The sequence below is a fragment of the Chionomys nivalis genome, chromosome X (assembly GCF_950005125.1).
Source record: "Chionomys nivalis chromosome X, mChiNiv1.1, whole genome shotgun sequence".
In the NCBI taxonomy this organism is placed as follows: Eukaryota; Metazoa; Chordata; class Mammalia; order Rodentia; family Cricetidae; genus Chionomys; species Chionomys nivalis.
Genome location: NC_080112.1, coordinates 123,589,813 through 123,661,901, shown reverse-complemented (window position 1 = coordinate 123,661,901; position 72,089 = coordinate 123,589,813). Strand labels below are relative to the sequence as shown.

At 36.3% G+C, this 72,089-nt stretch overlaps 1 protein-coding gene across 2 annotated transcripts; it reads left to right on the top strand.

The window, feature by feature from the left end:
- Positions 1 to 17,089: 17,089 nt before the first annotated feature.
- On the top strand, positions 17,090 to 70,416 carry Mbnl3 (muscleblind like splicing regulator 3). Of its 2 annotated transcripts, none has more exons than XM_057759119.1 (8): positions 17,090 to 17,266; positions 47,692 to 47,856; positions 59,091 to 59,282; positions 60,502 to 60,738; positions 62,836 to 62,986; positions 66,110 to 66,204; positions 67,128 to 67,201; positions 68,970 to 70,416. In XM_057759119.1, exons 1-7 carry the CDS (start codon positions 17,090 to 17,092, stop codon positions 67,182 to 67,184), a joined length of 1,074 nt encoding a protein of 357 aa, XP_057615102.1. In that variant the 3' UTR covers positions 67,185 to 67,201; positions 68,970 to 70,416. The 2 variants fall into 2 exon arrangements, with proteins under 2 accessions (XP_057615102.1, XP_057615103.1); XM_057759120.1 differs by lacking the exon at positions 67,128 to 67,201 and adding an exon at positions 63,732 to 63,767.
- Positions 70,417 to 72,089: the final 1,673 nt, after the last annotated feature.

The following is a 72,089-nucleotide window of genomic DNA, read 5'->3' as shown; positions in this document are numbered from 1 at the left end:
AATACTGGGGAGGATGTGGAGAAAAAGGAACGTTAATTCACTGTCGATAGGGTGAAAATTAGTATAGCCATTATGGAAAACAGTTTAGAGAGTTCTCAAAAAATAAAACTACCATAAGACCCAGTTATTTCCTTCCTGGGCATATACCCAGAAAACTCCATACCCTACCATAAAGATATTTGCACTCTATGTTTATTTCTGCTTTATTCACGATAGCAAAGCATTAGAATCAACCTACCTGTCTATCAACAGATGAAAGGACAATGAAATGTAAATGAATGAATGGCATTCAGCTCTAAAGAAAAGTGTGATCAGAAAATTTTCAGAGAAATGGATATACTTAGAATGTAAAATATTAAGTGAGGTTACACAACCACAGAAGAAAATCTTCTTTTTCTCCCTTATATGTAGAACATAGCCAAAAATATATGTATGTATATATATTTACATAGCAGTAAATGTGGGTACATATAACACAGAGAAAAGAGAACAAGAAAGGCTAAATATTAAGGGGTGAGGAAGGATTGACAGTAGGCAATACACACCAGTTATATAATAGGATATAAAGATAATTGTTTCTTTAGTTCTGAACCAGTCATTCATTTTTCAGTTGTGGTGATGAATAAATGCAAAAATACATCCAATAACGAATGAAAGTGTAAAATGCAATGTGAAGCCACACAGCTTCAGAATGACTCTTTAACTGTATGGAAGTAAATTCACTGAGATGTACAGGCTGTGAGTGGTTCATTTTAGTCTGTGATATTGTTTATTTGTAAGTTTTTTATGATAAAATTTATAAGCCTTTTAAAGAGTGCTTCATTTTTACGTTTCATGAGCCACTGATGTAAATGCATTCTAATGTTAGCACGCATCGAGCTATGGGACAACTTGTGAGATAGGTACTACCATGGATACTACATTATGAGATAGGTACTATCGTGGATACTACATTATGAGATAGGTACTATCGTGGATACTACATTATGAGATAGGTACTACCATGGATACTACATTATGAGATAGTTACTACCATGGATACTACATTATGAGATAGGTACTATTGTGGATACTACATTATGAGATAGGTACTACCGTAGATACTACATTATGAGATAGGTACTACCATGGATACTATATTATGAGATAGGTACTACCATGGATACTACATTATGAGATAGGTACTACCGTGGATACTACATTATGAGATAGGTACTACCGTAGATACTACATTATGAGATAGGTACTACCATGGATACTACATTATGAGATAGGTACTACCGTACATACTACATTATGAGATAGGTACTACCATGGATACTACATTATGAGATAGGTACTACCATGGATACTACATTATGAGATAGGTACTACCATGGATACTACATCATGAGATAGGTACTACCATAGATACTACATTATGGAGGAGGAAACTGAAGCATGGGTTGCTTTGTGACTTGTTTAAGGTCTTTGAATTAGTAAGAAAGAGTTGGTATTATGAACAAAGCTTTCTGTTTCCTAAAGCTTATTTATAACTATAACGCTATGCTGAGAACTCTTTTATGTGTTTCAAAAAATCAGGTCCGTTTAAATTTTCTCTTTTGTTCTCATTAACAAGTACCCAGCTACCTAAAGTTTTCATTTTTAGACTTTACTATTTTGAAATTAATCTTTCCTTTTGAGGATCCATAAAAGATACTCTAAAAGACTGGGGAAGATTCTGCTTTTTAAAATTCACCTTATGCCCCTTTATTTTGAATATATAAAACTCCTGCCAATTGATTTAACTGACATTGCTAATATCTGGGTAAGTTTTTTTTTTTCCTTGTGTCTCAAAGGATGCTGTTACATCAGCTCTGAACTATGTCCCCAGAGTAGAGGTTTACATTTTTTTCCATCTAAGTCTTTTGCATTCTCAGCCTGAGGATTTAATTCTAATGTTCAGTTTGGCAAAAGTCAAATCTAAAGACACCAAAATTACTATGATTTAACCATGTTTTCATTTCCTCTAACTTTCTAACAATCCACCTCTATGCCAGTTTGAATGTTGGATTTATTCAGCACCTACCTTATACCAGAGATTTACAAATCTATCTTGCGTTTTCTTTCTGCTAAGATTCTTATCAAAGATGGCCATATTATTTTAAAGCTTGTTGTGTGTCATACACAATAGTGGATTTTCTTCTCTTTTTGAAACTTTGTTTCTTCTCTTAGAAAAGAGCTAGAAGGTGGATTGAAAAGTCTACTAGGTTTCTGGCAAGAGACTAGGTCCTGCTCTGAAAAAGCTCATTGAAATAGAGCTACAATCATGATATGTGTACTTGGTGGAGAGGTCCATTTGGACAGTGTTTTGAACATCTTTTGGTTCCTTTGTTAGCTAGGGTTGTGGAACTTGACTCTAGAGGAATGAACACATTTTCTCTCTTTCTAAGGAAGTATATTTTATAATTCTACCTGGCCTTAAAATATAAATTTGTGTATAGAACTTAGAATTTGTGAAATGAATACAGGAAACTTAAGTTTTTTATAAGTAGTCTCTTACTAAACACAATTAGCATTTTGAATTCTTATTTTAATATATAATCACCAGCTAATACATATTGCATTTTATTATTTAGGAAACATTTGACATAGTATTACCTAATAATCTAATTGTGCCAGATATTATGGTGTTATAGTAATTATAAATTCTAGATACATTTCTAACCTTAGCAAAATTAGAATCAAATTAATGTTATTCTTGGCTTCAGTTACTGAATCTGGGCAGCTTGAATGAAATGGTGGCACTGGAAGCCACACCTTAATATATGCAGGAGTATTTGAGAAAGGAGTTGTAGCAGTTAGGAAGCGTTCCAGCAATGAAGGCTTTAAAAACATTCCTTGAGAGAGGCAATGTTGATGTACAAGGAATTCCCATGGATGTTTATTGCAGAGACAAAATTGCAGTTTAAGAGATAATGGGACATGTCAAAATATAGGGTAGTTCTTAATAATAGTATGGTTGGGCCTAATCATCAGTAAGTTTTTAGGTTTAAACATGTTCTTTTGTAAAAAGGGAAGTTTATAGCATCTGAGTTCTTAAAATTATTGCTTTTACTCACTAAGAAGTTTTTGCTTAAAATGTATTTGAAATGTTGAGAAATGGAGTAAATGAGAGACTGTGGCTTTTTCATGTTTGAACACTCAGTGTCTGACCAAATGCTTAGAAAATAAAATTATGAAAATTAATTATGGATAATTATTCTTCAGATGAATTCAGTGATTGGATTCTAACCATCTAGTCCTAGTGACTTAATGACTTTCATTTGCCTATTTGCAGCCTACAACCTAGAACTGGTATTTGAGTATTGATCCAACACTAGAATTATTCAAATCCTCCTCCCTTACCAAACGAGTCTTATTTGATTTTTAACAAACATGATAACAGCATACACTCACATACACACAAGAATATCAACTAAAGGTGAATAATTTTCATATCAAATTTGTGTTTTATTGAGAAAGATTTTTAAATAATAGTTATGTAATTATTAAAACTCTTCATGTTAGATTGCATACGATCAAATGTAAGCATAGTAAAGAAGAGACTGTGCACTTGAATATAAGTTGATTTTTACTAGGCCATCTAACACTACAAATCTTCGGATTTACTCAAATAAATGTCTTGCTGTTGTTTTAAAAAAGCAAAAAAACTGATAATGGAAAGTCACGTTGCAGGCATTGCTAATGTGAAAACTGCTTTGTTCCTTCCGGTTTGACTATTTTTAGTGGTACGAACATTTGATAGGACTTTAGGGGGTTAATCTCAGGTTTCGTCAGCATAAATTGAAGTTTGAATTTGACAAGAACCTTTGTGATTTTCTGGAAAAAAATAATAATAATTCAGACAAGGTCTTGCTATATAGACTTAGCTGTCTTAGAAGTCTCTTATGTAGACCAGGATCACCCCGAACTCACAGAATCTCCCTGCCTTTGACTCTCAAGTGCTAGACTAAAACCACATGCTATCATGTCCAGCCCTTTATGATCCTTTGTAAGATTATACTGTTCTATTAAACAGAATATAGGCCTTTTTTGTTCCTTTCATGTATATATTCAGCTGTATGGCTGTCAGATTTAATCACTTAGCTCATTCTAACCTTAATTTCCTCATCTCCCCTATTGATGGAGGTGGGTCTTGTATTAATCTGTCGCTTTCATTGGTTAATTAATAAAGAAACCGCCTAGGCCCATTTGATAGGCCAACCCTTAGGTGGGTGGAATAGACAGAACAGAATGCTGGGAGAAAGAAGCCGAGTCAGTGAGTCGCCATGATTCTCCCACTCCAGACAGACGCAGGTTAAGATCTTTCCTGGTAAACCAGCTCACGGTGCTACACAGAATATTAGAAATGGGTTAGATCAATATGTAAGAGCTAGCCAATAAGAGGCTGGAACTAATGGGTCAGGCAGTGTTTAAAAGAATACAGTTTCCGTGTAATTATTTTGGGGCATAAGCTAGCCATGCGGGCGGCTGGGTGCCGGGGACGCAGCCCTGCCACTCTTATTACAACACCCTATAATGCTGTATACACATTTATAAAATCACAAATTCAACACGGTACCTTTAGTATGGAGTTTTATATGCTTTTCTATGCATTCTCCTCACCTCCACATCAGTGTAAATACTCTCTTTAATTTAGTATTTAAGCCCTTCCTCCTTTTGTTCTGGCCACTTATGATGATTTTATGAAAGGGTTTTTGTGATTTCCTTTAAATTAATTTCTATTTTGACATTTTCATACGTGCATAAAATACTTTTTAATTACTCTTTTTCATCCCTGTCAAACTAGCTTCTCCATATAAATGTGTTTTCCCACATTTCCATATATATATATATGTGTGTGTGTATATATATACATACATACATATATATATATATATATATATATATGATACTTTGTAATCTTATATGCCTGTTTTTACTTGTTGAACTCGGTGTGCAGACTCTGACTGGTTCAATTTCAACATTTCCTTTGGGCTTTATTTTCTCTGTATGTATTTAAATTTTTTATTTATTTAATGTGTTTTGTCTACATGCATGTCTGTGCACCACACGCATGCAGTGCCTGTGGAGGCCAGAGAGGGCACTGAATTCCCTGGAAATGGACTTCAGATGATTGTGAGCTACCCTGTAGGTGCTGGGCCCTCTGGAAATCAGCCAGTGCTTTAAACCCTGATCCATCTTTCCGGTACCCTGAGTTTTATTTTCAAATCCCTACTTTTCTTTGAAGGTTCTTACTTATATTTTTTCCTCAACTGTCAGAATCTTTCTTTTATTTTTCCCTCTCTGAGTGATGTACATAGTCCAGGTTTGAATATAGAAATCTCAGGGGTTAGCAACAGAAAGAGTTGAGTTTTTGAAGATACTGGCAACCTTGTTGTAATATTATAACTTTATAGGTTTTTTTTTTTTTTGTAATTCCTAAAGCTTGGTTCAAAGTGTTCACTTTGGTTTGGATAGCTATTTTGGGGTCAATAAATTTTGTTACCGAGAAAGGGATTTACTAGGCCCAAAGGCTATTACGCTTCCTCTCTCCAGCTGGATGCCAGATTTCTAGACCACATGTTCTCTTGATTGTGATTTTTGAGCCCAATGTGTGACACATTTTCTAACATATTTGCTAGATATGCATGAGGAGATAGGCCCTTCAAAAACTAGAAGCAATTCAGACTCCTCTGGGTTTCACTGAATAATCTGCTTTCATATTGTGACTGCATGAGCTGGGAAGAAAACTGAAAACTTGGAGGACATTTTTGGTATTCACAACTCTCTCCTCATGATTTCAGAGAAATTTAAAAGCTGGAAAATTCAATGCAACTGTTTAGTGTCAACTCTAGAATTTAAGTTTCTGAGAAATTGCTTTGAAATTAAACTTTTAACATTGTTTCTCAGCAGTACACACTTTAGAAAGTATTAGAGATACTCGATCAAGGTAGTGGCTATAAATTAATAGCATCTTGTCTGGCACAAGATAGGAGTTCCATAAATGTGAACTATTTTTATTTTATTGTGTGTATGTATAATGTATGTGTTTGTGTGGGTATGTGCATATGTACATACATGCATATACGTGCATGTAGGGGATAGTGGTTGAGATACCAAACATTTAATCACTCCCTACCATATTTTTGTGACAAGGCCTCTCACTGAATCTGGAATTCACTGGTTGTCTGTGCTGTCTCTAGCTCTAGAGATCCCCCTGTTTCTGACCTTTTCTCCTCAGTACTCAGTACTGTGCTGCCTCTTCAGTTTTATGTGGTTAGGAATCAGAATTATGGTTCCAATGTGTCAAGGAAAGGACTTTACCCATTGAGACATCTTCTGAACCTCAGTGTTAACTATCATTAGCAACTACAAGTGAAGACTGTTTAACTAAGATACCAGTTTTTGTATGGCATGGTAGGGTGTATTCAGCTAGACAAAAGTACCCTCATGTTTCATTGACTATTTTGTGAACCCTGAAATCACACTTGGAGTTTTAAATCAATACAATTCCCAGTATCCATGTTATTAGAAATTAATTCAGAGAACATTTTATATGGAACCCATTTACCCTGGCCAGAATGTAGCAGAAAAAAGTGAACGTTTATAAGTTAAGAGTACAGTAGAAGCATGCTGGATCTTAAAATTTTAGGTTGGTATTGTATGAGCTGGAAGAAGGGTGTCAGTGAAATTGCATTGACACTAGTGGAGACACAGATCTATAGTTTCTGTAAGTACTTATAACCTAAAAGGAAGGGGTTACCTTTCCTGTGTGGATTCAGAGCTGCTGAGGATATGCTTTTGGTTGTCAGCAGTATGTGAACATTCCTCTACAACCAGGAATTAACTGCAACACAGATCTGACTTGTTACTGAAAGAAACCAAATAAACCAGGACAACTGGGTTCCACCACCCATTCAGAACACAGACTGCCAATGTAGCATATGTAATGAAATTAGATCGTTGGCCCTTCATTTGTACATTAAAAGCTTCAGTTACCTTTAGCCCAGGAGATGAACCTTCCTGAGTCTCTGTTCAAGACTAAAGTAATCAATAGGTTATTCCTCAATAGCTTTGATAACTACTGGACACCGATTTAAAGTTCTTTGGAGTGTTTTAAATATTTGACATGTACTTAATTTACCACATCCCTTGTTTAAACCAGAAGTCTGAATTTAATTAACATGCCTTAAAATATAGGCACAAAAATTATTTCCCAACTTATTGAGGCCAATGGGAGCTGAAACCATTAAAGTTCATAGATTTTTTTTCTTGTTTACCTTTTTTTTTTTAAAACTTTTTTCTCCTTCCTCTTTTCCTTCTAGTGCTAGAGATATGCTCAGGTCCTCAGACATGCCAGGCAAGGTACTCTATCACTCAGCCACATTTCCAGACTTAGAAAACTGGGTTTTCTTGAAAGATGACTTACATTACAGAGTTCAGATATTGCTTTCCAATCTCAGTGTTAAACGTATTTTGGGAACAGGGGAGGTGGTTCAACAGTTAAGAGCATACACCTGTTGAGGGTGGTGAGTTTAGTTCCTACATTCGTCCAGTAAGCTCTAGCCAGAGGGATCCATCTCCCTTTTCTGGCCTCTGACTCCCTCTTCTGGCCTCTGACTCCCTCTTCTGGTTTCTCAGGGCACTGCAATCACATGTACACCCCCAACCCCATAATAAAAATAAAACCTTGATCCCATATCCAACCTTCTGTTATCCCAACCATCCCATTCCCCCAAGTTCTCCCTATCCTCCCCTTCTCATTTTTCTCTCCCCATCTCTCCTTTCCCCCATCCCACCCCACCCCCCAGTTCCCAAATTTTTGCCCAGCAATCTTGACTACTTCCAATATCCAAGGGGATAACTATCTGTTTTTCTTTGGGTTCACCTTCTTATTTAGCTTCTCTAGGATCGCGAATTATAGGTTCACTGACCTATATTTATGGCTAAAAACCAATTATGAGTGAGTACATCCCATTTTCATCTTTTTGGGTCTGGGTTGGGGAGGGGAGTGGGGTGTGGGGAGTGGGGGGGAGGGAAGAAAAAGAAATAAAAGAAAAGAAAAGAAAGAAAAAAAACCTTGAAGCCTGTTTTATTTATAGCTTTCCTCTGCTGTGGGGGTCTTTAAATCTTTCCTTTGAAACTTGTTGCGATTGACCTTAGGAGATAGAAGAGAGCTTGTCCCATCTAGGCTGAGTGATTTTATTATGACTGCATTGTAATCACGCAGCTTTCTTTAGCATTTGCAAATATATCGACTACTTCTCTGACATTTAATTAAACAGTGTTTAAAGGCCAGAATACTTAAAGTTCTAAATTTTCGCATAAAGAATTTTTCTATAAAGAATTGGTTTTGACAATCTAATATAAATCATTCTGGAATATGAAGAAAATATCAAATTTCTAGTTTTGGAACCTTGAAAGGAGGACACTCTTTAGTCTGTTTGAAGACAGAGAAATAGAGTTTAATATTCTGCAGTATTTTACTCTTCGTTTTTTCCTAAAGCAGCCATTGTCCCCATCGCCATGAGTTCTAAGCAACTGGTTTATAGGCACATCTTTTCATCGTATGTGTGATTCAAACCTCTAGAAATAGTAACTTCAGACACCAAGGGTTAGTGCTCTAATATGTACACTTCCACAGAATTCATTTTTATAACAATCTCCCTTTATGATTATTAAAACTTCAGCATTGGTCTTTGAAATGAGGGTACATTTGGGACTCTCCCAATATTTTCAGCCACAGTATTTTTTTGTTGTTGTCTGACTTTTTGAAAACTACTCCTAATAATGAATGAATGCTAACTGTTAAGACTGAGAGTCTACATTTATTTGCTCTAATACTATGATAAATTCAGGTAGGAAAGCCCTCACTGGATGCTTCCTAAGTATACTGATGGATTTCTTTATGCTGCAAAATCACTATATGCTACCACAATTTACCTTGTTAACACATAATCATTCTTAAAAGACTCACATTTTTGACCAGAGTGGATGTGGTTCATGGAGAATACCTAACAGCATGTTTGAGGACCTGAGTTAAATCCTCAGTACTACAAAACAAGAGACTTAGTAAAGTACTTGGGATGTTTACAAATAATTAAAGATAAATAAACATTATTTGATAGCTTTTTATTATTTTTTTGAATGGGGGTGCTGGGAGAGAATTCCAGTGGAAATTTTGACTAAAATTTTTAAAAGTTTCTCATTATAGACAATGAGATTTTTTTTTATTGAAAAAAAAAATTTCCGCCTCCTCCCCGCCTCCCATTTCCCTCCCCCTCCTCCCGCCCCTCTCCCCCTCCCCCCCACTCCTCTTCTCCTCCCTCTCCAGTCCCAGGAGCAGTCAGGGTTCCCTGCCCTGTGGAAAGTCCAAGGTCCTCCCCCCTCCATCCAGATCGATTTTTAAAAATTGAGAACTGGTGAGATACCTCAGTGAGAGAAACCACTAGCCATGCAAGCCTTATGCTCTCATACTGATAGGCTACCAAAACTTTTTCTCTGACCTCCACATGTGGGCCATGGCATATTTACAGGCATGTGTACATACACTAAAAAATAAAATAGACATAACTTCACAAAAGATGAGCCCATTTGACACAATGAGGATCGATTGTCCAGTAATGATCAGAAGAAATCATTGCATCTATTTTTTCTTTTATGACCATAGATATGAACTGAAGTAGGTCATTTCATGGGTTTGTGAAACAGAATAACTTGACTTAACTGCTATTTTAAAAAAGGTATGTGATTTTTGTTAGCCTGGGGCTATTGTGGGAAAATGCAACAAAGGTTGAAATAAATCTTTGAAAATGCTCTGCATATGGGTGGAATGTTCTATTATAGTCTTCCTCCTTTCTCTGTACGGAAGACTTGAGTGTTCTGTATACTTGTTGAATTGTGGTCTCCATCTGCAGTGCTGTGCGCTTCCCATATGCCCTAAAGGGTGCAGTATTGGGCCACTAACCAAAACAAAGGAGGGAACCAGGACCTGAAGCAAATTTGAATTCTTTTTTTTTTTATCATCATCATCATCATTTTTATTATTATCATTATTATTGTCATTATTGTGGAAACCAAGCATATAATATATATGTAGAGTTTGTATCCCTTTTCTTTTTTCTTTTTTTAATTAATTAATTTATTTATTAAAGATTTCTGCCTCCTCCCTGCCACTGCCTCCCATTTCCCTCCCCCTCCCCCGATCAAGTCTTCCTCCCTCTTCAGCCCAAAGAGCAATCAGGGTTCCCTGCCCTGTGGGAAGTCCAAGGACCGCCCACCTCCATCCATGTCTAGTAAGGTGAGCATCCAAACTGCCTAGGCTCCCACAAAGCCAGTACTTCTTGAAGACTTTTAAATCTTGTCAGTCTGCCAATTAAAGCAGTGTATGGCAGGTGTGTTGAATATTTGTAAAGCAAAATAAATGTCCACAAGAAATTCAGAGGTAATGCAGATATCAAGGAAAGCTTAAAATGGAAAGAAATAAAACATTGTATTCACTGTTCATGCTGGAGTCCTATAAAAATAATTTTAAGGAGTGCCTCCTCAGCCACTGTAGCTTTGTGATCTTCAGAACTAACTTGGCATTGTCCATGTTTCTGTGTTGTATACTGGCTTATAGAGGCAGTGGAGAAAGGGCATAGGCATGTGGAATGTAGGGAAATTGCACTCCTGGAATAAGTTCCTATTTCTGTCAGATCAAGAGAAAGTCGTTCTTCCTACTGTTAGTTTGTTTGGGGTGTGTGTGTGTGTGTGTGTGTGTGTGTGTGTGATAATTTTTATGAACAATAAAAGGAATCCTTAAAAAACATGGTTTACTTTTTCAAAAGATGCACTTATTGGTGAGTTTATTGTCTATGCAATTTTAAGTGCTTATACTTTTCTTGTATTTTACCGAGTGGTCTTATAGATGAGCATTATTTTGAAATTTAGAATTGTGAGAAAATACTCAACTTTATTGTTCTTAGTGAATTCAAAACCTAGAGAGGTGGACAGAGCTCTGACACTTAAAAGGTGCTCAGTAATGTAACTCCTTTCTGGCAAGGTCCAGCTGAAATGCTAGTAATATTAGATTACCATGCCACCGTAATATGGTTCCAACTCTGAACCCTTAGAAGCACAACAGTATTTGAAATTCTGATGACAAGATAAAAGGCAATGAAACTAGGAAACCCTGTTCTATCGGGTTTGTACTCTAATAACAAAGCAAAGCTAAGTCGTGAGATCAGCTAGAATAACACACACAAAAAAAGTCATCTGTGCCATTAGAAAGACGCAGTATGTTGATATGGTTTAAAAGATTGGTTATGGAGTCCAACTGCCTGCACCGCTCTATCACCTACTTAGCTAGAAGAAGTTAGGCAAGTTAATTACTTAACCTATCCCACCTCAATTTCCCCATCTGTAAAATGAGAACAGTAGAATACTCTGCAGGAAGAATCTAGGCAGCAATAAATCTTAGTGTGAATAATTCTTCAGTATTTCTCTTCATGACTCCCTTCTGTGCAAGTGTTTGAGAGTGGGTTTATGGGTATTATTAAGTCATAATGCTTGGTGTACCATTCATGGTGAGTTAGAAAGAAGTTTGTGTTGAATTCACAATACCCAGTGTCCACTTCCAACCCTTTACCAACTCTAATATATAATCTTTCCAGACCTCTGAATCTTAGATTAGTTCTTTATGTAAATGAACATAGGAAATTCCACAAAAACAGAGATCTTATCAGTATCCTCAATAGTGCCTGGCACATAGCAGATACTGAATATATGTTGGTTCAGCACAACTTGGGGATATTATGAACGTGATGATGCTTACCAGGCAAGAATGGAATGTTGTGAAGTATACCACAAAATGACTAGCTTTCCTCTTTTGAGATTCCCGAGGGAGATAAATGCTCTCTGTCGAGATATGTGCACAAGACTTGGAGTCAGAAGATATTGCCTGGGGTCATGGCTCAACCCCTCATAGCTTAGTAATGTTAAACAAGTGGTTTAGCTTTATGAGTTTCATTTCTTTCATCAGAATATTTCACTTATCACTCATGGTTTAGTGTATTTTGAGATAGCATGAGAAAGTCTTAGGGTTCCATTCTCAGCACTTAAAAAAACAACCCAAGAACAACCAAAAACTGCAGTCTTTTGGAGCGATCCAAAGATCAGTGCAATCCGAGCATGTAGAAACTGCAATACAGGAAAAAACAAATGCACTAATTTCATGCTCTGCATTAGAGAACTATAAATAAAAAGTCCAAATTTTATTCCTGTTGTTCAGATATAGAGAAATGAGGCTAAAATTTTACTGTCCCCCAAACAAGGTAATCTTTTTTTGGGGGGGAGGGGCTTTAAAACATACAATCCATTTTATTTAGGTAGTTACTTATATCTTAGCATTTTAACTATAAACAGTGTAAAACAAAGCAATGTTAAAAGATGGACAGTGAACATTATCAGTATTTAAAATGTGATCCTAGAATGCTTTGTCACAATTATGTATTTTTTATTGATTTTAAGGAGCTCTACATTTTTCTCTGCTCCCCTCCCTGCCTCTCCCCTCCCCTTCAACTCTCTCCCAAGGTCCCCATGCTCCCAATTTTCTCAGGAGATCTTGTCTTTTTCTATTTCCCATGAAGATGAGATCCATGTATGTCTCTCTTAAGGTCCTCATTGTTGTCTAGGCTCTCTGGGATTGTGATTTGTAGGCTGGTTTTCTTTGCCTTATGTTTAAAAACGACTTATAAGTGAGTACATGTGATAATTGTCTTTCTGGGTCTGGGTTACCTCACTCAAAATGATGTTTTCTAGCTTCATCCATTTGATTGAAAATTTCAAGTTGTTTTTATTTTTTTCTGCTGTGTAGTACTCCATTGTGTAAATGTACCACATTTTCCTTATCCATTCTTAGGTTGAGGGGCGTTTAGGTTGTTTCCAGGTCCTGGCTATGACAAACAATGCTGCTATGAACATAGTTGAGCACATGTCCTTTTGGTATTGTTGAGCATCCTTTGGATTTATATCCAAAAGTGGTATTACTGGGTCTTGAGGAGGGCTGTTTTCTAATTTTCTGAGAAATCGCCACACTGACATCCAAAGGGTCTGTACCAGCTTGCATTCCCACCAGCAATGCAGGAGTGTTCCCTTTTCCCCCACAACCTCTCCAGCATAAGTTGTCATCAGTGTTTTTGGTCTTGGTCATTCTAACAGGTGTAAGATGAAATCTCAGAGTTGTTTTGATTTTCATTTCTCTGATGACTAAGGATGTCAAGCATTTCCTTAAGTGTCTTTCAGCCATTTTAGATTCCTCTGTTGAGAGTTTTCTGTTTAGGTCTGTACTCCATGTTTTATTGGATTATTTGTTCTTTTGATGACCAATTTTCTTGAGTTCTTTGTTTATTTTGGAGATCAGACCTCTGTCTGATGTGGGATTGGTGAAGATCTTTTCCCATTCTGTAGGTTGTCATTTTGTCTCAAGGTGATCTTAATAATATAAGTTTTTATGCATTGTCTTTCAAGTACAGTTGCATGAGAGAACTCCACATTCTCACCAGCTCCTTTTGTTGATGTACCTCATTTCTTCTGAGCCAGCTCCCCAAATATTTTCACCCTGAAGGAAGACATGTGCTGGCTAGAACCATATCGAGGAATTGGCCAGGGTCCCATTCAAGGTCATAGGCAAAATAAAAAATTCCTTTTTCTCCCACTCCCACTCGTCATGTTTCATAGAATGCATGGCCAGAGGCCAGTTCCTTTTTGCATTTTTCATTTGTATAAGTTCAAAATTAAAATTTATAATTTATATCTGTGTCTTTCTCCAGATCTTCACTGTTTACGTTCAGAGCAAATCCTCAACCCTTATAAATATTCTTGGTGTGCTTGTTTCCTTTCATATATGTTCAGGCAGCCTATGTAAGTTAGTTGTAGGATTAAGTGTGAATGTAAACTTACACACTCCGGAGCACACTCTTTCATTTACTTTCCACAATATACTAAGCCACTTTAAATACGTGAACTGGCTTTACTCATGGAAATCAACTTAGTTAGCTAACAGTGCTGAGAGTTAATGTTTAAGGTGAATACAAGAAAGATTGGAATTACTTTCCATTACTCAATCTCATTACTCAACAGAGTTGCTTTTTTCTTTATAAATTTACTGGTGTTGCTTCTGTGTCTCTTTAGACTTAAAAAAAGTTAATAGCTTTATTAGGCCATAATTCATATACTTTATTCACTTAAAGGGGACAATTTTTTTCAGGGTTGGTAGCACACTCTTATCCCAGCATTTTGGAGGCAGTGGCAGCATATCTCTGTGATTTCAAGAGCAGCCTGGTTTTATAGTGAGTTCCAGGACAACCAGAGATACATAGAGAAACCCTGTCTCAAAAAGTAGTAATAATAAAATAAATAGGTTGTATTATGTTTAAAATTGTGTAAACATAACCACTATCTAATTCACAACATTTCATCACTCCAAAAGGAGGTTCCTATGCTCATTGCTCAGTAATCTGTTTTCTATTTCTGTGGATTTTACTATAAATAATTCACATAATGAATCCATGATTACTGGCTTATTTTCTTACTATAATAATTTCACGATTCATCCATGTTACAGCATGTCTCACCATTCCATTCCTTTAAAGGCAAGATGTTTCATTATGTAGATATACTACATTTTGTTCATCCTTTCATCTTTTCATAGGTTGATGCTATAGTTTGGATTCGTGAATAATGTTTCTGTAAACACTGCTAGAATCTGAGGCCTTTTTCAATTATTTCATATGTATACTGAGGCATTGAAGTGCTAGGTTGTATAGCACTGTCTAACATATTGAGAAACTATCAGAAATTTGTCATAACCACTGCCGCATTTTTTTTCATTTGCCCAACAACTTTAACCATTTAGTACATGGTTGTGTGCAATGCAATGTGAAGGGGCCTTCAGCACAGTGACAGTAACCCTGGAGCTTTTGTTGAAAGCCCACATTATGTCCCTAAGCCCAATGTGGAGTAACTAACTGTAATTCCATATTCACACGTAGCCATTAAGTTTTTCAGAAGGGCACTAGAAAATCCACTGTAGAAAGTGGTGAAATTAAGAACAGTTTGCTTCTGAAGGAGAACTGTAATACTTCCCAAGACATCAATGACCCCAAGTCTTTAATCACACACCAACTAATTCAGTAAGCTGAAAGAACGTGAATAAGTCACATACAACACATTTTAGCAAACTTTCTCTGAAGGATTAGTCAAAGGGATAAAAACAAGTTTTGCCATTAACTGGATAAGTTTACTGGCATTTCCTGGGCATTTAATTTCTCAATGATAACTAAAAAATCAAATAACATTGCATTTCTTCTGAACTATGGAAAAGACAAACAAACAGTGGTTGAACATGTATAAAAATTAAGTGAAGTATTTTCAAGAGCGTTAAGTCTACTTTGGATGGCATTAACAAATAGTTCTTTTATTGACTGCTTAGAGCTGACTTTTGCTTTACTCTTCCTTCAGGATGTGTGCATAGTCTGTCGCCAGCAAATTAACTTGCTTGTTTCTTGCCAGTTGACTTGCTTGCCACTGTTGCTGTTTGACACTGAGATAACTGCAAATCTTCAAGCTGCATAATACCTAGCATATTGCTCAGCGGTGCTTTCTATCTCACCTACTTGTGTATGTTGAAATCTTTCTTTCTTGGAGACTAACAAATAGCCCGGAAAATACACCCAGGAAAAACAGTCCTATATTCCCCAAGGAATTTTCTAAAATTGAAAGGACATTTTCTGCTTCCACCCCTCCCTTCACTTGAGATGAAGCGAGTCTCCAGCTAGTTGAGTCATCATTGTTTCATATATGTTCCCATGCATACGTGTCACCTTTCAGAGAAATTCGCATTTCCTCAGCAATTCCTGGGCTCGGAATTTTGAGAGCAAATTATACAGGCTGCTATTGGTGGATGATAAGTTCAGTTTAAAGACAGATTCCTAGAGCCTCTAAAAACCAGACACACATACAAGTAAATTGAATATGTAAGGAGCTGTCATGGCATTTTCTGCATAGTGGACTCCACAATGAATTTCTACCCTGAACGTATCAAAAAGTAAGCTATCATTTTTAAGAGATTGGAATGTTGCCCAGTTTTGCACTACAACAGTATCTATGCAGTTGCTTGCTTTTACCCTAAAAAGTTTACCCTGGGAAGTGCCCTTTTTACTGATATAAGTAAACTGGGTACTGATTGTACTCGGTGGTAGTGTCAGTGTGCCAATGCTTCCTGTCCTACAGAGGATGCAGCTACTTTTCTTTCCAAGTCTAGAGTTTGAAAGGAAGCATTAGAGTGTTTTAGCTAATTTCATTTATTTTTTTCTTGCAGGTTCTGAAAAGTGCCTTTTCTGAAAACTCTGCTGCTTGGATTCTACTCTAGAGCTCTCTTTCCAAGCCCTCTCCCGTACACCCTCCCCCACTCCTGCCCCTACAAAACTTGCTGTGCTTGTAGTTCACTGTCAGCAACTTGCCCGTTGATTTTTTTTCTCTCATTCTCGGTTTTCTTAGTCATTTTCCCTCCCCTTGATTTTGCAAAACTATTTTTTAGGTTGTAACATCTTCCCAATCTTATTCTTTAGAGCAAAGAATTGGGGAGACAGACTTTTCTCCCTTGATCTGAGACCATTCCACACATTGAAGGGCAGCCAGCAACATATGCTTTTTGTAAGAATAATTGAAAACATCAACTAGACAGCATAGAATTCTTTTGAAAGTCTGCCAGTTATTTGAAGCAAATTCAGTAAAGGAACAAAATATAGTACTCAATATCTTAACCTTAATAGTTGCCTTCTTAGGACTTGGTCTCTAATTTGATTTTTGGTTTTTCTGATGCAAAGTTGACTTAAGTAGCTTTTTGTGTTTGGCCAGATTAGGTTTGCCTTCACTGAGAAGCTAAGTGCTAAACAAACACATTCCATCAAAGCAACCTGCTCTCATTCCGCATTTGCTTCAGATTCATTTAGCCTCCTCGAACCATCCACTGAGAGGTTATTGTCTGAAGGAGGGTGCGCTTGATTGCCATTTTGCTTTCAATATGACAGCTGTTAGTGTAGCTCTCGTTCGAGATACCAAGTGGCTGACTTTAGAAGTTTGTAGAGAATTTCAGAGAGGAACTTGCTCTCGAGCTGATACAGAGTGCAGGTTTGCCCATCCGCCAAGAGTTTGCCATGTCGAAAATGGCCGTGTGGTGGCCTGTTTTGATTCTCTGAAGGTGAGTGCCATGTGTATGCACATAAGTACTTCAATGTGTCCATTTCTAGACATTTAGAAGGAAAATGTGCTAGAAAAGTAAGATTAATAAGAGGATAAAATTACATATTACTTGATTTAAGACAAGATGTAGCCTTTCTATATGTTGAACTAAACCAGTTGGAGACTCATTCTGCCGTAGTTTATTTATCAAGATAGATATACTCATAAAACAAACACTCACGAATTTTTGTAGGACTGAGGTATTATATCCTTGCTGAAGTTTAGGCTGATTCTCCATATATGTCTCTGTCTGGTTCGTGAATTACCATGTAGATCAGGCTAGCCTTGAATTTGTAGCAACCCTCCTGCCTCTGCCTCCTGAGTTCTGGGATTGCAGGCATGCACCACCACACCTGACTAATTTACTATCCCATGAGATTTTCATTTCTACATAGAATTTAGACTTTAAAAATTTTATTAGAATTATTCATTTTATTTTATCTGTGAATATTTTGCTTACACGTGTGTAATTGGTACTTATGGAGTCCAGAAGAGGGCACCAGATCCCCAAGAACTGGAGTTTCTGATAGTTGTGAACAACCACGTAGGTTCTTGGAATCAAACTTGGGTCCTCTGCAAGAGCAACAAGTGCTTTTAAACACTGAGCCATCTCTGCAGCTCATGAAATTAGGATTTTTAATACAGTGGATCAAAATTCTCATGCATCAAAGAAACTCTTTGATGAATTTTAGTATATATATAGCTTATTATGCATATCAGTAATTTATAAATGCTTGAGATCAGTCAGCTCACAGAGGACAAATAAAGTCAGACTAAGCATATAACTTAAAACCTCATTGTTCAGGAATTTTCGGCATATTGTTATAAAACTAACTTCACTAAATTTTCTTCTTGAACACACGATTAAACAGCTTCTGATCTGTAAGAATCAGGGCAGTCTTAGCTGCCAAAGTTGTAAAGCTTGAGGAAAGCAGAATTATGAGAGCAGGCGGGGTGTTTTATACAGTAGGACATAAATGATTGTGTAACATGGGAATGTATTCATTTTCATGTTTTCATAGTTACCTTAAAATAAGGATAAGATCCTGCCTCAAAGTGATGTGTCAGATTTTAACTCCCCTTGGAAAGTCTTTACCCCCTCTGAGGAGTGGATTAGGGCTGGGTTGGGGAGAAGGTGGGAGGACCAGGAGGAGGGAAGGGAGTGGGAACTGGGATAGGTATGTAAAATGAGAAAAGATGGTTTTAAAAAATAAAGTCAATAAAAAACACTAAGAATAAAATGGAAGTATCCTTTAGTATTAGGGTTTTTAAGCTCCCTTCCACATAGAGTTTTACAAATAAATTTAATTTTCATCAAAAAGTAAGGATAAGAATATCCAAATTAAAGCAGAGATGCAAAATGTATGAATGGATTATTGGTTTAATTAATAGATTTGCCATCATGTATTTGAAATGATTTTTAAAATTACAGCTAGATGAAATAGGCTTAACAAGAATTTTTAAAATTTTTTTGATATTATGTGACCATCATCATGATCAAATTAACCTCGCTAACATTTTTATTGCTGACTGCATTGGCTATTAGAGGTGCATTCCTTTGTTTGCTAGTTTACTCAGAACACATTTTCAAATGCTTTACTATATACTCTTATCGCTGGAGCCAGAAGTGCTTCGGACTTCAGAGTTTTTCAGATTTGGGGGTATTTTTATGTACATAATGATATATCCCTAGGATATGATCCAACTTTAAACATGAAATTTATTTATATTGTATATTAAATGTCATAAGGCATATATATAAATGCCTTATGACATTTAATACAGTATTTTAGTTCATCTGTTGTTTGTATGCAATACTAAGCCATGTATGGAATATGGAATTTTCCAATTATGGTATCACATTGGTGCTCAGAACTATTGGATTTTAAAGCTTTTTGGTTTTTTAGATTAGGGATCCTCAACAAACCTATGTGGTTTTACTTATTTCTATGTTGATAGTTTTTATTGTGAACCATTCCAGTTCAATAGTAGAATCTTATTACAGAAAAGGGGACTATTACTAACACTGAAAAACTCTGAACTGCTTTTATTTGAAGCAGATCTAATAACTAAAATCGTTTTGGGTGTTTGTTTGTTTGGCTGAGCATAGTGACACACAGCTTTTATCCCAGAACTCACTAGGTACTGGCAGGTAGATTTTTGTTGAGGTCAAGGCTAGCCTGGTCTCCATTTCAAGTTCTAGGACAGCTAGGACAACATAGTGAGACACTGTCTCAAAAGAAGGGTTTGTTTCTTCCTTCTTTCTTCATTCATGCTCTGCCTACAGTCTATTTCTTTCGGTCTATTGCTGCAGTACTCGTTTGTTCCTTGAGGCCAAAAAGAGCACTGAGCTAAGTAGTGACGTCTTTCATTCACCAGAGCACATGCAAGTCCAGGCATTGCAGTAGGCTTCTTGTGAGCTTGTTTCTGGAGATCTAGAATAGAGCCAGAGCCTCACTAATTTCATCCTTGGGCTCCCTTTTCCCTCAAACCTTGGGTAACTTTTTCTTTAATAAATACAAAATGCCTTCACTACCTAACTTTCACAATGTCTCTGGAGAGTCCAAAGAGACAACACAAACAAGAAACAAAAACTACAAAGTGAATCAAGTGTATGGTTATTTTCTTGCAATTAGTGAATCGTTTGTTTTAGGGGCTATTAAAAGGGTTCCATTTAGGTAGACTTTATTATTTAATGATGCAAACTCGTGGGCCCAAATCCATCGCTATGAGGCTGATTTTATTTCTAGAATTTAGACATCACTGTTCTGTTCTTCACTCTGTGATAGGGAATTCATTACAGCCTGTAGGTTCTTTCTAGGCATCAGGGAACGAGGGATATGTGTGATCTCCTTAATCTTTGATATACTTTATGTCAGTGTTCCTATTAAGGGCAAAAGAATACTTACTATAAAGTAAACACATTGAGAAAAATAATATGAAAGGTGGTTGCTTAAAAAACACATACTGGACATTAAAGCTTGGAAAATGATTAATTCAAGTACTAAATAATGACTAATGAATATAAATACATCACTTAATTATTTTCATATGCTGCATACTCTCCTGGATCCTTTTCTCTTAAAATAGTTCAGGCATTGTGTTAATATCTTGATGATCAGTCACACAAGATAAAGATGATTTACATAATTCTTACAGTTTTAATTTCTTTTCATGAAAACCTCTATATAAAGCCTTTTAATTAGTTTAAAAGGCTTTATATATTTAATTGGCCATTTAGATAGCACATTCATCAGAGTTCCATGGTTGTACAAAAGCTTTGTAGTTTTTTTTATGTTGCTACTTACGCAAGATATGCATGAAAGTTATACTAAGATGAGGGTAATTGACCTATGCTGATTGTACTCCTATCATATGCACAACACACAAAGAACATACCTTAATGATTGCTGACACATTCGTTGCTCCTCTTGAATTTGTATAATTGAAGCACCATTAAAATTTATTTTTTTTCATCAGTGGTTAAAGAAATGAAGCAATCATTTGATGATTTGTGGGCTATGGGTTTTGTTTTTTGAGGTCATGCGTGTGTGCATGAGCGTGGGCATGTGTGTCTGTATGTGTGTGTGTTTGTGCGTGTGTGTCCGTTCCATTAGCACTAGCTACTCAACCAGATGATGATTCTTTGCCTACATAATAGGTACAATAGATACTGTGTCCTATTTTCACCTCATAATGAGCAGAGGTCATGAAAATGGAAGGGTGAGCTGAATGGATGATCGTGCATTGTGCTTGAAGAGCTGTGCTCATAACTGCGCGAATGCTGCATGTTTAATGATGAAGGTTGTGCCGTTTTCAGATGGGAGTCTAGCTTGTGAAGCCTGTAGACCAATTCTCAGCTACATAGAAGAGTCTCGCGTCATGTTGCTATGCCACTGTTTTTTCCTCAGTTGCCCTGTCTTCTTGGTACATTCATTTCAAAACCTCCCTTTGGTATTGTTTAACCCATTTTATACTGATTCCCTGGCATTACATGCTGTCATTGATTTAGACTGATATTTTAAATGAATTCCTCTTAGATTTAACAAAAGATCGTCTGTGGTTATTTTCATAGCCAGTTTACTCTGCATCAAAATTATCAGGCATATCTTGAATCTTCCACTCTATTCTTGAAGCAGTGTATGATATCATCTATCTGCTATGCAGGAAATACATAAGTACTTTTAGTATTTCATTATAGCAGATCGACAGAAACCATATCTACCTGTCATAGTCGGTACTTTGGTAGTTTTGTAAAAACTACTTACTAGTGAAGCCATAAGAGCAGTCATACTCAAAGTATAATTATGTTAATCCATATGCATTTGTAAATGATGGGAACTGGGAGAGTAATTCACACAAAAGACATCTAAAGTATGTCTTCACACTTCATGTATGATTACAAGCACAGTGATAATATAACAAGTGAAACTTGTCATTAAGACATATAACTCTATCCTTGTAGGTAATAATTAACCCTATGATCCATATGTTCTATATTTAGAGCCACAAATCACAGCAGCTTTTACTAGCTTAAAACTTAAGTATTTGGCTTAGCACAGTGGTTGTTTACCTAGCACGGTGAAGGCCCTGGGTTCAGTCTCCAGCACCTAACACAAAAAGACTATTTTGACTGAATATGTGCTCATCCATGTTTGCGTAGGCACAACTTTCCAAAAGTCAGACTCTTTGCAACATAAGCTCAAGGTTTACACAAGACACAGAACCACTTGTGAACTCCGGCTGTGAGGTTTGCCTCTACTATAAAGAGAGTCACGGAAAATAATGCCTGAGTTTAAAATATCTTCTTTGATATTGTCATTAGAAAGGAAGAATCCTTCATTTATAATAGTCTTTTGGGAAAATTTTTTTAAAAAAAATCTCTTGAATGAAAAGTAGATTCATGATTAGTACCCAAACAGTCTCAGTTTATTTCAATGTTTTGTTTTGAAATAAATTTAGACTTACAGAAAAATCACAAAAATAATCGAAGCACTCCCTGCACACTCCACCCAGATTCCTCTACTGTCAACAACTTACTCATAATAAAATTATCAAAATCAGAAAATTAGCACTAAGCAAAGCACCTAAAGTAGAGACTTTAAATTTCCCCAATGGCTCCCAAAAGCTCAGTGGTTCAGATAATTGAAGAAGTTCTCATGTCCATAGTATTTCAAAGAAAACTAGGAAATTGAGAATTTTGGCTGCTGAAAGACTATTCAATTAAAATCTTTTTACCATTTTTCCCCAACCCTCTTTTTACCATTTATACATGAGGAAACTGGAGTTAGTGAGAAAGAGAGTTAATTTCTCAAGATCACTGCAAAATTATCAGAAGACCCTGATGATTCCAATAATTTGAATCATTATCACATGAGAAGAAAATATGGAGAAAATGTCAAAAGGCCTTTTAATTAAGGTTTATGGTTCATTTTTAGTTCTCATTCTGGGGTTATTGTTGAGATGGGGTCTTAGATGTAGCCCACACTATTCTCTAATTCTAAACAATTCTGACTCAGCCTCCCAAGTGCTGAGATTACTGATATGAGTCTTAATGCCTGACTCATACTCTTAGTTTATTGTTAATCATTTAGACTGTTTGTTCCAAAATGTAGAACAGAAAGGAGATACTGTTGGCTTACAAAGTTATTTAACATTGTTATGATAGCTTTGTTCAAGTCCCAAACAACAGAACAACTGGGCTGTCTCTGTTCCCTTTACCTTTCTTTTTCCCAAACACTGCATTGTTCCGTTAGCTAACCAGATTGATGGTTGATTTTTCATAATGCTCCCTGATGTCTGATCTTGTTATGTACTTACTAGTAAAGTGCTCTGGTTAGCTGGTGATATCTGTTACCAATCACCTGGATATTGTAGTAGCTGTTCAACCTTAAAATAGATTATTCTAAAAAAATAACTTCAACTCTAATTGACTTTACTTAAAGTGAGGTTTTATAGGACCATAGCTCAAGGTCATTGCTCTCCTTCCTTGCAGCAAAGTTGCAGTTGGGCATTTGGTGATATGTAACTCAGAATTCTAACAGGAAAGTATTTGCCAAATGCAATTTGATTATATCATTCCCATGTGATAGGAAAAACTTGAAGATCTGAAATTAAAAAAAAAAATGTATTATACGTCAGCCCCTTGGTTATCAAGAAACTCTTCCATGTTAGGGCAATATAAAAATAATTTTGTTGCTGAGTGGTAGTGGCACATGCCTTCAGTCCCAGCACTTGGGAGTTTGAGGCCAGCCTGGTCTAGTAGAGCTAGTTCCAGGACAGTTAGGACTGTTACACAGAGAAACCCTGTCTCAAAAAACCAAAGAAATAAATAAATAATTTTGTTTCTGTTAACACAGCTCTATAAATTCATTGCAAAAATATCAAATGGAAAAAATAAAGCATATTTAACAAATTGTGCTGGCATAACTGGATATCAACATGTTGAATGAAAATAGACCCATATATATCATCATGCACAAAACTCAAGTCCAAATGGTTCATTGTAAATACTGTCATTTTCCAAATCATATTTTTGTGAACTGTGTCTGGCAGGTACTTAAGTATATTTGGAACTTGGGGATAGTTTTTTTAGGAACATGATTTTGTACCCAGAGAATCATTTTTTTTTACTGCTCATTCCCTCCCCAAGAAATAAACTTTCTGCCTGTACCATCTTTAAAGTGACTTTTTTTTTCTCTAAATTCTGTGTAATTTGGTCTTCAACTTACAGGCTTATGTAAATAGATGTTTCTCTCCTGCCTGTCAGATACTGAATAACCACTCTGAGGCTTAATATTAATTACAAACTGTTTGGCCTATTAGCTCAGGCTTATTATTAACTAGCTCTTACAACTATACCCATTTCTAATAGTCTATATTTTTCCAAGAGGCTCGTGAGTTGTTACCTCACATCTTGTTTCTCTGGGAGCTGTGTCTCCCAGACTCTCTCTTCTTTGTCCCTTTTATAGATGCTTTATTTCCAGCCTGGCTCTATTCTGCCTGGCTATTGGCCAAATCAGCTTCTTTATTAACTAATGGTATAAGACATATTCACAGCACACAGAAGGGCATCCCACATCAGGCTTATGTGATTGAGAGAAATTATAGCCATCTGCTATCATTAGCTTTTCATTTTCCTGTGTGTATTTAACTACGTAATTGGTGTTTGGGTTTTTGAAATCTATTTTTGTGATTATTATTGTATAACCTGGATATGTAATCTTGTTTAAAGTTTTAGCATTATTTAGTTTTCCATTTTTTATAATTTTTTAAAATTTTTAGAGAGGTTCTATGTATCTCCAGCTGTCCTGGAACTCACAGTGTAGACTAGCCTGGCCTGAAACACACAGAAAACCACTACCTCTACCTCCTGAGTGCTTGAGTAAATGAGTGGCTCATCATGTCTGAAGGAAGAAGGTCATTGGTTAATAAAGAAACTGCCTTGGCCCATTTGATAGGCCAGCCCTTAGGTGGGTGGAGTAAACAGAACAGAATGCTGGGAGGAAGAGGAAGTGAGCTCAGACGCGATGCCGCTCTTCTCCAGGGCAGATGCGATGAAGCTCCGACCCAGGATGGACGTAGGTTAGAATCTTCCTGGTAAGCGCATCTCGTGGTGCTACACACATGAATAGAAATGGGCCAAGCAGTGTTTATATGAATACAGTTTGTGTGTTATTTCAGGGCATAAGCTAGCCAGGCAGCTGGGAGCCAGGCAGCTGGGAGCTGGGCAGAACACAGCCTGCAGCTCCTTCAACACATTCCAGCATGTTTCAGTGTTTTTATTCCTATATTGCCAGTTACCTTAGCCAAGGTCAAGTTTATTGTCAGATGTAATTACAAATTCTAAGTTATTCTTTCACACTTTTTATACTTTTTGTCTTGATGTTATTTTTTTAAGCCAATAAATGATTCCATTTTGTTCATGCTTTATTTTTTAAATGATCCTTCTGTATCTGGGCTTAACCACATAGTCACTGGAGATAGACTAAATCATTTTTATATCTTTTTAATTTTTTTTGGTTTTTTTTAAGACAGGGTTTCACTGTATAACAGTCCCAACTGTCCTGGAACTAGCTCTTGTAGACCAGACTGGCCTCAAACTTATGGAGATCTACCTGCCTCTGCTTCCCAAGTACTGGGATTAAAGGTATGCGCCACCACCACTTGGTTGTATCTTGTTTATGATACATTTGTGCAATATTATGTACTGTCATGCCTAATCTGTTATTTTAGTTAAAGAACATATGGATATAGTATCATTCATTAGAAATAGTTTTTCAGCTATGACTTTTTCAGAGGCATTTATTAAATGTATGCTTCCAGCTGGATGTTTTTTATCATAAATGGACTTTTTTGTTGAAATTCATTTTGACACACTAGAAGTTGGTATAAAAAAATAACTTTTAGAGTCCTATCCACTTTCTTCTGGGTAAAGAATAGACAGTGAGAATAGTTTCCAAACTGTTAATTTTCCCTAAATTTGAAAGTATAGAGCCCATGGTAAATACAACAAATTCCCTAAACCAAGCCATATCGTGAATGTTGGACACAATTCACTGACAACCTACATAGCAGCAATACTCTATATTTTCTGCATCAAAATGAACAGATTGTGCTGTTGCCTTTTTGCATTGCTGGGAATGGAATCCAAGGCCTCTTGCCTGCTAGCCACCAGTTCTGCCAGTGAGCTGTTTTCACAGGCCTTGCTTTCTGTTGTTTTGTTTTGTGATGGAGTTTGACTGTGTAGCCCAGACTGGCCTCCAGCTTCTAGTCCTCCTTCTTTAATGATTTCAAGTGCTAGTGATACAGATTTATTCTCTTTTGGGGGGCTTCAGAAAACTTTCTTCCTCTGTGCCTTCATATTCTTTATCTAGCTTGTTTTAGACCCCAAAATACATTGTGTGGATAGCATTGTACTGTCCCTAATGTTTAACCCAGAGATAAGATTGTTTTAAGACTACATTGTCACATTGTCTTCAAATATTTGTTCATGGGCCTATTTGTGAAAGATAGTAACACAACAATTTGAGGATTTTTGACATCTTCAAGAGCACTGCAGTTTTGTTTTAAGGATTTCACAAATAACCTAATCCCCCAAGATTGTTTTTCTTTTATTAATGCTTATGTTTATCAGTTACATGAACTTCAATTTTCTTCTAGCCTCTCTAATAGCATAGTTTGCTTCCTTTATTTTTAGTACTCAAGCAAGTTAGTTATATGGAACTAAATTCAAAGGGCAGGGTCTGCAGCTCAGTGATTAGGAATATATTTCATACTTGCAAGACCCCAGTTTTCATCCCCAGCACAGAAAAAAAATAAGTTCTGGAAGCAAATTTCATCTTAAACATAACTGACAAACATTAAAATTATGGACATTTTCATTCTGCCAGTGCACAGCATTGAAGAAAAGATACTGTCTTGTTTTTCAAGAATGCCTGAGAATCGTGTTGCTAAATGCTTCTTTCTTTGGTGAATTACAAATGTAACCATTAGAATATTTGGAATGTGATATGATATCAGCAAGTGGCAATACATAGAGAAAATGTTACCTTAGACTAACAGCTCTGAGAAGGGCTCATTGTGTGGCCTTGAGTAAATCATGAGAATCCTGCCACCCGTGTTTCTCTTCAGACACCAGCCTTTGGTGGCATATACTTTGGAGGGCGATTTGTGGTCCTTTACCAAAATTTTTATAAATGTCAGGAGTTATTTAATGCTGAAAGTTCTGTTGTATCCTTTGAAAGTTCTGTATGGATTCAATTCCCAAAGACATGATTTGTTTAACAAACATTTACTGAAACATCTTACTTACTAGGCAGTGATTGGGCTCAGTACTGTACAGAGCACAAAATTATGGAAGGTGTGACTCTTGCAGGAGCTCTTAGTATAAGGCTGCTCTAGCATGTGCCATAAGCCATGTATTATCTCACAGTTAAAAGAGTCAACAGGAAGGACAGGACTGAGATTATGTCCAGCTGAAGAGATTAAAGACACAGTCATGGAAGAAGTGTGTTTGAAGTATTCTTTGAAGAAGGTATAGGCAGACATTCAAGTCAGAAAGGATAAGCTAAGCAAAGTCAGAAGGGGAAAACTGGAGTGTCTGGGGAGTTCGGTGTTTAGACAGGCCTGAGCATAGAGCTTGAACTGGAGAGGAGTGGGCTTAAAATTCAGTGACTATGGTGAAGGATGTGACTCTATGGTAGAGTCCTTGCTTAGCAAGTACAAGGCTCTGAGTTTTGTCATCAGCACACACAGAAACAGTACAGAGCTAGGACTCTAGGCTTTATTTTATAGCTCTGAGAAGTCTAGAATATTTTTATAAATGAATATATATGTATATATGTGCTATGCATATATGTATGTATGTTTGGTGTGATAATCACGTAAACTTTAAGCATAAATTTGTATAAAATGTTTGGAATTGCATTTGATCACACACAGGTAGCTTACCAATCAAAGTACTATTGAAATCATTATTAATGATAATGAGGTCATTCTTCAAAGGATTTTTTGACAAACATGATTGCCTACTTTGATAAACACATACATATAGTTAAACTGATAACTTACTCTAAAATACTCCGTGATGCTTGTAATTCTTGGAGTCTGAGCATAGGAAGGCAAAAAAATTTCCAATAAAGAGGTCCATACATTGACACTTCAAAAAGTGTTTAATAATTGCAATTTAGTAACAAGAACCTCCTTTGAAATGAATTAGGAAGATATTAAGAGAGTAACCTGAAGATACAACTTTAAGGAAGAGTATCTAGGTAGGCTTATGAGTTATGCTGAGTTTTTTTAAGTGAGTAAATCTCTTTTTACTTTCTCCATCTTTATGTCCATTCCTAGAGAGCAATGTCTGGTATTCAAAATAAAATATTCTGAGGCCATGTGAGATACTCTGCATCCAAGATATGAGCCAGTTTAAGCAGCTGACTCTACTTTCTTTCAAAAACAGGAAAGCTAAGAGGGACATTTTGGCCAGAGCCTGTAATTCCTGAATTTGGGAGTTGGAGACTGAAGCATCAAAAACTCGGGGACATTTTAGGCTATATAATGAGTTCCTGCCCACTTTCCTTCTTTTCCCCCAATTTTCCTATTCTCCCACTAGAGAAACAGGTAAGGGAAAAATGACGTTGCTATAAGTCACAGATTATAAAAGGTAAGAAGGGAAGCAAGGAAGGAAGAAACAAGGAGGGGCCACAAAAGGATAGTAGAAAACATCTATTTAGGCAATCTTTTCATTTTGAAGTAATTTAGCTCCGCTATTACCATGTTTGAAACCAAACTATAATGAAAATGTAATGAGGAAATCGCATACTACAGTGTGTTTGGGGAGGGGAACAAAGAAAGACCCTTCTCCCAGAGAGAGAATTCCTTATATCATTTTGCCATTTGAAACTGCTCTGCTTTCCACAAAAAAGCAAAGGCAAAACCATGATGAGTGATGCCTTAGGGAAACCCTAAGTCTCCCCATCAAACTTGCTCTTCCTCCTTCTCAGTACCATGGGTATCCTGGTCACCTTGGCTTCCTCTCCTGGTTTCCCACACCCTCAACAGGCTTCATGCCCCAGAATTCCTTCAGTCTTTCCTTACTCTGTGCAACTTCAGGATAGATGAGACTGACCTTCGTGGGTAAGTTCCATGAGGTCTTTGGAGCTAAACTAGGTCCTCTTTGTTTCTTCATCCATATCTTGGCACAGTCTTTTTAACATGAGAGGTGCTTAGTATCATATTTGTTCTTTGATCAGGGAGAAAGCAATGTCGTTTGATGCATGTTCATATTTTCTTTTGGTTGCCCAAAAGCTCTGCACTACATTTGGGGCCCAGTGATGAACTTTACTTTACATTTGGAATACTTTGATATAATTATCAAATTTTAAATGAATATCGTGTCATTCCTACTGTGAATGACTTACTCTTTGGATGTAATGACCTTATTGGAAAAAAAATACCTTTCTTGTAAGTTATTTCCAAGAACAATATACTTGTATAAATAGAAATAGAGTTGGTCAACATAGGAAGAGTTGCTTTTTTTGCAGTTCATTAAACCCCTAGGTAGTTTTTATTTAGATATGTTATTGTATTCTGAGCACTCCCGTATTGGGAACTGGAGATCTCCATTTAAAATCAGTTTCCAGTGATAATCATATCATTTTGTGCATTCAGTACAATGACTTTTCAGTCTAAAGTAAAAGTAAAGAACAAATGAACTAAGTGCAGCTACAACTAATCATAATACAAAATGGAAAAAGAAAAAATAAGCGAAAATTGATACTTTCTTCACTATTTTAAAGAGGATGAGAGGATGTAGCTCATCGGTAGCATGGTTAAGGCTCTTGACTCTTTACCTAGTACTGTGCGGGAAAGAGGATGGTGTGTGTGTGTGTCCACGTACATGTCCATGTATGTACATGCAGAGACCAGAGCAGGACTTTGGGTGTCTTCCTCTAGCTCTCTGTCATAATGCCTGGAGACACCAACAAGGGAGCTCTCAGGATTCTGCTGTCTCCAGGGCTACAGATGAACTTTGTATCCAGTGCTTGCTTTGCGGGTTAGGAATCTGCTGATCCTCAGTTTTAGATTATCCATATTGAGACACTGTAGTCAGCATTGGGCTGTTACTTTTAAGGTAAAAGCATTTTCTTGCCTTTACGTCACATTTTCCAGATATGTTTCTAAGGAATGAAGAGAAGGGCTAATGTTTTCAAATGACTGGGACATTCTGAAGCTATTGAAGGTATGAATTTAAGGAGAGCTGGGGAGTTTTTTCTCTTCCATTTGGGTCCTCAACAAACATTCAGAAAAGCACTCTGGCAATGATGTAGAGCAAATATGTTCACCATGGAACCAGAGCTCTCATGTACTTACTTTCCATTATAATTAATAGGCCTATTTTTGTAATCAGAAACTGAATTTTCTAGGAACTTTGAGAAGCCCAATCTTTCATTTAGTGATCTACATTGGCTACTTGTGCGTCACTGCTAGCACCATGTCAGATTCGTGGAATAAAAATAGGAAACTCTTCATTGTGGCCTTTTATGAATCGAATTATCAGTAACAGGAAAATTCTTGATAAATAGATAAATCTATTATTTGATGAATAGAACAGTATTCCCTGAGAGTACAGGGTCACAAAAGTATGGTAGCAGACTAACTTCATCTGGGCACTTGCTGTAAATGTATGTTCTCTTGCCTCATCCAATACCTGCCGGAAAAGACAATCAAGAGGTATTTGTGGCCTAGTGTTTTTCAAGAAACCCTCCTGGTGCTTCCGATGATCACAAATATTTGAAAAACTTTAGAGAAAACTATAACTATAAACTATAACAACTCAAGATGATATTTCAATGCTGCAGAACCTTTGTTGTTCCTCCCCTCTTGTTCAAATGTGGGAGAACATGGTGTCTGATTCACAGGACTCATACCCTTGGAAAGCCTGCTACATTTTTCTAAACAAAGCACCACAGTGCTTATCATATGAGGGAAGTTTCTGAGAAGTTCTTCAATCAAGACAGTAGTTTTACTGCTTCACATTCTAACATTCCTTAAAATTCTTTGATCATAGAACTTTATTTTGGTGGGCCATATAGAAACTTCTCATGGAGTTTTGTGTAGGTGACTAGCCAAGAAGGATATTGTTGGATAAATGTGTGAAACTGAAAAGAAATTAAGTTGTCCTAGCCATGTATCTGTTATAATGGTTTAGAGAGGTTAGTGAATTTCTGGATCTCTGATTCTCTGTTTTCAGTATTATGGACCTACAAACTTTTATAAACAGCAAGTAGGAGGACAACATTGGTGTGCATTTGTATGTGTGTATTTTCATATGATATGTATGTACATATCATCTATGTCTATAAATATGTAATAATTAAGAATTTTTGCCTTCTTTACAATAGGAATCAATCTTAGCTTCCAAAAGGTTGGCCTGTTGATAGGAGAAATGGGAAATGAGCTGACTTTTTAATAACCAGATTTAAAATGAGATTCAACTTTTACTTAACCACTTTCTATAATATTGAAAATCCATTTGCTGTATATAATCATTAGTATTTTAGCCACACTTACTGTCTTCTTTTATAATATATTCTTTTGCAGGGAGGTTTAAGGGTTTTTATTTGAGAATTTCACGTGCACACATATATAACATATTTTGATCAATATGTCCCATTCCCTCCCCTCCAATCCTTTCCATGCCCCACCACCACAGCTAGTCCCTCCCAATCATCTGTTCTTTTTATTTACTATTTTTATTATTATAAAATCTGTTTATTGCTTCATCCTTCTCACTAATCAGAAACTACTAATGACTTGTCATATTTTGTATCTTTTTAATAAATGTTCTAAATAAAATACAATACTGGCCACAATAATGTTAGGAAAACTGTATTAATCAAAGATTGTGATGTTCTATTCTTTTGTGTATAATAAAAATGATTTATATATTGCATTAGTATTCAAACATAATTTTCTGTTGTGTTAATTTTCAGAAGTTTTGTTTTTTATATGTTCTGAATGTTGGGACTAGATCCTGGGGCTTTTGGCATGCTGACAAGTGCTCTGCCACTGAGGATTGCTCTAGCCTTTGTTACTCCTAATCCATAATGTAGGCCTTTGTAATAATAAAAGAAGAATTAGTCTCTTGAGTGCTAGTTTCTTGACAGTTGAAGAGGAGAGAGCAAAGGTTATATGAAGTGAATTAGAAAAATGAGAGTAATATGTGTCTCTGCTTTTTTATGTTCTTCTCTTCCACCTACTATAAATACACTAAGATGTGGTAGCAGCAATTGCTTAATAGTAATATCCAGTTCTCATAAGAAAGATCTCATTTTTAACATTATGTAAAAATAATTGGTCTAGGCATTTGATAATTTATATTACTTATATAATCAAGAGCTATATAGAATATAAAACACTACTTACAATAGAGAGCTAAAATGATACAAGTACCTGTAAATTATCAGGCTGTTTATAGCTAATTATAAACAAGTATTTTAATTTTATTGAAAAAAGTAATAAGATACATTTTCATATGATATTATTTCTAAAAAATATTAATTTTTCCCTAGTCTCTATGGTTATTCAAAAACCTACAAAGTATATGGAATTAGGAATTATTTGCAAACTAATATGATTTAAAATAATTTTAATCTAGTGCACTTGGATTCCAGTTTAGCCTTCTTTCCAGTAAAATCTGCATTCATATTGAAATTTATTCCTTCTTAGTTTGGGAAAAATACATTGACAGTATGAATAGTCCATTAGTTTTCTGTTGCTACTACAAAAACACCTTAAAAGAAGAAAAGATGTATTTTGTCTCACATTTTCAGAGACTTTCAGAGGTTTTTGTCTACTCTCTGTTCTTGAATCTTTTAAGTCCTGTGATAGGAAACTTGTGGCAAAGGAAGCCTGCCCACCTTATGGAAGTCAAAAAGAAAATATAGATAGATAAATAATAGATAGATAGATAGATAGATAGATAGATAGATAGATAGATAGATAGATAGAGGAGACAGAGAGAAAGCTTGAAGGAGAAAGGGAGATTGACTGATTGGTTGAGGTCTCAAAATTGACTTCTAGTAAACATTCCAAGTGATTACAATTGGACCTAATAGCCTAAAGTTTGTCATTTGCCAGTAGAGTTACCTTCTTGGTGGTAAGATTATTCACATGACCCTTTCATGAATATTGCAGATTCAAACCAAAATAATCAGTTATAAATGGTTGATTCTCATAACAATGGCTATGTCATTGTACTTGGGTTTTTGTTGTTATGCTATCTCTGAAAGTATGCATTTCAGTGTGTTCAGTTGCTCAATCACTTATCATACGAGCCAAATTCTTGACATCAGCAAATGTCTATAGCACCATATGTTTTAAAAGTTGTAGAAAAGAACAAAATGATAAATTGAAGAGTAGATATGTGTACATTACTGATGTATTTACATGATGTAACCACCTCCTTGTTTATATCTGAAAATCACAAAGTTCACGGCACTATGCTTTTGGTGGGGAAAGTTTTGTGAGATACTGTGAGTGTTTTATTTGAGTTGCCATTTGCCTCTGCTCTTACAGGAATGGAATTCTTCAGAAGAACAATCTGTACTGTTCTTTTCAAAATGAGGTTGAACTTTTGTCCCCTTTGGAGTTTTTCTCTACTTTGTGAAAATGTTGAACCTTCAGCACTCAAACACTTGTGATCAGAGTAAGCCTACACAGAATGAAAACAATGTGTTTTTAAAGTTCTTCCCTTAGGGTGGTAAGAATGGTCACAAAGTGCCAATCTTTCCCCACTGATTCTCTCTCTCAGCAGAGTTTTGCTGGGTTGTTCCTTTTGCTGGGCCTTGTGGCTTGTGCTTAAGCTCCTATGACCCAGCTCCTGAAAATTGAACATTGTTTCTCCCTTACAAACTGACATAGAGCTGAAATGGTGTTGAAAGAGGACTAATCATTCCACTTTAGGACAGATGGAAGACTTTCTTTTTTGTTTCAGTGACTGACTAGTTGCTGCAGGTTTTTGTGTCCCCTTCCTTTTAAACGTGTGTGTGTGTGTGTGTGTGTGTGTGTGTGTGTGTGTTGGACGTGCATGTACATGTGGAGGCTAGAAGTTGATGTCCTGTGTCTTTCTCTACCATTCTCTCCCTTGATTTTGAGACAGAATCTTTATTTTTATGAACATGGGGTACATGCTTTGAAAGACTGCCTGGTCAGCAAACTCTGGAGATCCACCTGATCTACTTACCTGGCATTGAGGTTATAGAAAAATGGTTTTCCTTGTGTTATTTTCATAAATATGCATCTTTATACTCTTTCTTGTTTGTTTCCTCCCTCTGTCCTCTCCTATTCTCCATGTCATGGCTGGTCCCTTTGTTGCCATCTGCTTTTGTGCCACTCTTACTCCTTTACACTCCTGTTTTCCCCTACCCTCTCCTTTTAGATCTCTTCCTCACCTGTCATGGTGTTGGCAGAGGCTGCTTGTTCGTTTCCCAGCCACACAAACCAAAAATAATCTCACAGAAACTATATAAGCTGTAATATTGTTTGACTTAAGCTTAAGCATATTTCTAGCTAGCTCTTAAATCTTAAATTAACCAATTTCTATTATTTTATATTTTACCAGGGGGATCGTGGTTTACTGGTAAGGTTCCCAGGTATCTTTCTCCTTTGGTGGATACATGGCATCTCCCTGACTCCGCCTTCTTTCTTCCTCTATTTGCTTGGAATTCCCACCTTACTCTATTCTGACCTGACGTAGGCCAAAGCAACTTTATTTACTAACCAATAAAAGCAACACATATACAGAAAGATTTCCCACACCATCATGATCCACTTCTCAAATAAATAAATGTAACTATAATAATTATTTCAAAACTTGTTCAATAACTTTTGCCATTTGATACTCAAATTAAAATTTCTTTGAGATTTCATTTCATCTCAGTCACAATGGTTTTTGTCAAGAAAACAAGTTCTGGTGATAATGACAAAAACCAAGAAACTACATAAACTACTGGTGGCAATGTGAACTAGGCAGGCATTATTGAATTCGGTAAAAAGAATCCTCAAAAAACTAAAGATAAGGCTATCATCTTACCCAACTGTACCACTTATGGGCATATACAGAAAGACTCCTAAGTCAGCTAATTACAGGAATACTTGCATATCCATATTTAGTATGCTATACGAAAACTAGTTTTAATTACACTTATTTATGTATATGTCCTTATGTACATATGTGCTATTGTGTGCATGTGAGGGTCATAAGACAATTTGCATGAGTCAGTTCTCTTCTACATTGTGGGTCCCAGAGATCAAACTAAGATCTTCAGATTTGGCAACAAGCACCTTTTGTCCACTGAACCACCTGAGGAAGACTATATTTAGTATTCAGTTACCTTCTCTATGTATTTTCTGTTCACTCAAAATACTCATGTACTTTAAAAAATATCTTATATATATGATGTGGGAAGGTCATTTGTCAATCTGTTGTTTCATTGGTTAATCAATAAAGAAAACTGCTTGGCCTGATAGGTCAGAAAATTAGGTAGGTGGAGTAGACAGAACAGAATGCTGGGAAGAAGGAAAGTGAGCCAGACGCCATGCTGCTCCTCTCCGGGGCAGATGCAATGAAGCTCCAGCCCAAGATGGACACAGGTCAGACATGCTGAATCTTTCCCGTTAAGACACCACCTCGTGGTGCTACACAGATTACTAAATATGGGTTAAGCAAGATATGAGAGTTAGCCAAGAAGAGGCTAGATATAATGGGCCAGGCAGTGTTTAAATGAATACAGTTTGTGTGTTGTTATTTCGGGGCATAAGCTAGCCAGGCGGCCGGGAGCCGTGCTGCAGGAACGCAGCCCGCAGCTCCTTCAACACATATATTTGTGTATTAAATAGCTTCTGGCTATATCTAATATCGGTTCATGTTAAGTCCTTGCTAGAGGGAAGGTAGAGATTCAGCTAGTAGAACTATTAGAAATCATCTATTAAACTAGCCTCAGTTTAGCTCTCCCAAAGTATTACAAGGCAGTAAGTTATCTTGGTCTTCAGGATGTAACCTATGGCTAGGATAAAGCACCTAGGTTAAAGTCCAAACTCTGTTCCTTTTTTTATCTCTGTCAGCTTAGGCACTGTTTTCATTTTGTGTTTCACTTTTCTCCATTATAAACATTCAATGAGGTAATGCCTTTAGAACACTTTGACCAGTGTATAATATATACACAACGAAGGCAGCCATCTATATTCAGATGGACACACTGGAAAAATGCAAACCAACTAGGTGCGGTGCACACATCTGTAATCCAAATACCCCAAAGTTGATGCAGGAGGGTTGAGAGGTTGTGCATATATGCATATGTACATATACATACATACACATATACAGACACACATATATGCACATGCATATATATGTGTGTGTATGTATGTGTGTGTAGTTTGAAGCCAGACTGGACTACATGGTAAGACACTGACTCAACTTCCCAAAATTAAACCAGTTTACATCATGCTATAAATCCTTAAAATGACTTTTTGCTGTGATGGGATTAGTGGAAAATATAAATGTGTATTAACAATAGTCCCATGGCAAGTAACCTAACATAAAACTGTATGTACAACTTTCCTCCAGCATTCATACATATTGTGTTAATTGCTTAATACATCAGTGCTCACTTCTCTGTATAGAATGTGGTGTGTAATAAACTCACTGCAAAACATGAAACGGTATAAGATAAAACATACTCCAGCCGGGCGGTGGTGGCGCACGCTTTTAATCCGAGCACTTGGGAGGCAGAGGCAGGCGGATCTCTGGGAGTTCGAGGCCAGCCTGGTCTACAAGAGCTAGTTCCGGGACGGGCACCAAAGCTACAGAGAAACCCTGTCTCAAAAAACCAAAAAAAAAAAAAAAAAAAAAAAACTCCAATTACCTTTAGTAGAAAAATCCATGTGAAAGACCTGCATGTGGATGTTTTACACTTCCTAGCTTATTCTGCATGTGGATGTTTTACACTTCCTAGCTTATTTTATGTTATTGGCTTTATGAAATACTTTGTAGAATGGAATTTGATTTGTCTTATATAGAAAGCATAAACAAACTCATTCAGTTTTTTCGAAGACTCATTTTCTAATTTATCCTGATTGACAAGGAAGACACAACGCAGCTGGGGTAGATTTGTTTTGTTTTATTTTCCCTTACCAAATGGAGGACTCCATTTAATAGAGTACGCAGATTAGACTGCCCTGTGTGGCATGGGTACACCTCTCTGTGCTGAATATCAAGTTTTCACATTGTAAAAAGTGCCACCCCATTACAAGGGTACCAGTCTTGGTGTAAGTCTTCTTCCAAACCTTTAAATTGACTTTAAGAGTAAAGTTGATGGATTTTAAACATAGCTAATTAATTCTCTCTGTTCTTTGTTTTGTTTAAGATTTTTCCTTGTTTGGGATTTGGATATAGGCATCTTTTGGCAACAATCGTATTTCAACTTTTTCTCTGTAAAGGCATGAGACATTTATGATTGAAGGGTTGATTTATTTTAAAATAGAAAACCTCCTTTAATCTCTTTATTTTACATAAACTAACCCATATTGTAGTTACATTGTTTGTAGATAGCCTTGTTTAGGTCTTTGACTAGGAACAGTTTCATCATTGTCAAATATTAACAGCTCACCAAAAACAGCAGGTGAGTTAATAAGAGTGCTGTGCTTACTGAACCAGAGTTGGAAAAGATCGTTTTAAAACGCACTATAAAAAGTTATGGCAGCAGTACCATTTAGAACTTTTTGTCAATTCAGTTTATATCTCTGAGACACAGATCTCTGAATTCAGTTGAAATTGAGGAAAGTTGGTGGATGTTAAGGCAACAAAATCATTTTCTTGTTTTCATGTCTACAGAACAAAAGAGGGAATTGACGTAACTTTTAGATGAATTTCAGATACATTTTGATGAAAATACCACTTTATTTAAATATACCACAGTTAGGATTTGGAGTGTTATTTTGGAATTTGTATGATACTCTCAACTGCCTTGACTCTAGATCTTACAGTTTTAAATAAATATTAAATAATGGACTTAGAATAGATATGCATAAATATATATGAAATGACTAACAAAATGTGCCTTGGTGCCTGCTGCCAAGCATTTTAGAGGTGGTCTAGGAGTGTGTAGAGAATAATAATTTTATTGTGAATGTATTTCTCTCCTTTTGAGTTTTGTAACATGATCTCACACTTACAAACTTAGCAACAACCTGTAAATGTTTTGATACTATGCTCTTAAAATTCATTATCTAAAGAAATATTCATTTTTAGCGCAATAACAACTGATTTTTATCTTGATGCCCCTAATTTTAAAATGTAATATTAAGTCTGTAATTGTATGTACCCGTTATACAACATTTGTGTGGATTGATAGGTACCTGTATTTTGAGACATAATTAGAAATTTATTAGCAATACACCAAGTCTTGCAAAACAAATCCGTTTAAGTCTGAACAATAATTAGCATTTTTCTCATCTTATGTTCTATTTCCATATTTGGAAGATATTTATCTAAATTAAATCCTTGTATGAAGTCTATTTTACATAGAGGCAAGAAATTTAATTTTGCTAAATGGAAATCCCAAAGTTTAAGCATAGCATATAACTAAGCCCCATAGGAATGGAGAGAATTGCCAAATACCTTCCTACTTCCTGAGTTTTAGTACAGTTAAAACTCACTTGAGACCCTTAAGTCATGGAAAACCTGGAGTAACTGGCTTGGTTCCAGGGGAGAGAAGTCCCAACATAGGAAAGCCAGTTAGACAGAGGTGACTTGAAGTTCTTATTTGAAAAGTTGCCTGAGGAAGCCTTAAAACAAAAGAAAGACACAGCAGTCATGGCAAAATTCCTGATGAAGCAAACAGCTTCTGAGAGGCCTTGGGAAGATGATACTGGGATGTTATTTTGTAGCAATTCTAGTAAAACTTGTCCATGTTGTTAGCTTTGAGGAGATGAGTCTAGGCAAAAGAACAAACAACATCAACAAACAAAAAAAGAAAAAAAACATTGCAATGGAAAAGCTCTTTTTCAATTTAGGAGAGAAATGAAAATGAAAACAAAACCAAAAACAGCAACCAGAAAACAACCTTGCCCTATGAAGTGTCATGAGTTCTAGTTTGAGCTTCAGTTTCTTTATCTGTAACATTAGAAAGATGAATTTGATGGGATTTTCAGGAGACACTCTATAGAGAGATGGCATCACGCATTTGATGTAATGTGGTAGATTTTAATAATTAAAAATGTTCTAAAATACTGAGTGAACAAGGGTGAGCAGATTTCTTTACTGTAGGTCATATGGGACCCTTGTATATTTTCACTCTCTGAGAGAGGAATACATGATGCCATTTCTTCCAACTATTTCATCAGGACTCATTGCACCTTGTGCCTAGTCTGGAGTAAACATTCTGGCAAATGCTGGACTAAAAGATTTCCAGGGGTCTTTCCAGTTTTGTCAGTTAATGTTTCTGTTATATGTCCATTAATGTATAAAGTTCCCCAGATCGTATAATTTCTTTCATTTAGAATTTACTAATTCTTATTTTTTATAATTCTACTCTAAGAGTCTATATTACTAATGAATAAAAATAAATTTGTGACTGCGACTGTCAATTGATTACTAAATTGATTGCCACTTCTGTGATATATATTTATATTCAGTAATGTGAACTAATGTGAACCTCTTACAGCCATTGTCTGGAACATATTAGTTTGTCCATTAGAATTAGCATGGCCTTGACTTTTCCTTTGTTTTAATAAGAGTAATCAAGCATTGACTGAAAAAGCTACTTCAGTTTTGTGTTTGAAGTATGCAATTGCATAAATTTTATGTGACACTAACCACTCATTTTCCTGGACATTAATAGATGACTTCTGCTTGAATCTGAGTATTCAACAGACAAAAGAAAGAAAAAGCCATCCTCTCTGTTTAACTTCTTCCGAGCCCACAAATAAGAAAGAAAGCCTTAAAAATATAAAAGCCTCGTTTTCATGCAGTATTGTGTGTGCTCGAAAAATCTGCTGTATAAATTTGAAGTCAGGTTGGGAGTATAGCTCAAAAGTAGCGCGCTCTGCTGGAGGCCCAGATTCCATCCCCAGCTCCACAAAATAAAGTCTGTCACTTACATGTGCCTTCTCGTTTTAACCTGAAGAGGGAGCTCCAATAGGCATTATAGTCACTTATCTACAAATAAGTAAGTGCACAGTTTTGCCTCCGTGGCTTGGAAGGTGGAGTTGCTGACAGAGTAAGTGATTGGTGTGAAGCTTGTGATGGGAGGAGCTATGTAGTGAACAAATTGCCTGCTCCCACAGGCAACTTCCTTCAGTTCCTTGCAGCTGGACAGGTAAGCTGGAGCTTAGCATTCCTTCTGGGTGACTGGTGTACTGATCCTGGGCCGATGGGTCCCGTAAGAGGGAGCAACTCCAGGCCTTTTGGTAAAGTGAGTAAAAGGGATTTGGGAGGGTTTGACTTTATTTAATTCTTTCACAGCATAGAGAGAATGTGGAGAAAGTTACCAGATAAAATAATGAATGAAGCATACTTAAACTTAGATCGCTTATCTAAAAGTCAAACTAAATTAGGAGTCTTGTATTTTTATTTGATAAATTTAACGTCTCTAGGTAGGATTCCAAGCAAAAGCCTTAGCGGGATAGAAAGGGTACAAGCAGCTGGTGTTCTTTTTGTCCTGGCTTCCTAATTGCTGAACGGGGTAGATGCTGAACGGGGTGTCTGGACAAAGAAATAAAGGAGCTGGAGTGCAGTAGATTCGGCTGCTGGGCAGAGACAGACACCTTTTATATTGTTTCATAACAAAGTCAATGTAGTAAGTCGCTGTTCGATTGCATGGATTTGTTTTTTGCAGATAATACACGAAGTTTTCTTTATTTAATGGCATTTTATGTTAGCTATAGCCAGATGCTGAAAGCCGGCTTCTTTGAATGCTTATCACCAGAAGTGCCTTCTGAAGCTGATAATAACTTGGCACCAATGTGTTTATCTTAAGAGTTTAGTTTGATTCTGGCTATTTTTAAATGGAAATGATTCATTCACAAGGAGTTTGTTAACCCAGTTAAAAATTTTATTAAAATGATTGAAGGTATTTGGTTAAAGCAGGGGTAAAAAACGATATGTGGCGTGGGAGGAGGTGGCGCAGAAGTAGATTTGGGATATTGGTGAGGTCAGCTTGCTTTGCCTGTGGACGACAAATAGATTTTTTTTTTTTTACTGTTACTCTTTGAAATTTTTCAAAGAAAAAATTCAAGCCCGTGATTATTCAAAAGTAAATATTTAATGTGAACTAAGGTGAAGTTGAGCGAAATGTGTTTCTTTAAAGTTAGTATTTACAGTAGAAAGCCACAAGAAGGTTCTACGTGCTGTGATTCTCCTAAAGCCGTGTATTCCACCTTTGTCTAAGTAGCTTATGGAATTTGACCTACAGCATGTTCTGAGAAATTCTGGGTAGGGGTGGGGCAGGCAGAGAAGCACTTTGCTGTAAACTGACCCTAGAAATACAAAGCTCCCCTTGGACAGGACCAGGTGCTGATTAGATACAGATCAATGGCTGAATTTTTGTTGTTGTTGTTGTTGTTGTTTTTGTTTATCCAATGTGGTGGGGCTATATTCTGGGGGATCTTGAGACTCCTGGCATTAAAATTAGGGGTGATGTCTGTGTGCCTCATGGATTCATGTCACTTCCGGTTCAGTTATACCAAATTACTAGGGTGTTTCAACCATGATGATCATATATTCCTTGGGGTTCATAATCATGGCAGAAAACTTATAGACTAGCTATTTTCTAAACCTAAATGAAATATTAGTTTATTTTAGAAAATTCAACTAGGAGTCTCGTTGATTATTCTCTTTCTTAGAGAAAGAAGGATCTCATAAAAGGCAATAGAAAAGAGCAAGGAGAAGATTTAAGTGTGGTGCTCTTATAAAATGGTTAGGCCAAAGTTTAGCAAACTTGGGTGGCCACTATTCACCAGGCGCAGATACATCCCTGGGGGAATTCAAAGACGAGGAAGATAGAGTTCTTCCCAGAGACAGACTAAAAGTCTAGTCAAGGAGATAGGCATGCAAACAATTTATTGATGTATTTAGTGATAAGTGCTTGGGCAATGCTGAGTATACAGTTGGAGGCACAAAAGCTGGAGAGATAAGGGAGCCTTGGGGGTGGGGAGAAGGCTTCAGGGACAATCCTCCAGACACAGAGTCACTCGAACAGACTCCATATTGGGTAGTGAGAATGTGGAAGTTTGACTTTTGTGCTTACTAAGCTGCTTGTGAATTAGGACAAATCCCATCACCCATTCGGCCTTCATTTTCTTTCTCTGCCAGATAGGCGTACACAGGATGTTCCTTCAAGTCTGGTTCAACCCTAAAATGTTTCAATTCTCAGAATCAAATTATCTTAGTGAGCTCTCCTAGAACAACAGACAATTGTTGAGCTTAATCCTCCCTTCGTTCTTTGGAGGTCACAGCTACAAAGCAAGAAAATTCTACTCTCTTCCCAGAGTCTTGCCTATTCAGATTTGATAGCTGGCTACATGGAAGCCATGATTGCCCTGAGAAATGTACCTTTGAGTTGTTTCAAGAAAGAGGATTACAATTATATGAAGAAAGGGATGTTGACTGTAATTCAGAGAAGCACTTAGCTGGCCCATTGGTGGTTTGTGTTCAGCCTCATTTTTTTGCCTTCAACATATTTTTAAAAATGGTTTGTTGAAATTTCTCTTTCCAGTTTTCTTACCAGCACTTCAATTGTATAATAAAGGTGGTATGCAGCGCGTCAAAGATACTCTTAGTATGATACATCAATACTGACTGGTGATAAACTACTGGGAAGAGAAAATTGCACAGATTATCCCTATTATCTGAAAAACAGAACTCCAAGAGAAAGAAAGTGGGGATTTGTTAATTGCTGATAATTGGCTAACACTCAGCTTGGGTTGATGTTGACTCTCCTTTTGTCCTTTCAGATATTTCCTAGATTTCAATAGGTTCGTGATGGTTGCAGAAAGCCGACATCCTAGTGCCTGGGAAATGCAAATTCTATATTCACTCCTACATCCTCTGAGAAGCCATATCTGTGAGCACACAGATGTTATAGTGAGATATCATAGATCAGGACTTTTTCCTTCTTTTACTACATGATTGTTAAAACAGAATAACTATTTTTCTTCTTGAACAAATCATATATGTGATGTGTTTAACATTTAATTTTTAGCTGCTGTGTTTGGCAGACCAATAAGATTATGTCTTTGAAAAGGTAATTCAGGTATAATCGTATTTGAGAGGTTATTTTCATCCCCACCCCCACAAATCCAAATGTATAAGAGGAAGGAAGTTATTCTGTAAACAGCTTTCTTGTTAAAGATACAGTAACTGACAGAGGTAGTTTTCAGCTTCCTAGGGTCCTTTTCTTATTTTGATAGAAGGCAGGACATTCTCATGAACATAAAAGTACTCTTCATAGGTTATTTTTTTCTACCAACTGCATAGTATTCTTTTAGCTGACAGACTCTCTCATAACTCCCAGACTTAGGTAGGATTTGAATCATTACAATGCTACTTTTCTTTCTCAGTTAAAGGCTTTCTATTCACGTGTGAAAAGCCTGAAGGTAGGGAAAAGGCAATAGATTGAATTTGGGGGGTTTTACAATGCTCCACAAGTTCCTCCTTTGTCTACTATCAACTTCTTGATGTGGATGTGGTTCACAGATGTCATCAGCCATCCCCTCTCCCTGCTGCTTTTGCTTGCAATTTCTAAGGCAGTAGGTGGGGGAAGAGGTAGCTGGAAGATTCATCAGTGCGGGAGCACTCATTTCAGCAGAGAACTACTTCTTGAATCATTGTGCTAGTTGCTTAACTTAATAACATAATGACAACCAGGGGAGAATAACATGTTTTTAAGGTGAAAAGAAAGTGGGAAAAGAGGGAAATTGAGGCAAGCATAAATGAGCTCACTCTCTACTCCTTTATTTAAAATAAGCCACTGTGTATGGCTAAGGGGTGGGGAAGATCGACTTAAATGTCTTGGCCACCCTTAGCTGCTGTTTTTAGGATAAAATCTCTTAGGCCAAAGAATGTTTTCTCCTAATGTTTATGACTTCAGGAAATGGTCTAATACTTACCAATACATGGCAACTCTGACTCTCTGGGTCTAGAGAAGAATACAGAGGGCTTGGGACACCATTGACTTGGCTGTGGAATTTGAGGGTTATTTTTCAAAGTCACGATTGATACTGGGTTATTATGGATCCATTGTGAAAGCTTGTCGCGTGGCCCACTCATACTTAATAGTCCCAGGGACATCATGGGAGGAACCTTTGTAATCTGTAGTCATTGTTTTCCAAAGGGCTGCAACAGTCTTTTGAGACAGTCCCCATCCACATCCTATCCTGTAGATACATGATTTACCAAAGCCATTTTATTGCTAAGAATGAAAAACAAGGGTTACCAAATGTCATAATCTACATTTATATCTCCCATCATGTCAATTACAGTATTTAAATCTGTAACTTAATTTGGGATTCTTGAAGAAACAATGAACCTTATCTAAAGGTTTATTATCACCAAATGATCTGCATATGAATATTACTCTGAATCCTGAAGTGGGTTTTAAAAACTATATGAGGGGCTTGGTTTTACTTTCTACCAGTATATTCCACAGATTAGATAGATATTATAGATAAGATAGATATTAAATTACATGGTCTCCTCATGTATTGTTTTGTTAGAAAAATGTAGATTTTGTATTTTATAAGATTTTTTTAATATAAGTAGCAGTCCCTGATAAGGTAATATTGTTGTGCATTTGCATTGTTACAGAATTAAATTATGAATTCTGTCATTCAAAAAAGAATTCTTTATAAATCAAGTAAAATCTCATAACTAAGACGAATAAGTTTTTGTTTTTGTTTTTTTTTATTCATGCTATGTCATATCCCATGCTTTGGTTTTATAGCCCAACTTGATGTAATTTTTACACCATACTTTTCTTTTTTCTTTTTCTATTTCTGTGTACTGGTTTTTTTTTTTTTTTTTTTTTTTGCTTTGTGAAAATCTCATTAGTTTCTGGGGGAAAAGCTTAAGGAAAGTTACTATTTGGAATGGACATTAATATAAAATCATAAAGGCATGTTCATTTTTTTTCTTTCTGGGTTGGCAGAAAATGTGCCAGATCCAGTGTCCTTCCTTCCTTCCTTCCTTTCTTCTTTCTTTCTTTTATTACAGGAAGATTCTGTAACTTTTAGCAAATGCTAAAATCCCAACTAGTCCCCTTTCTTTCCCTTTAAAAGGCATTCTGTTGTTTGAAATTCTGAATATAAAAGATGTATTTGGGTTTTTTTTCTCTTTTGCAGAGGCGTTACAAATCATATTCCATAGTTACATAATACTAATTGTCTTAAGCTATCTAGGCTTTGCAACCCAAGACAATCCTGCTCAGCAGCTGCCTGATTTTTTTTCCTCACTGCTGCTATGTAACTGCCCCAAACCATAGGAATTGATGCAATGTCCCCGAATGGGAGTGTGCAGCAAGATGAGAGATAGGCAAAGGTCGGGAGTAAGGTATTTCCACCTGGTTAGAGGGCAAGAGCCCCAAATGCAGCTGCAGCTGCTCATGAAAAGGACTGAAATTCAGGAGAGAGGTCAGAGATAAATTGAGATTTAAGATCTGAACAATTACAGGGCTGCCTGCAACTCGAAACAATTCCATTTCTTTGGGAAAATGAGATGGGAGAAGAGAACAGGATTTAGCCTGAGCCTTGGGGAAATCTTTGCTGCTGGGGTCTGGAAGGAGTAGCAGGAAGGCTGAGGTAGAAGTATAAACCGCCATGCCATGGAGGAAGTCACCAAGTGCTATGCATCTTCTAGGCTTTGGATTTTTGAGCCAGGTAGCCTTAGTTATGTTGCTGGAGGGTGATAGGTCTAGGTACTGTAATCCCTGTGACTGTCATAGCCTTTAAAAGAGGTACAGTAGATGTGAAACGATGTTCATGGTTTTTGGGGGGAAAGACCCCTGAGATTGTGATTTTCAGTGTAGGTGAAAATTTCCTTACAGTCCGTATATGTGTTGAAGTTGTAGAGCTTTTCCTAAGTTACTTGTATGAACTTAGGCAAATCATCTTAATAACATTTCTAACTCTTAGTATGTATAATTTCTTCATTTTCTAATATTTAACAGTAACATGTAAAGATATATTTGAAGTCAGGATATTATTAGATTTTATAAGTTAATTTAATTTGGTTAAAAACAAGTTTACCAGTGGAAGAAACAAAAGGAAAAATGATAGAAAACAATAAGTTTACTTCCAATTTTTCACATTAGGTTTTAGGTTATACTCTCTCATAAATATGTTCAATTACCATTCAAGTATATTCATATATATATATGAATTAATGAGGATTCTTCAAGAAAGAGCAGCTACATGTAGCTCGGTAAACATTTTGAAATACACCATGTTTTCAGTGAAATTGTAGAAATGTCTTCATAGAAAGATACTGAAATATGAGTAAGTAAATGCACATACCATTTAGGTATCCCAAATAAGTAAAATGCATAGGATGTATTGAACAAAAACTCTTGGTGAACTAATTCATTTTTCTCCTGGGAATTCAAGTAGTCTAGCAACTTGCATTCTTCAGTCCAAAGTGAAAAGGTTGCTTTTCCTTCCTCCCTTCATCTTCCTCCTCAGATAATTTCATGCACTGTAAAGAATCAACGTCTGTGGGGAAAATGTTTTACTTGCAGACATATGGCGGATTTAGTAATCCAAACAGGATAGTTGTTAGTTGCTTCATGTAAAGGTCATAGTTAAATACAGTGATAGGTCATATTAAGACATTGTAATAAACAACTTGTCCAGTGACACTTTGCTGCCGCATAATCGGCAGCTGAGTCAGCATTTAAGTGACATCAAAGGCATGTGGGGATTTTGCATTTGCTTTTTTGTAATGGGCCCCATTCTGTAGCCTAAGTTAGCCTCAAATTCATGGCAGTCCTGCTTCCCCAGTCTTCACAATGCTGGGATTGCAGACATAAACCACTATGAATGGTTCAATGGAATTCAAACACTAGCCTCTCTTGGAAGGGCTTAATCTATGAATAAAGAATTGAATCCAAGATATACTTTAGTTTCAAGTATCTCAATGACCTAAGGACATTGCTACTAGAACCTGAAGAGCAATGTGACGCCAGACATGCAGATTTATTCTCAGATTATCAAAATTTCATTGGATTCAAGGATATTTTTTATATCATAAGGCTCTGAGGAAATAAAAAGCTTTGGAGCCTAGACTGTCCGAGGTAATAAAGCCCAGAGTTTATATACTTGTGCATAATACTTAAATATCCTACGTGAAGTTTCGTAATTAGTTTACATATGGATCCAGATCCCGAGTCTTAAACAAATGATTTTACATCTCTTACTGAAAGATTTTTATTTAACTTTTTAATTTCTACTTACGTTTTATGACATACCTTTCCTAATACTTTATGTTCTAAATATGATATGACGCATATCAAAGTAAAGCAAAACAGAGCAACTAAGAGAGTTATGGAATCAGACCAACTAAATTTTCATTCCAGTTCATGTTTTAGCAGCTATGTATGTGTCCATAGGCAAGGCATTTCATTTCTCCTAGTCTCAGTTTCTTTTGCTGGGAGATGAAGATTTTAGAGTATCAGTTTTACAGGACAGGAAGGAAAAGGAAATGAGTGACTTCATGGACAGTGCTTGTGACTGTGGCTTCTCAGAGTTCAAAAAGCTTCTATTATTTCTCTAGTCATGTCAGAATTTAAGAAATACTAAACAAAGATTTGTCTAAATTTTTGCTATAAGGGTCGGTGCACTCGAGACAACTGCAAGTACCTACACCCACCACCCCATTTAAAGTCGCAGCTGGAAATTAATGGGAGAAACAATCTGATTCCACAGAAGACTGCCGCAGCCATGTTCGCCCAGCAGATGCAGCTTATGCTCCAGAACGCTCAGATGTCATCTCTTGTAAGTTGCGCCAGAGTCTTTGCAAACTGCCAGTGTATGTGGGGGGTTTCTGGTTGCTGTATGACTATTTTCTAATGCTGGGTGCTGCTGCTCACCAGCTCCATGTCTATTGGCAAAGCACGTATGCTTACATTGGAATAGCTCTGCAGGGCCTTTGGAAAGTTAAGTACCACAAGATTTATGGCAATGCTGGTGTGCTAATTGCCAGTTCAGAGCTGTTCATATGAAGGAAGCAATCGGGTGTGTTGGGTTAAAAACTTGGTTGCATTTATAGAGGGTTTGAGTTTCTAAAAGCAGATTTAAAGAAAGGGGAAATTGTAAATGAGGAAAATATTACACTGAAACATTTGACTTGTAGGGCATTAATTCAGACAAATTTCTCTTATTTGATAATTTTGTTATTTGTGGTTTTGTTGTTAATTGTGAGGTGAAGTTTCACTATGGTTCAAACACAGCATCTTCCTTCCTTGGTCTCTTAAACACTGGGATTTATAAAAATGTGCCACAATGCCTAGTTTTGTGATTACTTTTAAATAAATTCTCTTTTAAAATAATTTTAGATTTAGAAAAATTTCAAAAGCATAACAGGAAACTCCCATTTTATTTCTTACCCAGACTTATTTCTTTCTTATTTTTTTGTGAGGTGCTAGAGATTGAAGTCAGTGATTTGAACATGGTAAGCAGCAGCTCTACTACTGAGCTGTACATTGAACCTTACACTTTGATTTTTAACAGTGAAGGTAATGAAATCTAAGGCCTTGTGCATGCTATACAAGCACAATACTACTGAACTGTATTCTCCTCATATATGATTAATATCTTATGTTGCCATTATAGATGTATCAGAACCAAGAAGCTGGTATCCAGAGAGTATTATACAAACTCAAAGTTTTATTCAGATTTCATTAGGTTTTCCATTAATGTGCTCTTCCTATTTCAGTGTTCAATCTAGTAGGTAACATGGTACATTTATTTGAATTGTTGCCCTTCTGTCCTGTGGTCTGTTACTATTTCTCCATTGTTTCCTATTTTCTATGAGCTTGACATTCAAAAACGTAATTAAACTCCATCTATTCATATTATGCTTTTGAGAATTAATCTTGCCCTGACACCTTAAAATATAAATTTGTGTTTAGTCTGGCACCTCTCCGTGGAAATTGAAAACTGTCCCCTCTCTGTTATAGTTCTTCACATCTCCAGATTAACTCAGTGGTTTCTCATTCAAATTCTACCTATCTTGCTTCCTTTTAACCATTAACAAGACCAATCTGAAAGGACTGTGCTTCCTTTGTTACCCATCCATCAGTGACTGTCCCTGAAAGTTGAAAGTTGTCTGTAGTATTTAGATGCAGTGAAAATATGGGAGTGGAACAACCTGGTCTCAGTAAAACTTATCTCATTACAAAACGGATTTAGATTTCAAGGAGCAGAATGTTGATGTGGTCTTCTAGCTAGCATATCCGTTTATATAAGTCCACCACAGGAGGCTGTTGAGTACTTGATGCTTTTCCTTATGATACTCTTGTTTCGAGAATATCTAGACAGATTAAGGTAATCTTAATCACCATCAGTTTGCCAGATATGTTTGTCTTTTAACCCAGTGTGGATAATTATGTTGATCAATGAATCTTCATGTAACCAATGAGCTCTTTGGAGAGCACTTTAACCTTCAGTCATACTTTACATGGTCAAAGTACTTGTTGAACTTTTCTGGGCTTCTATGTACTGAAGGATCACAATTCCTCCTTACTGAACATGTGGGAAGAGACTGGGAATCACAGAAAAGTAGACATGTTTGTGAACCCCGAAAATGTGAGTACATGGGAATAAACAAAAGAAATATTTTCTATTTTTCCACTTTATCATGGTACAATTCACAAAGTGTGTGAATTATATAAGCATTACATAGAAGACCCCCAGGGAACAATTAGAATTTTCCTACCTCATAATATTTAATGGTAGCTGTTGTGATATAATAAGTTAATATAGATTAATTTCTGTAACTATTATGTGCATAAAAATCTAATACTGAGACGGTTGATATGCTCTTCATATGATTTAGGAAGTTGCTTTTGTAGATCTCTTTTAATTGAGCTAATCTGTGTAATTTTAAGTGAAATTTACCACTCTAATTGGAAAAAAAGTCTTTAAAATGAATCCTGATCTCAATAATACAGAGATAATGTATAATTTTGTTTAATTTCTGTGGTACCTACTTTTCCTATGAACTGCTCTGTTATCTTTTTTAATAGCCCCCTTACTAATAATTTTATACTTGTCCTCAGAATAAATTTTACTTAAAATTTTCCGGACCTCTGTTTGTGTGATAGCAAATTAATAACCATTTGCATCACTGGCTTGAACCACAGGTCTTTCCACAAAGCATACTTTGATTTGTTTCTAGGATACCAGGAGAGCGCATCTGCCGTTTGAAAATTGAATATAGCTTGCTTATTATAAGCTCCTAGATAAAGGGAATGTCACCCTACAAAGAATGAGAGCAAGAGAAGAGATTCTGTTCAGTGTAACTGCACAATGAATAAACACCACACTTTATCAATTTAAGTGGAATGATTGATATAGCAGGCAAGTTTGTCTGCACTGACATTTGCTACTGTAAATATCTATCTTTGAAAGCATTTTCTTCACTTTATTAAGTTTACCAGGTAGAGCAAACAATGTGGCTCCCTAGCATTTTCCAGTGCATTTAAAAAGCCATTGTTTTTGATTCTTGTTCTCCAGTTGCATTATCAGGAGACAAAAGAACACTGTAGAAGAATAGTAAGAAGGTAGACACGCTAGAAAACTCTCAAATAAAGCAAAAATGTTAAAGATCTGAAGAATTTTAGTGATAACAAAGGATTTTCACTACTAAAGATGATGATGCATGTATATCTATAAAATAATTATGATACTGTAAGACCATACATAGATTGGGTGGAGATAGGTGGAGGGAATGGAAGGAGGGGAGGAAGTGGGAACTGGGATTGGTGTGCAAAATGAAAAAAGATAGTTTGTTTTCTTTTTAAAAAATAAAATAGAATAAATTATATATAAAAAAAGTTTGTCACTGGGATAGCTGCCAGGAGACCATCTGTGAAAAACTAAGTTTCTAGCTTGCTTTTAAGGAATGCTCAATATTAAGTTATTCATGTACTCTTTTAAATATCCAATGGATATTATTTACAGTAGTAATACACTAAACCTCCTAGAAACACAGTTTGTAGTAATATATTTTACCATTATGACCTCATTCATATGGAGTCATCAAAAGCTGTTCTCATAGAATTAGAGAATAGAATAGTAGTTACTATTCGGAAAGGTAGTGGAGAGAACAGATGAAGGAAGAGAGAGGTGAGTCAGTGGTATATCTTTAAAATGGTTTTCATTCTACTGAAATTCTAAATTTAGTATAGATGCACATATAAAGGGGGAGAGTGTATATATGTGTGTGTTCATTTAGCGTTCATTGTTCATATCCAATAAATATGTCTAATTATGTGTAATTTAAAAATAGGCAGTTAAATAGCTTAATCTGTTACATCACAAAAACCATCTGATAAAACTCTTCATTTCTTAGCCTCTAGTACTATCTAGCTGATTAGAATTGATACTACTAATTAGTAACCAATAAAAATATGCACATACATGTAAAACATACATGTATGCACACGGGTGGGACAAGATACCTTGTGCTTTTCAAACTGATTGTTCTAACATGTCACATATTTCTCAAAAATGGGAGTATCTGTTTGCCTAAAATCTTCCTTCCTTAATTGAAAAACTGGTAGAGGCATTCAGTCTACCACTACTTTTTAAACTACCTTTGTTTCTTTTGCTCTCTGATGTTTGAATTTGGTAAATCAAAATCAACCAGTGGCTTAGGAATCTTTCCTCATTCCCCTTAGTAAATATTTATTGGTTCATATACTCTGTACCAGGCATTAGACAGATGAGTGGATCAAAAGCTGAATGTCTAACTTATCTTTTAAGTGAGATATTGAATGAGTATTTCTGGTTCTTCCCAAGTGCTCCATATGTTTATCCCCTTGCACTATTTTTTTCTACTATGGCATTATCTTTCTAATAACCATGCAAGATTATGTCTTTGCTTCTATTGTTCTATTGTTGTATTGATGGATTGCCTTTGTCCAATACGTAGTCATAGGAACTCTTAGTACTCTTTCATATATTGGTCTTGCATTGAAATTTTTATAAATCCTGTGTGCTCTTTGCTCATCTTAGCTCTTCCCATTCCTCAGGGGAGAAAAACTTTATGTCTTGTTTCATACTCTGTTAAAACCAAGTAATAATTTTATTTTAAAAAATATTTTGGGTATCATTTACCTACAAAAAGCTATATACATTCAGTATACACAGTTTGGTGTCCTTGGGGGTGAACATATACCCATGAAATCACCACAATTCATGCCACAAACTGTGTCTTTGAACTAGTTTTCACTTTCCTACTGGAATACTAAATTTAATTGAATTATAGCATTAACCAACAAGTGATTTTTTTGATTCTTTCTTGCTCATTCATCAGAATAGTCAAAATTGCCTCGCTTATAAGGTCTTAGGCTGTCTGCCTTCAGAAATAATCATTTGCTCTTTTCCTATGCTGATCTGAGTTTGGATACTCTATTGTAATTCCTAACCCTCTATTGTAGCTTCTCATTCCACCACATAATGGTAGATCTGAACTGTGCTGTATGCCGTCCTTTGGGCACCTCTTTATCCCTTCTACTCAAAATAGTCTACCAATCATTTGCCTACCTGACTAATGTTCCTTTTTACCCAAAGACATCCATAATTATTAAGATCAGAAGTGCCATGTGGAGTTAAGGACAATTTTTTACTTCTGACCCTTGAATTTTTTTCCTTAGCTCTCTCAAGGGCTAGAGTGGTTTAGTATTAACAATTATGATTTGTATATAAACACTACTATCAGCTTTGATTTGTTTATTGTAGTAAGAGCTGCGGGCTGTGTTCCTGCCGCCCCAGCTCCTGGTCGCCTGGCTAGCTTATGCACCGAAATAACAACACACAAACTGTATTCTTTTAAACACTGCTTGGCCCATTATATCTAGCCTCTTCTTGGCTAACTCTCGCACCTGGACTAGCCCATTTCTAATAATGTGTGTAACACCCCAAGGTGCGCTTACTGGGAAGATTCTAGCCTACGTCCATCCTGGGTCGGAGCTTCATCGCATCTGCTCTGGAGCACAGCGGCATGGCATCAGCCACAGAGAGGAGAGCTAAGGCATATGAGCTCACTTCCTCTTCCTCCCAGCATTCTGTTCTGTTTACTCCACCCACCTAAAGGCTGGCCAATCAAATGGGCCAAGGCAGTTTATTAGCCAATGACCTTCCTCCATCAGTTTATAAAGTTAACTCATAATTATTAAGGTACAATTTAACTAGTCTTGAAATTATATGGGTCTCCTGCAGCCTTTTGACTACTGCTGTCCCCAGAGAACGTCACTCAGTAGGTGACCAAGTAAAAATTATGAAACACAGTTTACTCAGCTGTTCCCTTCATGAACAGTTAGTAGAATCTGATAGAAACTACAACCATGTGCTCATTGTTCTTCAGAATTTTCTGACAGAAATAAGCCTGATGATGATGATTAAAAGGGTTTACTTCTTTTATACAACATAAATGTCTTTAAATGAACAGTAAAGGGGAGGTATTATGAGTGCTAGTAAAATTTAAGGGCCCTATTTTCTGGTATTAAAATTGAGTCAACAAATTGCTAACAAATGTTTACCCTTAAGTAAAAGAAAATGCTTAGTCTTTTACCTCTAAATAGAAGTTCAGAAAAGGAAGGCCACAGCTATTCTGTGGGATTCAGGCTGTGATATCATTTAAATCACTTGAAATCTTTTGTATCCATCAATAATTGTAACTGATGTTGGATATTACTGAGAACAAATATGTCTCTTTTGTTAGAAAGATAAAGCAATGGATTTGGTATAACATTTAATTTTCATTTCTTTATACTAACTTGATGAATAATTCATTTTAATTAAAAAGTTAGTATATCAAAAATATTTACAAACTAGACACATGTACTTGAGGAATTTTGCTATTTTCTTAATTTCTAAATGGAAGCATACTTACCCACATATTTATGAGGCACACTATAATAATTTTATATATGCATAGAATGTGAAATGGTAATCAGTGTACTTAGCATTTTCATCTCCTCACTTATCTGTTCCATGTGCTGGGAACCTTAGGACTATCATACATTTGTGTTAGACTTCAGTTATTCAAATCATTATATGAGATAGACCCCTGTGCTTCCAGGTTTATTGCTGCACTGTTCACAATAGCTAAGATATGAAATTCACCAAGACCATCAATAGGTAACTGGTTAAGGAGAGAATTTTTTAATAAATTGCTTTACTATTCAAAGTGGCTTCAGAGTACTTTAAGAAGAATATTTACTGGGTAATTCAAATTTTACCTTGGTAGGATTCCAACTATTTTCTCCCCATAGTTAATCACTGAGTAATATGTATAAACATGTATGTGTTAATAATTCTTGTGTCTGAGATGAATTAAATTTCCATAATTTTTTGTAATACAGGTCTACAAAGCAACACGTTGAAATCAATGAATAGACATCAAAATAAACATATAGTAATTTCCATGTTGCTAAATATTATTCTTTTAATATTTTTAAGCATTAAAATATATAAAATGCAGGTTGCTGATTATACAAAAATGGGGGCCAGGTCAGATTTGCCTGAGGGATCTTGATTTGTGAATCCTTATTCACCTGGGCTTGTCCAACCTTTTGTCATCTACAAAGTTCATGCTTGAGAACTGTGCAATCCAATTATAAATCACAAAACAATCTCACAATGTCTATTGTAACTTTCTGATTGTGTGCTGGGGTTCTCTCCAACTTCATGCGGTCTGTGGGCCATGAGTTGGACAAGCCTATGAGGAGCCAGCAATCTGCGACAGTGGTCCATGTCCCTGGGCTCTTGAACTTCCTAAGATCCAGTCAACAAATTTTGTGAACATATATGAGGTTTTTCTGTATACACTTCCTGCAGCTCTTAGCTGAATCTCAGAAAGTCCCAGAAGAAAAAGCTTAGGAGACATTTGTCAGAAGTCATTCCCCTAAATGTTAGGAGGCATTTCTTTTTTTTCCCATTGGATTTTATTTATTTATGTATGTATTTATTTATTTATTAAAGATTTCTGCCTTCTCCCTGCCACCACCTCCCATTTCCCTCCCCCTTCCCCATCAAGTTCCCCTCCCTCATCATCCCTAAGAGTAATCCGGGTTCCCTGCCCTGTGGGAAGTCCAAGGACCACCCACCTCCATCCAGGTCTAGTAAGGTGAGCATCCAAACTGCCTAGGCTCCCACAAAGCCAGTACGTGCAGTAGGATCAAAAACCCATTGCCATTGTTCTTGAGACTTCCTGAATTTTGCAGGCAAATGGACGGAAATAGAAAACACTATACTGAGTGAGGTGAGCCAGACCCAAAAAGAGGAACATGGGATGTACTCACTCATATTTGGTTTCTAGCCATGAATAGGGGACGTTGAGCCTATTATGCGTGATCCTAGAGAAGCTAATTAAGAAGGTGAACCCTAAGAAAAACATTTAGGCGATGAAAGGAGACAGAGACAAAGACCCATATTGGAGCACCGGAATGAAATCTCAAGGTCCAAATCAAGAGCAGGAGACAGAGCACGAGCAAGGAACTCAGGACCGCGAGGGGTGCACCCACACACTGAGACAATGGGGATGTTCTATCAGGAACTCACCAAGGCCAGCTGGCCTGGGTCTGAAAAAGCGTGGGATAAAACCGGACTTGCTGAACATAATGGACAATGAGGAAGCATTTCTTGAGTTCATGGTAGTTTGTTGCTAGTGCCCAAGAAGTCTTAGAAAATTGTATGATAGGAAAAAACTGCTAGACTCTGAGGACAAATCAGTCCTGAGACAAACCAGTGATCTTGTCTCTTAAAGTCTGCTATCTGCACCATTCTTAACACTTTGCCTGACTTTAGAAGTATGGAAAGTAGAAAAAGACAAGATTTCCTGAGTAGATTGGGAGCATGGGGACCTTGGGAGAGGGTTGAAAGGGAAGGGAGAGGCAGGGAAGGGAGCAGAGAAAAATGTAGAGCTCAATAAAAATCAATTAAAAAAAAGAAAAGAAAAGAAAATTTACATCTCTGGCTGTGAGAGAAAACATCTCATATTTTCAGAATTTAATAAATGATTTTAGTTCAACTTTAAATATCAGAAGCAGTTAAAATGTGTAAATTACTACAGGCTATACAGAGAAATCAGATTCCATTTAATAAGAACCTTTTTCTTAGTGCTGGGGGATGTGGCTGAATGGCAATGTGTGCTTACCATGTATAAGGCCATGAGTTCTAGCCCCAGCATACATACTCACAATTCCACCCCTATCCTTTTTCTTTAGAAATAAACAATAGCTCACAGATAGGTTCATGTTAGTTTAATTGCCATGAGGGTCTATGATATACATAGAAGCAGGATTAAGTTGCTTAGCTTATTGCAACTGAATGCACAAGATGTTGCATTCAAGTTATAGGCTGCTTGACTTAACCTGTGGCTGTTAGTCAAAAGTAAGCCATTGAATGTTCAGGTTCATAAAATGGAGTAGTTAGCCTGGGGCAAGGGTAGTAGTGAGAAAATAGAAATGCTTATTTGAAAAGAAATAAGCAGCTCAGAAGTTCCTGCCTCTGCTCCAGGGCTGCAATCAGAAGATCTTCCTTCTCAATAAAGTGTTAGAGAATGAAATTTATACTCAAAGAGGAAATGGTCATAAAAGCTACAACACTAATTTTAAAATTTAATGACAACCCAGTATAGTTTGTGGTTAAATCTTTAAAAATAACTAAACATGCCCAGGAATCGTTTTACTTTTTCATATAGACTTATTATTGACAGATTTTTATACTGTTAAAAGAAATAGCTTACCCTAAGTAGATTAAAATAATCTTAAAGAGAAAGAAGGTAAACATAAAATTTTTCTTGAACAAAAAAAAAATAGAGCGGTTAGAGCCATAAAAAGAAAGCCTTACTTAGGTAAACATTAGGGTTGGCTTTTAATAGAATATGATTTAAATTACTTATTTGTTAGATTTTTTTACTCTGAAAGTTTATCTATCCCTTAGCCTTTGTTTCTGTTCAATACATCATAGTTGTAATTTTTCAATTTTAAAAAAGTGAAATTAAAATGTATCTGGAATTGAGAGAGTGACTTCAATGAGAAAGTTCTATAAAAATCTGAGAGAAAACAAATAAGACTGCTGTGTGTTTCAAATGTAGGGTTTTTTCTTTCAAAGATTTTTGCTGATTTTGACAAGAGTATGAACCACTGAATTAGTAAGATCTAACTAATTCCCAAAGATGGTGAGAACTTTGATAGGTTTCTGAGAATTGTTCCATCATAAGACTTGGTTGGGCTTGGTCAGCCCAAAGTTATCTGTCCTCAAACCTCTGAGTCCCTCCCTATCATCTTTCTTGGCTTCTAGTGTGGTCCCTTCATCTTAAAATGCTTCCCCCCTTACCCTAATGAGCCCAGTTCCTTTGAGCTGGATTCTGGTCTTCCTAAGGGAACCAAGGGAACCGACAGCTTATTTGGTGCATTTACATAAGGTGGAATGCTAAAGTGGGAGCATTTCCTTAGCAGCCAGCTTGGCCTTCAGGGTTTCTTCAGGTGGCTGTGCCAGTGAACATTCCAAGTAAGCATGGAAGGTGAGGTGGAGGTTATATATATATATGACCCCACCAGACTCCTTAGATTCCTATTCTCCCTGTATTTAGAAGAAGCCCTTCAACTACAACTTAGCAGGTGTGGGTGCAGCTTGATTTCTCCAATGAAAGAAAGAAAATGAATGCAAGAAAAAACACATGCACTTAGTAAAATACAGTGAGATACTACTAGTTATTACTTTATTAAATTGGTACTAGAAATATATAAGTAATATTTATTATTCATTCATTAAACTTAAAATTTATATTTAAAGTGTACCTTCAATTATATCTACAAGTCATCAAGTATTTGTACTTTAGGGAGGACAAGAGAACTATCAATGAAATGATAACCCCATTGAAAAGAAAAGATCCACAAACTGGAAAAAGAGCACAGTAAGATGATAAAATGTGCCATTCCTGATACTAAAGGCAGTACACATACGAATCTCTTTGAATGCAGGAACTGTAAAGAGAGACAATATGGTACTAACCCTTTGCATTTCTAAGGCCTTTTTTTTTAACTAGTTATACTCTAAACTATGGAACTCCTGTTATCTGATCTCTTCTTCCTTAATAGGGATCCTCATAGCATTTCTAGGGCCACCTTTTGAACTAGGAGTATCATCTACCCCCTAGATAAAGACAAGGCTGGGCAAGAGAGATTAGTTTATGAAACAGGACCTGTAGTAAAACAGTAAAAATACAATAAAGTAAAAGTAAAATGACAATACTATCCTCATTTTAGGTAGATGGTAAATTGGTAAAGCATTCACTTTTTCTAAATTACTGTTTCCTTTTTCAAGTCTTCTATAAATATCAGTTGGCCAAGAAAAGAAAGAAGGCCACTGTTGGGTGACTGGACATGGGACAGGCAGCATTACAGCTGGGAAGAGAAAGGAGAAAGTGAAAGGAAAAGGACTCCCAGGAGTACACGGAGTCCACATTTAAAGGCATGGCTATGTGAGGAAGCAAGAGAAATCTTGTTTATATGTACTGTCATTCATTGGTAAAATTACGGCTTTTTCAAAAATCGGCTTACCAGTAAAGTTCATGTCGTTTTAAAAGCTATTCTTATATGGGAATAGTAAAAGACAAAAAAAAAAAAAAATCAAGAAGCAGCGATGATTATATAACAGTGGTATATACATATGTATGTATGTCAATTAATGAAAAAAAGGCCATAAATTTTAAAGAGAGCAAGGGAAGGGTATATGGGAGGATTTGGAAGGAGGAAAGGGAAAGGTGAAGTGATATAACGATATAATATAAATATACAAAAATTAATATATAATTTATAATTTTAAATATAAAATAATAAGACATAATTATATAATAAATATAATAAAATGATTTGATTATTTAATCTCAGAAAGAAAAGCTAATAGTATCTTAGGAAATGCTTTATTTGAGAATGCCCGTTGTAATAAATAGTAAGAAGGATATGTTTACCTCTTTTTCTCTCTTTTGAACACAGGCATCTTTTCCTATGAATCCATCGCTTGCAGCTAATCCTGCCATGGCTTTCAATCCTTACATGCATCATCCTGGGATGGGCCTGGTTCCTGCTGATTTTTTACCCAATACTCCAGTTCTGTTTTCTGGAAATCCACCTCTTGCATTGCCAGGAGTTCCTGCCCCAAAACCAGCTCGTACAGATAGACTGGAGGTATTTGTAGATACATATATAAATGCTTGTAGAATGGATATTAACATTATGCATAATGTACATTTTCAGAGCCTAATTTGTTGAATGTTTTAAATAAGTATTTCCGAGTACCTTTTAGCATATAGGGAGTCTGAGAAAGAATGTTAACCTTTTTTAACTTCAGTTAGACCTTGTTCTGAAGTGAATGTATTTTGTTGTGCAGTAGGTCAAACACTGTTTCAAATATACCCAAACATGAGCCACTCTATAGGAAGTCTGAGTGAGAATTTTCTTTATACCCATGCTGAAGCTTTATAGAATGGATTAACTGGATTTGCTCATCAGTCTCTACTTTCTAGAATGATAAACTGGAAAAAAATGAACCTAACATTTTACAGTTATAGAATGTAAAGCCGTATGAATGTGGGTTATAAATAGCATCTAAACACTTTCTCCTGTTAAGAACTATGTATTTCATAGTAAATGTGAAACCTAAAGAATTTGAAAGAAATTTCAAACATCCTTTGATTTATTGGCGCCCTTTAATTTTCCTTTAATTGCTATTCTTTGTTCGCTAGAAAAAATAACTGGTTTATTTCTTAGAAAGTCAGCTCCATTGGCAACCAATTGAATCCCTAATCATGTATTAGAATGGAATCTAAATATACACGTGACTCAATGTGGTTTACAAATTGGCTATGTAACATTGCTATATGCTAAAGAATCACCCTAGGCCTTAAAGAAATAATTACATTTGAGGGTATATGTTTACTTCAGGATTCAAACACATTTTCTTTTATCTTTTTTTTTTTTTTTTTTTTTTTTTTGGTTTTCTGAGGCAGGGTTTCTCTGTAGTTTTGGAGCCTGTCCTGGAACTAGCTCTTGTAGACCAGGCTGGCCTTGAACTCAGAGAACCACCTGTCTCTGCCTCCCGAGCGCTGGGTTTAAAGGCGCAAACACATTTTCAGTAATACTTTAGGTCCTACTATGTCAGTGTAAGGCAAATAGACACTTTGTGGAAAATGTGATTTCTGCACCACCCCCATGGAATAAAAAAAAAATTATGTTTTTTGTCTTAGAGTGAATATTGCTTTGTATTACCTTTCATCTTTTCTAGCTATTTCCTACATAAATGACAAAATGTGTATGTGACCTTCATATCTTCACGGAAAGTAAATAAAGCCAGTCACCTTCCACTCATCACTGGGAACGTATGTGTGTGTTTGTTTTCCTGTTTAAGGTTTGCCGTGAATTTCAGCGTGGAAATTGTACCCGTGGGGAGAGTGAGTGTCGCTATGCTCACCCTACTGATGTTTCGATGATTGAAGTGTCTGACAATACTGTGACAATCTGCATGGATTACATTAAAGGCCGATGCTCCCGGGAGAAATGCAAGTACTTTCATCCTCCTCCACACTTGCAAGCCAAGCTCAAGGCAGCTCATCACCATATGAACCATTCAGCGGCTGCTGCAATGGTAAGAGCAAGTTAGGACTGTGGGCTTCATATAAGCCCACTTTGTCTATTATTTTGCATGCACAAAAGACTGACTACTCGAGTGTATCTTAATATGAATAGCCAAAGTTATATGCTAGACAATAAGAACCTATATATTCTACTTTATTTGCTAAGACTTTCTAAAGGTAATTATTTAAAAGCTTTATTCCTGATTTTTTTAACTCACTATTCTTTTTTTTCCTTAATTTTAGAGAAAGATAAATTCCATGATTTAAACAGTAAATCATATTGAGTGCCTGTTATAGTCTGACTAGCCTGAATATTCACAGGTGGCAGAGTTGCCTCTGCTTTCCATGAGCCACTTTCATGGATGCTTTATTACTCATCCTTAATGCCCTTTGAAAACACAGTGCAAAAAGATAGGGTATTAAACAGCTCTAATTTCCCAAAGGTCAAGATTACCTTTCTGTTCTGGCTGTATGGTGCAGACAGAAGGGAAGATCAAGGCAGAAGGCAGACATATCTTCAGGGAGATTTGGACATGACTGAGGGAAAAGACCTTTCCTTTGAGTTGCTCTAGCAGGCAGTTGTGGGCAAGAGTTAGTTCTGATTGATAACGCTAACTGAAGTAAGTAGAAAAACTAATTGTAACACTGTAGTGTTAGAAGTCAAAGTTAAAATTACTCAAATGCTTCACAACTATGAATTATTTTGATATATTGCTTGCCACATTTTTTGCTTGTTTGATTTTTTGCTACCAAGATCTCCACCCATATTCCCAGCGGGGGACAAAATTAAATAAGCTTCATTTTACCTGTGCAACCCCTAAGTCTATAATCACTACGAACCAAATTATATGTGCATGCAAATGAGGAATCTCCTGTCCTGCTCTGGTAAAATCTTCAATGAATGCATTTCACCTCGATGGCTTAAAAAAAAAGGCATTTGGAATGATAACTGGCATTTTACAAATGAGTGTCTCTCATGAACTTTGCAGTCTGTTCTCAGAGAAAGCTGGAAATTATGCATCTCTAAAGCTACTTGGTTTATTTTCATCTGACTTATTTTGACAATCAAAATAATATATTCATCAAAGGAAGGGTTCTCAAAAGAAAATATAGATCATTTTAGGCTTTTAGTATCCATGGGCATCAGGAGGTCATGGCATGACTCTTTTTGGTACTTGGAAGGCTAGTTTCTCCGTAGAAGTGCTCCTGTCTCCTGAGGCATTTGAAGCACACCTCAGTGTTGCTGGCACTTACTGAAATAGCACATATTTTGCTGAAGGAAAAATGCAAAGTAATGTTAAACTTTTCCAATGACTCTGATCTAGGACCTGCCTCGGACAGTAAAAGAACAGTGAGATTCTGAGAGAACTTTACACATAGAAGAAGGGCTTAAAAGTTTTGGTAGCTTTTAGAATTAAAACTATTTAATGAATATTTAATAAATCAAACATTTTATACTAAACTGTGCAGAGAGCCTCTGTTTAAAAAAAAACTGCAAATGCTTTACATTTCACTTAAATTTATAATACAAGAGTGAGATAGGTGCTAGAGAGGAATGACTCACCTGCCTATTCTTACGGGTGAGTTTTTACATATGCACTTAGAAGATTTGAGCCTGAGGTCTTTGTCTAAATTAGATTTTGTTTTCCAGGACTATAGTATTATAATGCCAATGTCTGCATGCCATTTGTCCTCTCCATCCATGCTGGGACTTTAATAGACAGGAATCTTCTTTCTCTTCTACCTGTCACTTCTGTTCTCGCTTCTATTGTGTACTTGTTTACTATTGTTACTTACATCTAAGAAGTAAGTTGTGTGTGACAATTTGCTGTTCGAGTTTTCAATCACATCCTGTCCCAAGTCTTATCGATTAGGGACATAAAACGGCCTGCTCCTTTTATATTTCTGTTTCATACTAACTATTTGCACTGAAACAGCTAGTCTTTGTAGCTGTTTCCCTGCTGAGTGCCCACTACTTATGTAAAGTGTTGCTCCGTGGATACCCTGTGTTGGTTCCCCAGGTTGTATCTTAGATAATTGGCACTTGCTTGGTTTGAGGACATTTTTACTTCTCTGATAATAGTGACTGTTTCATTCCTTTTCTATAGGCCGTGCCGCCTGGTGCACTTCAACTGATACCAAAGAGGTCAGCCCTTGATAAGACCAATGGTGCCACCCCGGTCTTTAATCCCAATGTTTTCCACTACCAACAGGCTCTGGCTAACATGCAGATTCCGCAGCCGGCATTTATCCCTACAGGTGAGGGCACAGTTCTGGGAATCTAGAGTTTAGCAGTTTGAATATGTATACTGCAAAGCAGCTTCTAAAGGGCTTTGGTTGGAGGATAGTCATCATGCATTTTGACTGCAAGTAAAACAATTACACTTAATTTGCTATTATCTAGGATAACATATGATTTTGGAAATGGAAATTAAACTAGGAGAGTTTTTGTTTGCTTCTGAGGGTTGATTCACTTGGTTGATATACTTGAATTTATCTCATCTAATTACTTGACTTGTAGTCATTATTTCATAGATAGCAATTATCTGTCAAAAGCATTTTCCAACTTCAATGTGTAAAATTCTGTAGTCCATATAACTGTGATATAACAAGATCAATAATTTTTAAAATCCTTAAATGTATAGTAAATTTATAGTATATGTAAAGCTGTTAGCTTTAGCCTCTAACTCTTGGAAATTATTTTTAAGTGCAAGTAAATGTTTGGGATCGTATGTCTAATAGAGAACTTGTCTAGCATGTGCAAAGCTCAATTCTTTAAAGAAAACGTAAAGTTCTTTTTAACCTACGAATTACTTTTACTCCCTGGGTCTGTGGTCTTCAATCTAACCTGTAACTATAAGCATGGGTGATTACTAGTCTGCATGTTCTGATTCATTGATATTGCAAAAATGATCTTTCTAGTTTAAATTCACTTCTATCTGTAAGGCCTGAATAATGAAATCTCTCTTTTCTTTACTTTCCACGCTTTCTGCATGGTGTACAGGGCCAATACTGTGCATGGCACCCGCTTCAACTTTTGGTAGGTTTTGTACAAAAATTCTCAACTTTCTCTAACCTAAAAGCGTTTTTCTACTGTGGCTATAAACACATAAGTGACAAAGTGATGTGAGTGGACATTTTCTGAGTATTTAGGGCTTAATATGGTATTCTTTGGAATCAAAGTAGACTTATTTCTCAAGTTCTAGTAGGTTGCCACTGTAGCCAGATTTTAGCCCTGCCTTTTCCATTCCTATCCTAAAAACAGCAACTGAAATATTAAAATGTTTCTTTCCACAGTGAAACTTGATACTTTTCTTAGTCTGGTATCTATTATTTTAAAAATACATTTCAAATATATAATTTATAAACTGCAATGAAACAATCACCTCCCAAAGTTACTCTTATAGTGTAAGCATTTATTACAAAGATGTTGAGAAAGGATGATTTAAGCAAAGCTAGACCATCCTGCTGTGTTCTTTGATGGATTCTTATATATATATATATATATATATTGGTTGTGAGTTTACTCTTTAATGGCTGAGCCATCTCTCCATCCCATTTTTGGATTCTGTAGTATCCACGGATGGAGCATCATCTGCCAAAATTGGGTACAACAGAATTATTTCAAAAGTGACTTGTGATGATGATGTGATTTTTAAACTACCAGTCATATCCTCTCAGAGACTTTTGGCTAAGATCAAGTGGAATAACCAGTCACACACAGTTTTTTAGTTAGCCACCACCACAATATGGTAGCCTTCCCTAAGCGAGTTTGTATTTCATTAATAGAAAAGAAAATGAGAAAGCCACTGGGAGGTCACAGTTCCTATAGTCTTCATGGGAGCCAGAAACAGATCATGAGAAATTACTTTTGTTTAGAGTAGGGGAAAAGGAACACATATTGGCTTCTCCTATCAACCCAGTTCCTCTCATCTTAGAGAATTTGCAGCAGCTTGACCTCTATCCCAGTGCTAGGTTAAAGTGATTACGGAGCTATTGAGATAAAAAAGAAAGGTCAAAATGATGACCACATAGAAACAGCACAAATACAGCAAGATCTGAACCCTGGCAAAAGGATGAGGCCTGATATTGAAGGATTAGCTGTCACCATAGGAATTAGCATTGCGTTGATACTAACAGGAACATTCTGTAAATGTAAGTGGAAGAACAGGCGTCTGCAACTTTGAGAAATGTGTCTCTGCTCTCACAATTTGTGACCTGTTTCTTGGGGCTGCTTCCTTGTCCTTTCCCTTTCAGAACTCTGCTTATGAATGCAATTGCATGCTTTGGCACTGCTGCTTCCTGCACAGTTGCTGTACTTCCAATGGGAGAAACATGAGTGGTTTTAGAATTAGCTCGTGAGACAATGAAGGATGACTGTAGGAAGTGAATAGCCAGAGATGGATAAAAGGGACAGCTATGGAGTTTCTGTTAATCACTATTTGGGGGACAGTCTTACTTACTTTGGCATTGATTGCATTTTCCTCTTGGTCACTCACTTTGCCAGTAGACTTTCAGGAAATCTGAATTTGACTGAGGTAGATTTGATAAATTATTATATATGTATGCTTCCCATTCACACATTAATTCCCTGGTTGGATTTCCAAAATAAGCTGTAAATTAGAAAAGCATCCAAAAGCTTTGAGAATGAAATAGAAAGTAGCAAAGCAAAGCAAAACATCCTGAAAAGGATTTTGCAGCTGCTAGTCATTGTAGCTCTAATATTTCTTTTGAAGACAAGATTTACTATGAACCACGTGTGTATTTGACAATAGCGAAAATTTCCAAGGAACTTACCAAGCTGAATACATAGTCCACTGTATTCTTCATACCCTCTCTTCTATCATATACTCAACAGAACCACTGTTCTTTTTATGTGCTGAGCAGGTAAGTACACGTAAAACTGCCATTTGTACCAGAAAAATCTAGTAACAGCACTTGTCAGTGAACCCAAACACCAATTGACAATACCCTAATTAATTTTGACTGTGCAACTCAGTGATTTGTCTGCTTAGCTAGCTTTACTAGGTAGTCCTGGTAACAGCAGAATTTTTTCATATGCATTCATTACAACCCGTCCTGAAAATTCATCCTTTTGAATACACTACAATGTTATGTTCCTCAAAATGTAAAGAATGGCTGTTATCCTTAATGGTAATTATAATTGGCTTTCCCCTTTCTCTCTTTAAATTTTCCTCCATTCCATGCTGTGCTGCTTTGCACTGACTTTGATTGCATGCTGCACCCTGGTGTATATCCATCATGATGATGTTACGTGGCTTGTTGCTGGGATATCTACTATGCCCCATTCCATCGTATCTGTCATGGTTGTGTAAATGCTTCACCCTTCCATGTGTTGCTTCCATGATTTCCTACTGAAAGTGCCCATGATGCACGGTGCTACACCTTCCACTGTGTCTGCAGCAGGAACACCTGCCACCAGCGTTCCCTTCGTTCCAACAACTACAGGCAATCAGGTTTGGCCATTTATTTCATCTGTTCAGACCTAGATAACCACAATGTGTTGAAAAAGCACAGTATATGCCTTTTGGATTGGTGAAAGTTATTAGTCCATGTGCTTATGTGTTTCTTAACCAGTTGTTAGATTTGGAACTTTTGTTTTTTATGTATAATTAGGGTACTGTATATGATTTTCAATTTTTTCAGGATTACTTGGCAATATTTTACCCATTGTTAATTGGTAAGCAGATATTATTCATGTTTTTCTATATCAATTTATTGCTACCACACCAATCCTCAAGTGTATATGCTGTACTGGATATGTCTTACAAGCTTTCTCATCTTGGTGAAGAGGAAAAGTTATTTTACAGCCCCCCCCCTTGTTTTTGGTTATTGTGTTTGAACTTAGATTTAGTAAACACATCTCCTTTACTTGCAGTTCCACTGGAAAGAAAGCATGCTATCATATTTCTTTCCAAGGAATGCACATGTTTATTATCACCCAGTGATTACCTCAGAAATTCCTTCTCTTGTAGACATTAGATGTGCTTGTGTTGTTTCCACTTTCATTTGGTTTAGATTTTTCAGCCAGAGTCACGGGCAAGTGGCCAGTTTTTAGGAAATCTTGAAGTTGTGAGGCAATTAGTGCAGTAGCTACTGAGTACTGTGATACCCGTGCTGCCTTATCAAAGTGCTCACTTGCCCCAAACTGCTACTTAATTTCCAGCATGATAGTCAAGAAGCACACAACATTCATTTGATGGATAAACTACACCCCAGCCTCTGCTCTGCAAAATTGACACAATGGAAATCGTAAATATGCTTAAAGGTTTCAGTGAAATTGCTCATCATTCTGATGTGACAAACTCAAGCAGTGAGCAAAATAAACAGGATTCTCCTAAGAAATCATTTTAATCTAAAATCTTTTTTACTACTATAGATGCCCCACTTTTCAATAGATGAACTGAATAGGAGCATGTTTGTTTCTCAGATGTAGAAGTTACCAGTAGAACAGTAAGTTTCTTTAAGTATTAATAGATATTTGTAGGTTGTATCTTTTATTTACACAGTTGTATTTGCTAAGGTTTGAGTAACATTTTCATGTAAAGACATTGCTCATAACTTGAATTTGCCTGAATTCAAAAATTTCGAAACTGAAATGCCAGAAAGATGATTTTTTGATGTAGAGATGACAGCTGCTACTGTATTTTTCTAATGAGCTCATAGACTCAGTAACGTTTTTCTAGTTTCAAAGGGGCACGATTTTTTAAGCCGAAAGCGCAAATCACATTTGAATTTTAATTCTTAAAACTTTTTTACTTGTTTGTTTTGTTTCCAAGACCAGATTTCTCTGTAGCCCTGGCTGTCCTGGAACTCACTTTGCAGACCAGACTGGCCTCAAACTCAAAGGTCTGCCTGACTCTGTCTCTGAGTATTGGAATCAAAGAAATGCACCACTACGCTGGGCTTAATTTTTAAGATTTTAAGATTTTTAAGCTTCATTTTTTTTGTTTAACAAAGTAAATTTGTCGGAATTTGGCTGATATGATCATGTTAAAGACAGTGAGTGTTATGTTTCTGAGTCAGTACAAAAAGCTGTGCTCTTTCTGTATGTTACAGTATGTTGCTTCCCATGTAAGATAAGTAGAATTGCATTAGCTGTTTGGAAGTTTGAATGACATACAAAATAATTTAGCAATCCAGTAATTATTTTCATTCTTTGTCCACCCTTAACATTTGACCTCTCCTTTGCCCGGTCCAGGGACCATTAGCAGCACACACTGAGTTCAGCATTCATTCACATGGAACATGTCTGTTGAAGATACTTAAAAATCCTAGGTACCTGAACTCTAGAGACCTAACAAATGAACCTGCTCCAATACAATTGTAGGTGTGAAGGACTCTCACGTTCGGTCTCTCACGTGGTTGAAGGAGGCAGCTGATATGCCTGCTGCTTCCCTAACTCACCATCTCCCATTATTAAGTCCCTAACACTGTTTCAGACAAAAGCCCATAGCTATTGTACACTAGATAAGCAGGTCCCCTCAATCATAAGGAATGTTCTAAAAAGACATGGGAAAACTGAAGGAGCTGGAAGTTAGAATTGTTTTCACAGGTGTTATTTGGGATAGTAGCAAATTGAGAAATCTCTAGACATGACAGTGGAGGTTTGTCCAATACTTGCTCATTTCTCATAGGTGAAAAAAATCCAAACAAAATGGATTTACATAAAATATGTTTGAAGAATTGTTTTTCTTCTACTTGATTCCTTTAAAAAATAAGACATTTGGCAGAATATAATAATTTTCACATGTAACCAGTGTAAAAGTTTTCTCCAAATATCAAAAATGTCATTTTGTGTAATAGTATATGACTTACTGGAGATATTTCTGCAAGGGTGTAAGATATTCAGCTAAAAGTGTAAATCTTTGTTTACTATTGAACCTTTTCAAAGTGTTTGGTATTAAGTACATCTTAGGGGTACATGTCTGATGAATAAGATAAACTGATGGCTGGTTCATGAGCAAAATGTTTTGCATTGTTAGGTAATGCCTTAAATACAGCCCATCATGGGAAACTCCCATAGACTGTCCTAGGTATGTGTCTGGTTAGCGATTGTTTGTCTTAGCCCTACTGTCACAGACATAGGGTCTGAAATTCAGAGTGGAGACTATCTTGGCTTAGTTCACTTATAGAAGAAATAAGAACTAGTCTCCTAACACCTTGTTCAATAACCCTTCACTATTTCTTACTGATTCTCTTGTTTTGTTTTCTATTTCAGTTGAAATTCTGAGCAGCAGAGTTACGGAGTATCAGAATGTCTCAGCAGGAAACTCCATATGGCCTTTCTATATGTATTCTCGTATGTCCCTCTTCTACCAAAACAACAATAAGCATGCTGCAGTCCATATATTAAACACGTATACCAGCTGAAAATTTAAAATTGAAAATAAAGCATTCAAAAATCTTTGGAGATATTAAAGTGAATAGAAAATTGACCACTGTGTGTTACCTAGTATGGATTATTAATTGTATATGAGTTAGCATATAGAATATGACCATATAGCTTTGTCATTTATTTGAATTATCAGCTTCGTATTACAAGAATTACCCATCTGATATGATTATCATGTTGAAGTTAACCATAAAGTTTTCTAGTTTTTTTTCCAAAAATGATTGATGTTAAGTGAACTTGCAGAGTACTGTAGTAAGCTTACTGTACATTCTCGGTGGATAAATTCTGTTTTTGAAGTGTTACCTTACTGTGTTGTTTACAGGATAGTCTATTGCATTGATGTAGAATGTAACTAATATATCCAGTACTATTTCCCCCATTGATATATTGTATTAAATTGGGTTCTGTTTGGCTTTTCCATGCTAGTGTTTTGTTGTTTATATGTGGTGTTTGATTTCAATTAAGTGTCATTAGTAGGGAACAGTGTGATTGAAAAGCATGACAGGTTCATGTTAATATGCACTCTTCAAAACATTTCTCTAAGTTTCTTGAGGCATACATTTAACAGGCCTCACTTCTGAGTATATACAAAACCTGTTCATAGAATTTTACATGTAGATCTGACCTTGCAGAGTCAATAATATACTCAATTTTTAAAAGAGAAAAATAATTACCTACATATTATAGGAAAGTTCAAATGTTAACCTCAAACCCTCCTCTTAAATAATTTGAAAATCAAGTATTCCCATTCTAATAAATATCTGAGCATGTATAAAAATTATGTAGAGTAGCCGTTACATTTATTGTGTCACAGGAATCCTTTCTCTCAGCTTGAGTGTCTAAAATTGAGCCATTTTCATCTTCAGTTGAGAAACTGGTACTTAACTCGTTTAAAGGTATGGTAATCATAGGTTGTATGTCAAGAAGAGAGATGTGGGCGTGGAGACACTTTTCATGTACTGGCAGAAAGTGTGTAAAACCTTTTGCATTGTAACCTTTTGCACAAGTGCCATTTTCCGAATGCAAATGGCTCATGTTCTTTAGACTACTCTTTGAATAATAAGATGCAGTCTAGCAGAAGTCAATCCAGGTAAAAGAGAACTGTTTCCAAATAAGGCCTTACCTCCCCAAATAGACAATCTTCTCTATTGATCACAGAAAGGCTGAGTACAGGTTTGGAGAACTGGCAGGGATGGGGTCAGGGAGACATTTAAAATGACTGACTGATTATGCAGAACTAGAGAAGGTTTCCCCAATTGTCTTTCACTTCAGTTCCACTGAGTTTCCAGTTTCCTACAAGCTGCAGTGAAGTAGCAAGCTTTGACAAGGGTTTCCCTGTCCAAACTTTAACATCAGTTTGGGGGCTTTTGTTGTTTTATGTCTCAGAACAAAACCTATTTTTGGCTCATTTGAACTTATTTTCCTTTATGTGCACTTCAAAATTATAGTCAGTTTTATCATCATTTGTCTAGTATAGAATAGCAATATCCCATGGATGTGTGGTATGAATTCTTCTTACTAATACTTACAAAATAATCTCATAAATATCAAATAGTAATCCATCTATTTCTGTGACATATAGTGTACCTTTTCTACTTTACATAGCTATTATTAATATTACTATTATTATAAAAGGGAAGAAATATATTCCAACAGCTTAATTAGATTTAATATTTTCTACTCAATATGTATTCTCCCATTGGAAGGTATAAAATCATCAAATTTTTGTACATATAAAGGTTGTTTTTCTTCATGAAAATTACAAGCAAAGAGAAAACATTTGGGATACCTTAAGGTAATTGGATTGGTTTTAAAAACAGTGGAGTTGGCAAAGAGTTTATTGCCTTTTCCATGGTTGATAAAACAGAGAGACAGGCCATGTGACTTGCCTAAGGCTACCTAAGCATCGTGGGAACCAATTGTTCCTCCTTTTTACATCTTTCATTGGAACATTTGCGACTCCAACTCAGAGCAGATCAGATCGGCTCAGAATAAAAAAAGAAATTCCCTCTGGTGATTGGTATCCTATTGATCTTAATTATCCGGGTGAATCCTGTTCACCAGTTATTTCTAAATCATCTTGTTTATATAAATGGGCCTCTGGCCTTTGCTAATTATTGCCTCAACTTAGAGATTGAGAGTTGTGTGTCCTTTTACCTGTGTGGGCTTTTTGAACCGCTTAATTTCTGTTTTCTAAAATCATCATTCCAGAAAGAATGTACCTGAGCTAGACTAGATGTAGTTCTTAGTAGATATGAGAATGTTTTGTGCAAAATGAACTTTTTGTAGTTTGACATTTTGATGCAACATACTATCTCATTGAACTTCTTAAACTTTGGACAAAGATAGACATAAATGAAGACTTAGAGAAGAACTGTTCTCATATTGCTCTAAGCACTGGAAAATCCTAGCATTGACTTATTTTTAGGAAGAGATTCAGTGATGATTATTCAGGGTAGTTGTCTTTTTGGTGCAACGCATCTCGATGACATTTGGAAAGTTGTTGTGTATGTGAAGTTTAAGAAAGCAAGCTCAAAGCTCGAACATTTTGATCAAATTTAACCGAGTTTTGAGAGAAATGAAACTTTTAAGTTGGCACTCTTTAGTTGTGCAATGACTAGTGATCTTATTGAAGAAAACACAAGTCATTTGACTATAAATTGAATTAACAAGACAAGTCACAACAAATCAGTGACTCTAAACAAAAATTTACTGAATCATTTGTAAATAAACTAAATTCTAATCAGTTGTGATTCCTACTTAGCATTTTGTAGTCTTTATGTTTTACAATGGCCTCTATTTTTATTTCTCCAGAATTAGCAGTTTTGTCCATATTCTCAGCCTTTTGCCAAAATTTGCAAGACTGCTGAAACCTGGATAAAACATGTCAAATATACAGATAAGCAATCTAAACGTGTCATTGAAGAAGGGCTTAGTAGTTTCAGT

Excerpts from the sequence above, each read along its gene's own strand:
- Mbnl3 (XM_057759119.1), top strand. The coding sequence starts at position 17,090 with ATGACAGCTGTTAGTGTAGCTCTCGTTCGAGATACCAAGTGGCTGACT. Across the intron at positions 60,739-62,835 it reads ATTCAGCGGCTGCTGCAATG|GCCGTGCCGCCTGGTGCACT; the intron begins GTAAGAGCAAGT and ends CCTTTTCTATAG. Across the intron at positions 62,987-66,109 it reads GCCGGCATTTATCCCTACAG|TGCCCATGATGCACGGTGCT; the intron begins GTGAGGGCACAG and ends TCCTACTGAAAG.